This window comes from Saccopteryx leptura, chromosome 1 (assembly GCF_036850995.1).
Source record: "Saccopteryx leptura isolate mSacLep1 chromosome 1, mSacLep1_pri_phased_curated, whole genome shotgun sequence".
Lineage (NCBI taxonomy): Eukaryota > Metazoa > Chordata > Mammalia > Chiroptera > Emballonuridae > Saccopteryx > Saccopteryx leptura.
In genome coordinates this window covers 345,030,929-345,103,017 of record NC_089503.1, presented here as the reverse complement: position 1 = coordinate 345,103,017, position 72,089 = coordinate 345,030,929, and the positions used below count along the sequence as shown (strand labels likewise).

Sequence of the window (72,089 nt, the reverse complement as noted above, 5' to 3'; positions counted from 1 at the left end):
ATACATGCCAGGTCAATGCTCTACCACTGAGCAAACCAGCCAGGGGAAGATATATTATCTTTAAGTATAGAACTGGAAGAAAGCCAAAGCCATCATTCTCCTTAACTTCAAACTACACAACAAAGCTTCAATAATCAAAATAGTATGATATTGACAGAAAAACAGACATGAAGACTAATGAAACAGAATTGAGAGCTCAGAAATACACCTATACATCTATGGATAACTTAATTTTCAACAAATGACCCAAAAACATTAATGGAGAAAGGAAAAGCTCTCAATAAATGGTGTTGAGAAAACTGGAAAGTCACATGAAAAAAGAATGAAACTAAACTGCCATTTAACACCATGCACAAAATTAACTCAGAATGGAGTAAACACTTGAATATAAGACCTGAAACAATAAAATACAGAGAAGAAAACATGGGCACTAAACTTATGGACCTTGGTTTCAGAGAAGATTTTTGTGAACTAGACATCAGCAGCAAGGGAAGCTAAAGCAAAAATAAGTGAATGGGACTATGTCAAACTAAAAAGTAGTAGAAACTACACAGTAGTAGAAACCATCAATAAAACAAAAAGGCAACCAACCACGTGAGAGAATATATTTGCAAACAATATGCCTGATAAGGGGCTAATATCCAAAATATATGAAGAATTCATATAACTCAACAAACAAACAAAAAAATGAACAACCGGATTAAAAAATGGATGGAGGACCTGAATAGACACTTTTACAATGAAGACATACAGATAGCCAACAGATATATGAAAAAATGTTCAAAATTACCAGTTATAAGGGAAATGCAAATAAAATCACAATGAGATGCCACCTCACCCAACCAGAATGTCTATTATTAATAAGGTAAGAAATAACAAGTGTTGGAAAGGAAGTGAAGAAAAGGGAATGCTCACACACTTCTTGTGGGAATGTAAATTGGTGAAGTCACTATGGAAAACAGTATGCAGATGCCTCAAAAAATTAAAAATGGAGCTAGAAAAATTACTCAGCAATCCCTCTTCTGGTTACCTACCTGAAAGATTTGAAAACACTTATTCATAAAGATATATGTACACCTATGTTCCTTGCAGTATTATTCACAATAGTCAAAACATGGAAGCAAGCTAAGTGTACTTTGACAGATGATTGGATAAAGATGTGGTACATATATGCAATGGAATACTATTCAGCCATCAAAAAGATGAAGTATTGTTATTTGTGATAACATAAGAGAGTCTTGAGAGTATCACACTAAGTGAAATAATTCAGACAGAAAAGGATAAGAACTATATGATTTCACTCATGTGAGATATAAAATAAAAAACAAAACAAACAAACAAACAAACTCATAGATACACACATCAAAATGACGGTTACCAGAAGGGAAGAAGGATGGGAGAAGGACAAAGAGGGGAAGGGAGGTCAAATATATGGTCATGGAAGGAGACTAGGCTTTTGGTGGTGAGCATATAATACATTATATATATATATATGTATATATATATGTATATATATATAGTCGTATAAAGTGGCACACCTGTAATTTATATTATTATAATTTATAAAAATACAAATTTAAATTGTTAACCAATAAATTTAATTAATAAATAAATATTATATATATATATATGGAACTGGCTGATGTTAAAATATTAAAGCGGTAAATTGACTTGTCCCAAATCAGTTTGATAATGACAGATAAGATGGAAATGATTTCTAACTACAATTTCAATATATTCTTTCTGTTTTACCTCTCCACTGCCTTATTTTATTATGTTCCTGAATATTTTAGAGGGTTATGCTATTTTCACAGGTGCTTTTTAGTTTCAGTTCTAGTTGGAAAAAATAAAGGATGATTGCTACCTAGTGCCAGAACAGTAAATCTCATTGATTCACTCATTCATAGTCACTCAGTAGTTTCTATTATATTAGGCCCTGTTTTAGGGTCTTGGGATACATCAGTGAACAAATTGACCAATAATTCTTTGTTGTGGAGGATTATAGTGGAGAATATGAAAAACTAAAAAAGTAAAATCCACACTATTTCAGGTGTTGAAAATGCGGTGAAGAAAAATGAAGCAGGGCAGGCACAATAGCCAGTGCAGGAGTTGGGTGAGGGTGAAGTACCTAGTGATTCAAGGTAAAACGCAATAATCAGAAAAGGCCTGCCTGACCAGTGGTGGCACAGTGGATACAGCATTGACCCAGGACACTGAGGACCGAGATTCAAAACCCCGAGGTCGCTGGCTTGAGCACGGGCTCCTCCGGCTTGAGCGCGGGGTCGCCGGCTTGACCATGAGATCATAGATATGACCCCATGGTCGCTGGCTTGAGCCCAACGGTCCCCAGCTTGAGCAAGGGATTTCTGCTCTGCTGAAGCGCCCCCTCCTCCCCAGTCAAGACATGTATGAGAAGCAATTAATGAGCAACTAAAGTGCTGCAACTATGAGTTGATACTTCTCACCTCTCTCTCTGCCTTTCTCTCTCTCTCTCTCTCTCTCTCTCTCTCGTTTTTGCTCTCTCTCTCTCTTTCACTTTCACTAAAAAAAGAAAAGAAAAGAAAGCGGCTTCCCAAGTGAAGTGACTTCTGAAGAAAGAGTTGGAGGAAATGAGAGTCATAAATGCAAAAGCCTTGATTAGCTCTAATTTCTCCCCAACCTAAAATCACATGCTTCTGTTCCAACGGAGACTAAAACAAGACCTGGAACCTGAGTGAGCAGTTATTTATAAGGAGGTTGTAAATCTCCTATAATTGGAGCATTCTGTCTTACCACTGTAACAAACTTTCACTTGTAGTTCATGTTATATCATATATTTTTAAATACAAAGACATAAAAGCAATACAATGCTTTTTCTTCTGGAGTTGTTTGTATATGTGTGTGTAAGAGAGAGCTTGGTGGTTGGAGAGGAAGGTTGGATCTGAGTCATTATTTGTTATGCATCTGTTAAAAGGTATTTTTCTCTTCTATTCTTGCTTTCATCACGTTTAATATTGATAGTGAAGCCAATGCTTCAAGAAGCATAAAATAGAGGAAAATATATATCAGTGAGTATCCACATGCCAAATACTTCAATAACTCTTAACTCTCTGAGACAAGTGGGATCCTCAGGATTAACAGTCCTAAACACCTGGGCCTGTCTCTGTCCCTTTCTATTCTGATGTGCTCCTGGGAAGCTTGCCTAGGTGGAGGTCTGCTCTATCCGGTCCCTTCATCATACTAGGCAAGAACAACCCCTCCCCAGAGCCCCAATTTTCATAAATGCACCAACAAATAAATTTATTAACAAACACCTGGATCTCTGTTAGCTCATTCTCTGGTGCTTAGCGCTGTACAGAGTGATCTATAAATCTAAACATCCACTCTTGTTCCTAACCCCATTCAATCCCCATGGAGAACTTAAGAAGTTCTCCAAACCTCTTGTCTTATGTCTATTGAAACAAAGGGCACCAGCACCCATGAAGGTTTGTGGATTGTGCGACTCCCTACCCTGGAGACGGATGCTGCTTCAGAGGACTGGAGTGGTAGAAGTCCTTAGGTCAGAGAAAGACAAATTAATTAACGTTTTAAAGTCTTCCTATGAAGGTGCTAATTAATGTGGTATTTGTAACAGTCTATATGGCAACCAAGAAATACTCACTATTTAATATGGTAGCCTTTGCTACATGTGGCTATTGGACACATGAAATATAGCTACTCTAATTGAGACGTGCTATTAAGTGTAAGTGTAACTACACACTAAATTTTGAAGACTTAGTATGGAAAAAAAAGCAAAAGACCTCATTAATTATTGTTATATTGGTTACATGTTAAAACAATATTTTAATCTGTTGGATCAAATAAAATGTGTTATTAAAAATATTTTAACAATTTTTAAAATATTTACTTTTAATTTTTTTAATGTAGAAACTCTTTTTTAAGTCTTTATTTTTTATTTATTTATTTATTTATTACACAGACAGAGAGTGAGTCAGAGCGAGGGATAGACAGGGACAGACAGACAGGAACGGAGAGAGATGAGAAGCATCAATCATTAATTTTTCATTGAGCTTGCAACACCTTAGTTGTTCATTGATTGCTTTCTCATATGTGCCTTGACCGCGGGTCTTCAGCAGACTGAGTAACCCCTTGTTGGACCCAGCGACCTTGGATTTAAGCTGGTAGACTTTTGCTCAAACCAGATGAGCCCACGCTCAAGCTGGCGACCTCGGGGTCTCGAATCTGGGTCCTCTGCATCCCAGTCCGACGCTCTATCCACTGCACCACCGCCTGGTCAGGCTATGTAGAAACTCTTTTAATGTAATAAAATTAGAAGTGATGTTTGTGGCTTGCACTATTTCTCTTAGGCATTGCTGATCTAGACATAATAAATATAAAGTGTGACACTTATTCTTTATATTAGCATAATTCAAAGCTAAAATTGTGAAGTTTAATTTTTATTAGAATGTCTAATAAGAGTTAATTGTTTTTCAAAACAATTTTAAGATTCAATTTTATTTAAATGATTTTTATTAAAATTTCATCTGCATTAATTTGAATTTATATTTTGACTTTAATATGTAGTTTTGAATATTTTAGAAGAAAATAACTTTTTAAAATATATTTATCTTAATTTTTGATGAAAATATATTCAAATTTTCTACTCTTTGAATAGTTACAATTAATTTTTAGTTCCTTAGCTCTTTGCTGTCAATAAAGCACAAAGTATGTAAAAATCTTAACTAGAGCAATGTAATAAGTGGTCCTTCTCTAAAAAAAGTAAGAAAAATAAAGTCACGGAATGAATCAATTTATAAGTAACTTATAAATTATAAAGTTGATGTTATTACTCATTCAAACATTACTGGCCCATCAACTGAAATGTAAAGTGGTAATTAAATTTTCCTTTTATATTGGCAAGTTGCCAACTCTCAGTAACAAACAGCCTTAATTTTAAATATGTCTTTCAACTTTATTATTATAAACATACTGTTATAGTAGGAGGAGAGGATATATTTCATTTTACAGCTTGTTAGCCTGAACTATAGCCTTTAAATATTTGACATATAGTACTTAGGCCTCTATTTATACTCTTGCCCTGGAGCTATCAAATGTTAGGGGTGGAACTTCCAGTCATGAAGGGGACCCAGCATAATGAGAAAGTTGAAAGTGAGGTAGCGTAATCTCTGTGGAGCAGCATCAAAATGTGGAGCTTCCATGGCTGCTGGGGATCCTTCAGAGCTGACAACACTTCTATGTCCCTCTCTCAAGGTCCGTGTGACCCAGAAGGGTCTCCAGCCTAACCCACCTGCATGTTTACTCCTGGGCCTGGCTGGAAAGGGATGGATCTAGGAACTGGGTAAGGAAGAGAATGAACCTGACGATGTCTTTGCATACAGGGTGGGGCAAAAGTATGTTTACAGTTGTTCATACGGCAAATAATACAATAATTAGTAAACAATAATAATACAAGTATAAATTCTGTATTTTGCATACTTACAACTGTAAACCTACTTTTGTCCCACCCTGTACTGTATATGTCTTTTTATTTCTGCTCTTTCAGAGTGAGTTAAATAGCCTGGTTGAAAATTGCTGAGACAGTCTTCAGTAAATTCAAAGCTTCAGCAACATATGCAATACAATAGCTATGGTGCCAACTTTTGGCAGAAACTGGGTCAAAGGGTGGAGTAGGTGGAAGTGGTGATTTCAAATGGTACACTCAGCCATCTGCCAGCTAAACTATGACTGAGAACCAAGGCTCTTGGAGAACCCAAAAGAAAGTTGTGAGCTGAATTGTTTATTAAGGCTGATTCTTACATTATTTTAACAGCACAAGAAAAGGAATAAACACAAAAAATACCAATCCAATATGGATAAGTACAGGGAATTATACCTATCCATGGGCAAGCTTTACTCAACTCTGGAAATTAATGGCTATATTTGGTGACCAGGACTATAGAGTTATAAGTGATCATTCTATCCAGAATAAAAATGAACTGGGAAACATAAATAGATATAGAGTTCTAGTCTTAGTGTTGCTATTTCCCAGACATTAATCCAAGGCAAGTTAACTTCAATCTCTTACCTGCAAAATGATTTTTTTTAAAGTGCTGCCTATCTCATAAACTGATATGAGGAGCAAATGAAACCATTCCAGTGAAAGCACTTTAAAAATTGTAAAGTTACTGACAAATATAAAACTTTGTCATTTTTTGTTTTACTCTTAATATTCCTTCAGGAAATTTTGAATGATTGCTACTATTACTATTAACATACTGGAAACGGGTTTATTTGATGTGATTATATAGTAAGATATACAGGGGTAGGCAAAAGTGGGTTTATAGCTGTAATACAAATAAATAATGAAATGATAAATAATAATAAATAATACAAGAATAAATTGTCTCATATACTCACTACTGTAAACCTACTTTTGCCTACCCTTGTATTTCTTTCACAAATTACTACAATTCAGAATTCTAAATCACCAACTATTAAGTATTAAAGTACTATTCCAGAGAAACATTTTTAACCTAGTTAATTTCACTTACTAATATAAGTGTTATATTTTTTCCTTTGAGTTTCTATTTTTTTTTTTCATTTCTTTTATTTAAAAAAACTTTTTTTTAGCTTTTTATTGATTTGGGGGGTGAGGAACAGACAAAACCATTCATCTGTTCACTGTATGTGCTCTGACCGGGAACCAAACTCACAACCTTTGTGTACGGGGATGATGCTCTAACCAACTAAGCCATCTGGCCAGGCTCTTCTTCCATTTTTAAAAATCCAATGACTTGTTTTCTAGAGGATACTTATATTGTCAAAATAAACATTACCATTTTTACCAATTCCACTTTTTCTTCCATTTGTCTCTCCTTCTTGCATTCATCGACAGAGTTGAAAAGGATTGAGTCTCTTAGCTTTTTCACGTAGACTGATTTTAGAGGAAAGGGATCTCATAGCTCTTCTTCACCCCTGAGACATCTGTGGGTTCCAGTCTGACAGGACTGGTCTGGCTGCTGGACACTCCCTGTGCAATCTTGCTCTATCAGATAAAGCAGGGAGTGAGCTTCTGACAGGTGCCACAGTCACCATCCTGGATGCCCATGGTGCAAGCAGAACTCTCATTAGACCTATGCACACACGTGGTTGTGAAAGAGGCTGTGGGTGGGTGACTTTATCCCCAGATGAACACCTTACCACATCTGCATGTTCTTGAGTGAGTGAGAACCTAAAGAAGCTTTAAAGTAAAGAACAATGTGAAAGTGTTAGGATATTGCTTCTATCACTAACTGATGCCCGTTTAATAATATAAGAAAGAAATTTCAGGACCCAAAGTATTATAATAAATAATGTTCAAAATGTTTTTCTCAACTGACTGAAGAAAGGTCTTGAGCTACTTTACGTATTCACATAACAAGTTAATTCAGGCCCCTCATGGGAAACACAATGAAAAGATAATTTTCTTTATTTTTAAAAAATATTTTATTATTTATTGATTTTAGAGAGAGAGAGGAAAGAGAGAGAAAAGCAGGAGGAAAGGAGAAGAAAGCATCAACTCATAGTTGTTTCTTATATGTGCCCTGATCAGGCAAGCGAGGGGGACAGACAGGAACATCAGTCTATTCCTGTCTGTACCCTGACCGGGGATTAAACCCGCACGCAACCTCTGTGCTTTGAGATGATGCTCTAACCAACTGAGCTATCTAGCCAAGGCAAAAGATAATTTTAGGTAAGATAAGATGATAGGTAGATGATAGATTGATAGATAGATAGATAGATAGATAGATAGATAGATAGATAGATGTTAGATCCTTTAACCATTTTATGTCTTATATTTAGTCTGCAGAAATTATTTTAGAATTTCAGAATACTGCTTATTGTCACAGATCTGTGTTACCAAGTTAACTGTTTGTGCTTTAGTTATAAAAGTTCTCTAAAAATTAATGTTGATGGCTTTTTTTGCAGGGGGGGGGGGATTACTTATTCCAAGCAGGTGATTAGTCCCTTAGTATTTCCTTGCATTGGAGGCAAAAGGTGGCAAGACCCCCAGAGGATCTGGCTTCTTTCAGGGGGCACTCAGAAGGCTGCACCTTCAACATGGATACTATTAGCCTTACTGATAGTTTCAGTACAGATACTAAAGCCTTACTGTGTGTGGACCAGAGCAGGAGATCCCTTGGAAATATCCTGGCACTTCAACAGTAACCAGTGTAAGCAAATGATTGATGACTGTGGCCCTCCAAAGTCTTAGTTATACTCAAGACACAAGGTACAGCCTTCAGTAGGTAGGACCCCAATTATTACTGGATTTCCCATCAGCCTATAAGAATGGGGCATGGACTTGGATTTCAAGTGATTTGTAGATTATAAGTAAATATAATGGTTCCTGTACTTTTGAATTTCTGAACTGAACTGCTGCTATTCCTATGTCATGCTTTTAACGTATACATTCACAAACTAAACAAGAAATTAGAAAGAATTAATGATTAATTCTTGATTTGAACAACAGTTGTTGCTGTGCTGAAGATCTTAGGTTAGGCTCACAGGCAACCTTCACTTTTATTTCTTGTCTTTTAATTGTGAAAATAAAGTCAGGAAGTATAAAAACTAAATTTTATTTAGAAAAAACACAATTCCATTATCCAAAAAAGAAACTATTTTAATGTTATGTATATCCTTCCAGTCTATATACTTATATATTAACAAGTAGCCTGTAGCCTCCGTTTGAGGAATATCATGGAGAAATTTCAGCAGAACCATTGAAAGCCCAAATTCCTTCCTGCTCTTGGCAGAACATCCTGTGTGGTGATTGGTTTCTGTGCTCCCTTTGGTGGCCTTTCTATTGTTTTTGCTGCCACCTCATGGCCTCTGTCACTGCCAGCTGCCTTTATTGCTAAGGGGGTGGGATGACTTTTTGTGATTTGAAGGTCTGTCACCGCTGAGTTCATTTGAAGATTTTCTTGTGCATGCAGATATCAAAGTTTCAGCTTGAATCTGGGCTGCAATTCCTGCAGGTTCAGGCTCGTTTAAGCATGTCTGAGAATTTCTGAAGCCCGCCTAATTTCCTGGGGCCTGAAAAACCGTTGGGAAAGAACTTGAACTTTGTCTTCTGTTTGGGTTACTAAGCAATTGGGGTAAATTATGAGATAGTCTGACAGAAGTCAAGTTGAAGGGAACCTATAGAGTGTCCAGGGAGAGAACTCACTCTGAGCCTGGAAGGAGGGAGGTGCAGTGAGCTCCCTAGTAACAAATCCTTTGTCATCATCAGAGGAGAAAAGAAGTTCTGGGGATAGCTTTGTTCCAAGCCCAGGCCCATACATTCATGCCTGGATCCTAAGCAAAGTGAAGGCTAAAACCTAATTAGAGCATTCACTGTACACTCTATAAAACAGGAAGGCACACACACACACACTGCATTGTTTTTTACTTCTCAGGTTGAAAATTATCAAGGAGAGAAAGGTAAACCCAATTTGCCACATATTTATTACCAAGGCTTACAAACTGTGAACTTTTAAGAACCCAGCAGAGTTAGCAAAGACCTTTGTGCTCAGTGAAGTAGCAACAGAGTTTGTGGGAAAATGAGATGGTTGGAGGAACCGCGTTTGGGAGAGCAGTGATGATTCTTCAAGAGGAAATATATTCACTGAGGCTAGATTTGTTTCTGATCACAAGTAAGAAGCCCACTGTGACTCTCCGAAATGCCAAAGAAAACAGTTCAGAGGCAGAGGACCAGCATTATGCAGATAGGGCGCAACAGGTTCTGAAATCTTAGTAGTGTTTAGGTGACTCTGAATGTACCTACAAGCTGGTGAGGTCTTGGGAAAACTTGCACAACACTCGCATTATCACGGGCCCTTCAGAGCAAGGTGCAGGCTTATGTACCCACAGATGGAGGATGCTGCTGCAGTTAACTACAGTAGTTCCCCTCTATCAGTGGTTTCACTTTCTGCGGTTTCAGTTACCCGCAGTCAACCAAGGCCCCAAAATACTAAATTTCCTCAGTTATTGACCACGGACAGGTTCAGCCATGGACGCCATCTGCTCCAGACATTGAACCATCGACATTGCCATAGTTCAATGATCCAGGATCACCCCAAGCAGATGGTCCTCCTTCTACCATATTGTCGGGTCAAGAGTAGCCTAACACTGAATCCCAGTGCTTAGATCATCACCTCACTTCTCATTACGTAAGTGTTTTAAAAGAAGGGTGAGTACACTACTGAGACAGAGAAACCACATTCACATAACTTTTATTAAATTGTTCTAATTGTTGTATTTTATTATTAGTTACTGTTGTTAATCTCTTATTGTGCCCAATTTGCAAATTAAACTTTATCGTAAGTATGTATGTATAGGCAAGAGTGTTGTACCTATACATAGGGTTCAATATAATTCATGGTTTTAGGCAGCTACTGGGGCTCTTGGAACTAAGTCTGTTTTAATAGATTTGCATTCTATCCATTGTGTCAAAAACTACTCTTGATCATTGGAGAGAAATTTCACAGTTGTCTAAAAACTTGTGACTTAGAATCTGGGACTGGACTTTAAAGCATTTCATCTAGATTCCTAGCAGATGTACTTACTTCTGACAAGTTTTTAATCTGGATCTATGACTGAGAATACATTAAAAAAATATCCAAAATATCCTAGATCAAAGATGAAAGATCATTTACCTAAATGATCAAAAACTCTGAAGTCTGTTTTCATAGATCTCTTACAAATTTGGTCTTTCTCATTCTGCATTTAGTAGTGTTAACATGATATATCTTTTTATTTCCTTTTACTTTTATTTGTCTTCATATTTAAGTGGGTTTCTTGTAGGCAGCAGATAGTTGGTATTTCTTTTTCTTTCTTCAATATGAAAATTACTGTCTTTTTCAGGGAGTGTTTTGATCAGGTACAATTAATGTGTTTATTGGTATAGTTGGATTTTAAAATATTATTTTCTTTTTTTTTCTGTTTTCCTCATGTTCTTTTTTCCTCCATAATTTTCTGCTTCATTTTGGATTCATTGAATATTTTAATTTTTCTTTTTTAATAATTAGCTATATATATATTTTTTGTTTTTGTGTGTGTGTATTTTTCTGAATGAGAAGCAAGAAGGCAGAGAGACAGACTCCCACATGGTCCTACCAGGATCCACATGGCATGCCCACTAGGGGGCGATGCTCTGCCCATCTGGAGTATTGCTCTGTTGCAACCAGAGCCATTCTAGTGCCTGAGGTGGAGGCCATGGTGCCATACTCAGCACCAGGGCCAACTTTGCTCCAATGGAGCATTGGCTGTGGGAAAGGAGGAGAGAAATATTAAGAAGGGAGAGAGAGAAGACCGTGGAGAAGCAGATGGGTGCTTCTCCTGTGTGCCCTGGCCAGGAATCAAACATGGGACATCCACACACCAGGCCAACGCTCTACCACTGAGCAAACCAACCAGGGCCTAATTTTTGTTTTTATTCATTTTCTTTATTGTTTGTTTAGTTTTGCTTTTGCTTTTTAGGGTTGCCTTACAGTTAATAGCAACACTATCTAAGATATAAGATATAAAATGTGAGCCACATATGTAATGCATTATTTTTCTAATAGCCACATTAGAAAGACGTTAAAAGGAGCAGGTGAAATTAATTTTTATATAATTATTTATTTAATCTAATATACCTGAATTATTATTATTTTAACTTGTAACAGTATTAAAGTATTAATGGTAAATTTCATGTTATTTTTCATACTATGTTTTTGAAATCTGATGTGAATTTTACACTGATAGTACATTTGCTTTTGAACTAGTAATATTTCCAGTGCCTGAGATCTACTTATGGCTAGTGGCTATAATAATAGACCGTGGAGGGTTATAGAATGCATTTTTCACTTAACACAAGTAATATACCACTTTACATACAGTAGAAATACCTAAACCATAAACTTGCAATTACCCCTGCCTGCTCTTAGTGTCATTATTGTCATATGTTTTACTTCTGTATATTTTATGAGTCTGACAGTAAACTATTACTATTATTTTTACTTTAATCAGTTATGGTGTTCTTTATTCTTTTAGGTGTTCTTTACTTTTCTAGGTAGATTCAGAATTTTCTGTTCGAGGAACTTTCTGTAATAGTTCTTATAGTGTAAGTCTATTTATAATGAAGTCTTTCAGTTTCGTTGTTTTTTACGATTTTATACACTGACTTTACAGAGGGAGGAGGAGGCAGCGAGAAGCATCATCTCACAGTTGTTTCACCATAGTTGTTCATTGGTTGCTTGTTGTATGTGCCTCAAGCAGGCAAGCCCAGGGTTTTGAATCGACAACCCCAGATCTCCAGGCCAATGCTTCATCCACTATGCCACCACAGGTCAGGTGTGTTTTTGTATGTCTGAAGCCATCCTTATTTTTCCTTCATAGTGAAAGATACTTTTTATAAAGTGTGCAAGACAAAGTTGATAACTTTTTTTTTTCTGTAAGTAATTTAAAGATATTTCTCCATGGCTTCCAGACTCATATTGTTTCTGCTGTCATCTTTATGATGGTTCCATATTATGTAATGTGTCTTTTTTCTCTGGGTGCTTTTAGGATTTTTTCTCATTATTATTAGTTTTGAGCAATTTAATTATGCACCTAGGTGAAATTTTTATAAAGTTTGTTGTGTTTGGGGTTTGTTGTATTTCTTCAATATGTTGGCTTACAGCTTTCACCAAAATGGATAGTTTTTTTACCATGTTTTTCTACAAATACGTATTGCAGATCTTCCTTCTTTCCTTTGAAGATTTCAATTACATTTACATTAGTCCACTTTAAGTTGTCCTGTAGTTCATAGATGTTTGGTTTATTTTTCTTTTTCTTTTTTTTTAATTTTTTTTCCTTTTTTTTTTTTTGTATTTTTCCGAAGCTGGAAACAGGGAGAGACAGTCAGACAGACTCCCGCATGCACCCGACCGGGATCCACACAGCACGCCCACCAGGGGCTACGCTCTGTCTCGACCAGAGCCACTCTAGTGCCCGGGGCAGAGGCCAAGGAGCCATCCCCAGCGCCCGGGGCCAACCCCGCTCCAATGGAGCCCCGGCTGCAGGAGGGGAAGAGAGAGACAGAGAGGAAGGAGAGGGGGAGGGGCGGAGAAGCAGATGGGCGCCTCTCCTGTGTGCCCCGGCCAGGAATTGAACCCAGGACCCCCACATGCCAGGCCGACGCTCCACCACTGAGCCAACCGGCCAGGGCCTGGTTTATTTTTCGTGTGAGTCTTTTTATTTTTGTGTTTTATTTCACTGTTTTCAAGTTTTTGATCTTTGGTTCTCCATTATCTAATCTGATGATAGTTTTATCCAATGTATTTTTAATTGCTGACATTGTATTTTTTATTCTTTAGATCAGGGGTTCCCAAGCTTTTTACACAGTGAGCCAGTTCACTGTCCCTCAGACCGTTGGAGGGACAGACTATAAAAAAAACTACGAACAAATCCCTATGCACACTGCACATATCTTATTTTAGAGTAAAAAAAGAAAACGGGAACAAATACAATATTTAAAATAAAGAACAAGTAAATTTAAATCAACAAACTGATCAGTGTTTCAATGGGAACTATGCTCCTCTCAATGACCACCAATGAAAGAGGTGCCTCCATATACACTATGGAATACTACTCAGCCATAAGAAATGATGACATCGGATCATTTACAGCAAAATGGTGGGATCTTGATAACATTATACGGAATGAAATAAGTAAATCAGAAAAAACTAGGAACTGCATCATTCCATATGTAGGTGGGACATAAAAGTGAGACTAAGAGACATTGATGAGAGTGTGGTGGTTACGGGGGGTTGGGGGAGAGGGAGAGGGAAAGGGGGAGGGGGAGGGGCACAAAGACAACTAGATAGAAGGTGACAGAGGACAATCTGACTTTGGGTGATGGGTATGCAACATAATTGAACGACAAGATAACCTGGACATGTTTTCTTAGAATATATATATCCTGATTTATTGATGTCACCCCATTAAAAAAATAAAATTATTTAAAAAAAATAAAGAAAGAAAGAGGTGCCCCTTCCAGAAGTGCGGCGGGGGCCGGATAAATGGCCTCAGGGGGCCGCATGCGGCCCACAGGCTGTAGTTTGGGGACCCCTGCTCTAGATGTACATTTTAAGTCTTCTCATATATTCCACATCTCTCTTTAGCATGTTCACATTTCCCTTTCACTTCTAAAACATATGGAATACAGTTAATAATTACTATTTAGAGTCCTTACCTACTCATTTTGTCATCTGTGCCATTTCTGAGTTTCTCAATTGACTTTATTTTTTCCTTTTCATTTTCCTGAGTTACTTTTTCCTGCTTCTTAGAACATTACCAAACAAACCTGGTAATGTTTCCAATTAGATGCCAGATATTGTGAATTTGACCTGGTTGAATTTTCTTATATTTCTATAAATATTCTTTTTTTTTTTAACAGAGTTGTAACTGTTACAACCCTTGAGGATTTTTTTTTAATTTTTTATTTATTCATTTTAGAGAGGAGAGAGAAAGGAAGAGAGAGAAACAGAGAGAGAGAGGAGAGAGAGACAGAGAGAGAAGGTGGGGAGGAGCTGGAAGCATCAACTCCCATATGTGCCTTGACCAGGCAAGCCCAGGGTTTTGAACCGGTGACCTCAGCATTTCCAGGTTGACGCTTAATCCACTGTGCCACCACAGGTCAGGCCTCTATAAATATTCTTGAGCTTTCTTCTGGTATGCAGTTAAATTATGTGGAAAAGTTTATTCTTGTTTTTGTTTTTTACAGAGACAGAGAGAGAATCAGAAAGGGATAGATAGGGACAGAGAGACAAGAACAGAGAAAGATGAGAAGCACCAATCATTAGTTTTTTGTTGTGACATCTTAGTTCTTCATTGATTGCTTTCTCATATGTGCCTTGACCGTGGGCCTTCAGCAGACTAAGTGACCCCTTGCTCAAGCCAGCGACCCTGGGTCCAAGCTGGTGAGCTTTGCTCAAACCAGATGAGCCCACGCTGAAGCTGGCGACCTCAGGGTCTCGAACCTGGGTCCTCCGTATCCCAGTCCAATGCTCTATCCACTGTGCCACCGCCTGGTCAGGCGAAAAGTCTAATCTTTTAAGATTTACTCTTAAGCCTTATTAGGCTGGACTAGTGCATTCTTTAGTCTAGGTCTAATTTTGCCCCTGTACAGAGGTGATATCATGTGTCCCTGGCCTGTTGTTCTGTTGAGGAACATGCACTATTTCTTGCCCTTTATGTCCTCTAGGGATTATTCTCTTTGATCCCTTCAGCTATTATCTTCCTCTGGCTATAAGATAGTTTCCTTTGATACATGTACTGTACTCATAATTATTCAGGTGGAGCCTCAAGGGGATTCTCTGTAGATTTCCAGAGTTCTCTCTGTGCTACTATCTTTTCTCTGGTACTTTCTCTGGTACTCTGCCCAGAGAACCTTAGCTGTGTTGTCCATTTCAAACTCCAAACTCTACCTCTATAACTTAGGAAGGATGACGCACAATGCTTGGGTTTCCCCTTCCTACCCTGCAGCTTGGAAAGTTTCTCCAGGAGGTAATCTGAGGACAATCGCAGGACTCACTTGTTTCTTTCTCTACTCACTGTCCTGTGCTGCCTGCATGTCTAATGCTTGAAAATGCTTGTTTCATTTTGTGTAGTTTTTGTTGTTTCCAGAATATAAAGCTGGACTATGTTTCTCCGATTGGCTAGACTCTAACAATGTATTTAAGAATTTTTTATTTATTTATTTTTTACTTAGTGTGCAGTGGGGAGTCGGAGACAGACTTCCACACACTCCCAGACTGGGATCCACCCGGCAAGTCCACTAGGGGTAAAGCTCTGTCCATCTGGGGCCATTGCTCTGTTGCTCAGTAACCAAGCTATTTTAACACCTGAGGCAGAGGCCATGGAGTCATCCTCAGCACCTGGGGCCAACTTGCTCCAATCAAGACATGGCTGCAGAAGAGGAAGAGAGAGAGAAAAAGAAAAGTGAGAGGGAAGAGGCGGAGAAGTAGATGGGCGCTTTCCTGGATACCCTGACTGGGAATCAAACTGGGACATCCATACACACCAGCCGATGCTCTACCACTAAGCCAGGGCATATTTGAGAATTTTATTTTGCTCTGGCCCGGCAGCTCAGTTGGTTAGATCATCATTCTGATACACCAATGTTGTGGATTCTACCCTCCCCACCCCCCCGTCAGGACACATACAAGAATCAACCAGTGAATGCATAAATAAATGGAACAACAAATTGATGTTTCTCTCTCCTTCTCTCCCTTTCTTTCTAAAATCAACAAATAAAACCATTTTAAAATTTTTATTTTTATATATCTAAATGTGCTTTTACATTTGTCCCTATACATTTCATATTTTTAATTTTGGCCTTAATTCCCTTGTCTTTCTTGCTTTAATTAGTATGTGCAAAATTAATAAGCATTATCTCAAATGTTTGTCACACAGATAAAATATGTAATTAAAATAAGACCAAGGAAAGAGTTCTGAGGCCTTCCACTAGGGGTCTACCTGAAGTTTCCCTCAAAACATCAAGCAATGAGCTTTGAGAATAATGCACACTAGAACTGCAGAATCATCTCACACCAGCAGTGTAGAACTTACGTGCTCTTCTCTTTTCTACAAAAACAAGTCTTTATTACTTTCTTTACTATGGTTAAGATACTCTATATTTACGGCCTTCCTTAATTTTAGAAAAAAAAATCAAACTGAAATTTAGTATATGCTATATGGGTTGTTTTTAATGAATAGTATTAGTATCTGGAGATCTCTGCTTCCAAACAATTCTATAATCTAGTTTATAATTGGGCTAAAAGTTCACATCAAGATCATATAGACCAATAACTTCAAAGTTCTACCTTTTCTAAAAAAAAAAAAAAAGAGAGGACAAAATTGTCCATTTCTGATTTTCTATCATTGCTCCTGTTCATCACGATTTTTCAAAAATTTCCAACGTTTTAAAAATATTCTGTTTGTTTAGTATATTATACAAGTATGAGAGTGTTCTTTTTAGAGCAGAGATCAAAAACATATGGCTAGCCCGGGCGAGATAGCTCAGTTTGATCATTGGTCAGGGCACATACAGGAACAGCTTGATGTTCCTGTATCTCTCTTTCTCTCTCTCTCTCTCCCTTCTTCTCTCACTAAAATCAATAAATAAAATTTTTTAAAAAACAATGGCTAATATAAAAATAATAATTTATGTGTCAGAGAATTTAAAATTTAAATGTCTTTATTATTTATACAGCCTCACTTGACAAGAGTTTCTTTTTTTTTTTTTTTTAGATTTTATTTATTCATTTTAGAGAGGGAGAAAATAGAGAAAAAGAGAGAGAAGGGGGGAAAAGCAGGAAGCATCAACTCCCAAATACGCCCTGATCAAGCAAGCCCAGAGTTTCGAACTGTCCAGGCCAAGAATGACTTTCAAACTAGATTTTTATTGAGTTTCAACCATGTTTCTTTTTAAGATTGTCAGTCTGAATACAATTCTTCATGATGGAGAAAAAAAATAGGAATTTTACTTTTCTTTTGTCCTTTGTTAATATAATCTATGCTGAATAACTAAACAATAGCTGGTGTCCAAGTAGTAGTCCCATGCTGCCACTGCTGCCTTTCTTTGTCAGAACATAATCTAAACTGTTATTGCTGTTTTTCTTCATAATCTAGGAAATACTTTGTTAGTTGTTCTTGGCATTTTTTTTTCCTTTGGGGAAAGACTTAGCTCTCCTGACATTATTTGTTCGGGCTCTCACCATTCTTACAGGTTCACACCATTCCTATATGCACCCAAATCAGGTATACTAATAACACTTTAACTCAGACTAAATAACCAAAAAGCAGTGTGTGATTGATTACATGCTATGAGAACTGGATTTATTACTGATTAGAAATTTAACCTCTGCACATACACAAAGTCAATCCTAGAATGGATAACAAGTTCTGACTCTAAAGTTTGGAGCTAGTGAAGTCATAACAATGACTTCAGTAACTAAATTTTTAAAAGTCAACTGTACCAATGATGAGATTCAGCCAGTTCTCACTGATTCGACAAAACCAATACCTAATTTTTTTGTTGAGTTCGGTGAACTGGTTGTTAAAATGGCACTTGTAATCAGGGTTCTCTCTAAGGTGAGCATCTGAGCAGCTGCCCAATGTGAAAATCACAAATTTACATTCCTTACTCTTTTTTAACGTTCATCTGTGCAACAGCATATTCTAAGCACCCATAGTAATGTTCATTCCATCCATAGGTGAAAAAAATTGCAAGTGAGGATGCCAATCAAGAAGCAATGTGGAAATGTCTTAAATAGCAGTTTTATTATTTTTGTTAAGTACTATTTAATATTTTTTCATTAATATTGTAAACCTCTTTCTTATAATATAATCTAGTTTTGTGTATCTTTATTGTTCTTAGTTAAGCATTAAATGCATAATAAACTACTTTTCGATATATCATTTTTTTTATCCTTTTATCATTTTTAAAACTGTCATTAGGGCAAAGAACCGGTTATTAAATTATTTGAATCCCACCACTAAACTTTACTGATAGAAAATCATCAAATTAGAAAAAAGTGACATAATAATGAAAAAGTTACATGGTCCAAACTTTTACATATGTTAAAAAATGGGAAACTTTCCATCTTAAAATAAAGTCAGAATTCTTTGGTGAATTGTTGTTTTGTGGAAGGCTTGACTCTGAAAATAAACAAGTTTATTCACTATTGGATGAAGCTGGTTGTAAGCCAAATGAGTAACTGTGGTACAATATTGTCTTGACTAGAACAACTTCTATTTGTTGGTGGCTCTTCATTGGTCTGTTATTGCAATGGCCTAGGTAAATAATAGCTAAGAAACAAAATCTGTTTGGATGGACGACTCATAGGCATTGATTCTGGGTATAGTGGGAGACTCATGGCCACCATAATAAGTAGAAGACTAAACAGTACAGTGGAACTATTCATTCCAACAGGGTGTATTGTTGCATGTCTCACATGTATACAATCAATTAGCATTTTATCCAAGAATTGTATCTTCTTTTGTTTCCAAACAGCTTATAATGATATTCTCTGTCAATAAATAGTTGATGACTGTGTAAGAAATAGTACAAAAGTTCCTTGAACATTTATAAGATTATTAAATGGTTAGTTTCCTGTGCTCAAGAAGTTTACAAATATATTGGAAGAAATAGGATTCTGAAATATGCTAAAAATCATAAATGTTGGTATTTGACTAACATTGCATGCTTATAATGTTATCAGGCGCATTCTAACCACTAAGGATATTGTAACAAAATAGACAAATTCCTGCACTTATGGAATTTACATTCCAATAGAATAAGAGGTGGAAGGTCAGACAATAACAGGAAAAAGAAATAGGTCAGGTAGATAAAACTGCAAGAATTTACAGACCACTGTTGTCTAATGGAAATACAGTGGAAGCCACATATGTAATTTACAATTTTTCACTAGCCAAATAAAAAAAGTAAAAAGATGAAATTAAATAATTGTTTTTATTTTATAGTAATTTTTGATTTATAAAAAATTGCTAAAATAGTATAGATGTTTGGCATATACCCTCCACTCAATTTCCCTACGGTTAAGATCTTACATCACTGTAGCTCGTTTGTCAAAGTTAAGAAATCTACAACACTGATATACCCTTCCATAGCTTGTTAACATCGAAGAAACCTACACTGGTACATTACTATTAACTAAACTTCAGTTATTTATTATTTGGATTTCATCAGTTCTTCCAATAATGTTCTTTTCTGTTCCAGGATTCAATCCATGATAGTACATTGCATTTAGTATTATTTATTATTATTATTATTTTAGAGAGAGATAGATGAAGAAGAGAAGGACAGACAGACAGGGAAGGGAAAGAGATGAGAAGCATCAATTCTTCGTTGCGGCACCTTAGTTGTTCACTGATTTCTTTCTCATATGTGCCTTGACGGGAGGGCTCCAGCCAAGCCAGTGACCCCTTGCTCAAGCCAGCAACCATGCGGTCATGTCTATAATTCCATGCTCAAGCCGGTGATCTTGGGGTTTCAAACCTAGATTTTCTGCATCCCAAGCTGATGCTCTATCCACTGCGCCATTGTCTGATTAGACTATTATTTTTTAAAGATTTTAGTTTTTGACAGAGAAGAGAGAGACAGAAAAGGGGATAAAGAGGAGGAGTGGGAAGTGTCAAGTAGTTGCTTCTCGTATGTTCCTTGACCCCACAAGCCTGTGGTTTCAAACTGACTACTCAAGCATTCCAGGTGGATACTTTATCCACTGTGCCACCACACGTCAGGTTACATTACCTTTAATTGTCGTGTTTCCTTAGTCTCCTCTGGTCTGTGACAGGAGATATTAGTTTTAACAATATTATATATTTTAATACTATATATAATATATATGAAATATATATGAAAAATATATAATATATATAATATATAATTTATTATATATAATATATATAATTTTCATATATAATATATATGAAAAATGCAATTTCAACTGTCATCTATATTTATAAAATTAGCAATAATACATTTTACCTTATTTTTTTGTACTTAGTCTTCAAAATCCAGTGTGCATTTATATTTACAGTATATATCAAGCTTAGACATTTTCATAGGAAGTACTTAATCTACATTTACAAAATTTACATTTTAAAAAGTAGATAAAAGAAAAGTCACACACCAGGGTTGTTCCAAATATACCTAAAAATCTTACAATAATTGCATTGAGTATGTTATTAATTTTAATTAAAATCAATTAATTCAGTCCCCTTGGCTGCTTTAGCCACATTTCAAGTGTTTAATAGCTATGATGTTGAACGTTGTAGCTCTTGACCACTATAAGGACTTTGGGCTTTTATTCTGATTGAGACAGGCAGCTCTAAAGGGTATTGTGTGAAAGAGTGGCACGATCTGATTTAAGATTACTCAGCTGTGCTGGAGAATAAATTGAGGTGAGGCAAGGGCATGAGCAAAGAGACCAGCCAGAAGGCTGTGGCAGGAATCCGGGTGAGTGATGACGGTGCCTGGGATGGGAGTGGTAGCAGTGGAGGTAGTGGAATTCCATGAATATCTCATTAGACTTGACACAATGTGGTCATCGATTAGATGTGGGGTCAGGAATGACACCAAGGTTTCTGGCTTAAGAGTGGAACAATGAGGCCCTGGCCAGTTGGCTCAGTGGTAGAGCGTCAGCCTGGCGTGCAGAAGTCCCGGGTTCAATTCCTGGCCAGGGCACACAGGAGAAGCGCCCATCTGCTTCTCCACCCCTCCCCCTCTCCTTCCTCTCTGTCTCTCTCTTCCCCTCCTGCAGCCAAGGCTCCAATGGAGCAAAGATGGCCCGGGCACTGGGGATGGCTCCATGGCCTCTGCCTCAGGCGCTAGACTGGCTCTGGTTGCAACAGAGCGACATCTCGAATGGGCAGAGCATCGCCCCCTGGTGGGCATGCCAGGTGGATCCCGGTGGGGCGCATGCGGGAGTCTGTCTGACTGCCTCCCCGTTTCCAGCTTCAGAAAAATACAAAAAAAAAAAAAAAAAAAGTGGAACAATGAAATTGTCTTTTACAGAAAAGATTTTGTAAGTAGAGTTGAAGATGGGGATAAGACATTTAAGTAGAGATGTTAAGTTGGTAATGGATACAGGGGCCTAAAGTTCAGGAGAAAGAACTCAGCTTAGAGAAGTTTGGGAGTCATTAACATATAGATTGTACCAGTGGTGGGATTCAAATAATTTAACAACTGGCTCTCTGCCCTAATGACTGTTTTAAGTATAAAAAAATCGATATACTGAAAGGTAATTTATTATTTCATGCATTTAATACTTAAATAAGAACAATAAAAGAGGTACACAAAACTAGATTGTTATGAGTTTTAAAATATTAATGAAAAAATATTAAATACCTGACCAAAAAAACACAATAAAACCATTAAAGATATTTCCATATTGCTTCTTGATTGGCATCCTCACTTGAAATTTTTTTTACCTATGGATGGAATGTACATTACTACCAGCACTTAGAATACACTGTGGCGCAGATGAACATTAAAAAAGAGTAAAGAATGTAATTTTGTGATTCCCACATTGGATGACTGCCCCAGCGCCCACCTTAGAGAGAACCCCGACTACAAGTGTCATTTTAACAACCGGTTCGCAGAACTCAACAAAAAATTAGGTATGGGTTCTACCGAACCGGTGCGAACTGAATGGCTCCCACCCCTGGATGGTACTTAAAATATGTAAGACCAGAGGAGATCTCCAAAGGACTGAATATTCAGAAAGAAGTAAGTTCGAGTGAGGTTATTCAGCAAGAGTATTTTCAGGAAAATGTAAGTTTTGAGATCAGGCCGCAAAAGAGATCATCAAGAACTGATGGAATAGTAAGTTTCTTTTAACTAAAGGCAATGTTAAACGCCAAGAGTGCGAAGGTGAGATTAGCCAGTCTACCGAGGCAACAATCCATAGCCAGTCGATATGGAGAGATGCATTAAGTAATGATGGGCTTTCATGCTGGCCGAATGGCTAGCCAGAGCTGGGAATGTAGGGCTCTAAGAACAGCTTTGGAGTTACCAAGTGACAGCTGCAGGTAGATTTCTACACATACACAGAACCAAACAACTGTCCTACCACATCGCATGTCATGATGCTGGTACAACAGACATCTCCTTGCCTTGGATCTCAAAGCTACTTAGCAGCGCCCTACACCTGCATAGATTACTTAAGAGACCTCTTTCCCTGAGGATACTTGAGCCCCTAAATGGGACAGGCTCAAAGGGAAGGGTGCGGATAAGCAATTCCGATGGGCAAGTGAGTTCTGCGCAGAATTTTGACAAAGGAGAGGGCCTTGGCTTGAAGACAAGCGCAGGGTCACTTAAGCGCAGTGGAAGAGCACAAGTGGAAGCTCGGTGCACAAAACCCTGAGAGTCTTGAGCCGGCAGCAGGGCTGAACGCAGCGTAGTGACCCATCCTTTCCAGTCACATCCTCCCTAAGCCGGGCAGAGAAGAGCGTGGAGGACGAAGCAGCGGCGTGGCGGTGGGGGGCAAGGACCTACGTTCTGCACACCGCTAAAAAGTTCAGCTGCAGGGAGCAGCGTCCTTACCCGTTTCACTCTCACCGGGTAATTCCGCCCGGGAGTGGTTCCCTCCCCGACAAATATTAGCCCCGTTCAACTGGAAAGTGCAGGAAAGCCGCCCTCCTGGAGCCCAAAAAACGGCCACCGAGAACCGGCAACTAACTCCGGACCCAGGCGCCGCAGTGGTGGAGTCCAAACAAGGACCCTCCCTGGGCGGGACTCCGGGTCGCCAGGGACGCACACAAACCAATCACGGCAGACGCTTTTTCGTAACCAGACCAATCACGGCAGGCGCTTCCACGTGACCGGCACCGACCAATCAGGGATCGTGACGAAAGCGGCGGGGAAAATTCAAACGTGTTTGTGAAGTGAGGTTTGGATTTCATCTTTTCTTCCCGACTCGGCTGTTGGTGAGTTCGGCCCTGCAGGTGCACGGGGAACGGCGGCAGCCGGTGCATAGGCGCTTTAGCCGCGCGGGTCGGTAAGTGGTGTGGGCGACGCGGAGGCGGCTCAGCCAAGTAGACGACGGAGGGCGCGGCTAAACGAGCTGAAGGGGGAGGGGAGGTCTTGCGGCCTCCGCCAGTCTGCGGGGTGTTGCCGGGGGATGGTGTTGAGGATCCCGGAAGCGAGAGGTGGGTGTGGACCTAGCCGGGAGGAGGGCCTGGTGGGGCTCTTGGGGAGAGTTTGGGGACCTGAGATCGTCTCCCAAAAGGCACTTCCTCGCTTGTCTGGTGCTTTAGAATAGGGAGAGATGGTGGTTTGTTCTGACAGTTACCTTTCGAACCTGACTTCAAGAGGTGATAGCTAGGTGCCCACTTTATCGCCCCTTTTCGTTGTGAAACTCGACCCCGGGTTACTGGGTTGATGTTTGAGAATTACAAAGGTGAGATTGAGAGGAAGACTGCAGATGCTTATTAAGCCAACATAATGTGACACCATGTTCGGTATCATACGAATGTGGTAGATTCATGATACTAGAGCGATTAAGCGAACAAATCAGGGTTCTGCCAGAAGTGCCCAAGAACAGGCCTGCTGATAGCCCGTTTATCAATGAAGGGCTGAGATGTTAGTATTCTGCTTTGAAAGCACTTGAAGTGTGCAGGTTTGCTCACATAAAGCAGGTGAGTAAAAGAAGGTTACTTTATGTCTCTACGTCACTACCAGAATCCAAACATTCCATTACATTTTCTTAAATGACATAATTTGCAGGTGACCCAGAGAAAATTGTTCTGGAAAAAGTGAAAGGAAGGCATTCAGTGTGTACAAGAAAAAAGTTTGAGGAGGGGGACAGCAGTTTCTGTGTTGTGCAGTGGAAATTCTGTTAGGAAGAAAACATGTAACTAGCCTATTGGGAACCTTGCTGGATAAATTTTGAATATATGCAGTTGTTTTTATGCACAAAGCTTTACAAATACTACCTTAATACATCGGTGTTAAGATGTGTTCACAAAACTAATGCTTTAGTCATTTGTATCTAAAAGGCTAACTGCAACATTTTTGTTTTGTTTTTCTCTTTAATGCCAGTAAATATAGGAATTATGACTAGTGCAATTTTTATTTCCCCTCAGAAATGGAGGTCGAGGATTTAAGTGGCAGAGAATTGACAATTGATTCAATAATCAACAAAGTAAGAGATTTTAAAAATAAATTTAAAAATGAAGACCTTACTGATGAGCTAAGCTTGAATAAAGCCTCTTCTGACAGCACAGGTGAGTTTCTTTCTTTGGGTGCCCTAAGGTAAAGGAATAAAGTGTTACCCTTTGTAGTTCACATAATGTAATTTCCTCAGTAATTGGTACTTACTAATGAGGGTATTGTACACATGCTCTATATTTTGACCCTTTTGTGTGGAAATATTTCTGCTTTGTGGGAAAAAAAGGAAATTTATCCTTTATTAAAATGTACTCAGATGTAGTGTTCTTAACTCTTCCATTATTGTCAGCTGTTATTTCTACTAATATGCTTGCTCTCAATAGATATGCTACTTTTTTTCATTCCCTTTTAGCTGCAAATTGAGGAAGCTTCCCTGATTTTAATAAAATTATGTATAAATTTAGAATCAAATACTCAATTTTTGATTTGGAGACTCTTCTTGTTATTGGCTTGGCATTTTTTTTTCTTTTTTTTCTTTATTCATTTTAGAGAGAGGAGGTTGGGGGGCAGGTAGCAGGAAGCATCGAAGTTGCTTCCTGTGTGTGCCTTGACCGGGCAAGCCTGGTTTCCAACGGCGACCTCAGCAGTCCAGGTGGACACTTTACCACTGCGCCACCACAGGTCAGGCTGCCCTTTTCTTCCTGTTCTCCTCGCTCACTGTTCCAGCCACAGCAGCTTCCCTTCTGTTTCTCTTTATGTGCTAGACCAGCTCTTACCCAGTGCCTTTTCTCTTGCCTGCCCTCTGCTGTGAACACCACTCCCCAGGTATCTGCTCGTTCTTTATTTTTTTTCCTTTTTAAGTGAGAGGTGGGGAGGCAGAGAGACAGGCGCCTGCGTGTGCCCTAACCCGGAATCCACCAGGCAAGCCTCCTACCAGGCGATGCTCTGTGCATCTGAGGCTGCTGCTTCATTCATATTTTAGCACCTGGGGCAAGGCCATGGTGCCATCCTCAGTAGCCTGGCCTACTTGATCGCACCATTCAAGCCATGGCTGCAGAAGGGGGAGAGAGAGAGAGAAGGGGGAGAAGTGGAGAAGCAGATGGTTGCTTCTCCTATGTGCCCTGACTGGGAATAGAACTGAGGACTTCTATTTGCCAGGCCAATGCTCTACTGCTGAGCCAACCGCCGGGGCCTATCTGCTCATTCTCATTCTTACCTCCTTCAGGTCATTGTTCAAATATCATCTCAACAAGGCTGTTCCTGATGCACACATTTAAAATAGTAACCTCCTACCTGACCAGGTGGTGGCACAGTGGTTAGAGTGTCAGCCTGGGACACTGAGGACCCAGGTTCAAAACCCAAGGTTGCACCTTGAGCACAGGCTCACCAGCTTGAGTGCAGGTTCGCTGGCTTGAGCCCAAGGTTGCTGGTTTGACCAAGGGGTCACTGGCTCAGCTGGAGCAGCGTCCCCCTCGCCCCCCCATAGAGAAAGCAATCAGTGAACAACTAAAGTGCCCTAACAAGTTGATGCTTCTTGTCTCCCTCCCTCCCTTCCTGTCTGTCTGTCTCTCTCTCTAATAAAATAACTAAATAAAATAAAATAATTTCCTGGAGTGCGAGAGTCTGTCCCCTATCTCTCTTTCCTATTATTGTTTTTATTCATAGCAGTAGTCACCTTCATCTGACTTACTTATGTATTTATTGTCTGTCTCCACTAGAATGTGAGCTCCATGAGGGCTTGGTTTTTATCTGTTTTGTTATATCTACACACCTTAGAATGGTGCCTGGAATGTAGTAGACACTTAAATATTTATTGAATGATGAGTGAGGGAACGTGCCTAAATTTTAATACCCAACCTTTTAGAAATGTATCAGCTCAGAAGTCTAATTGCCTACATTTCAGATTGTTGAGGTCATTTTAAAAGTGACCTTTAGAAAAGTTTATCATATGTATACTGACTATTAAATGGATGGAATATTAAAGATAAATGGAAGAACCTGTAATCTGAAAACAGTTCATATTTACTTGAAACTAGTTATTTTGATGTTAAGCAAACTCTTAATAGAATGCCATTGTACCTTTTATGTGTATTTAAAAAGCACTATTAAAGCTTGTGCACCAAGGTAGATGAGTCCTTATTTAAAATCCTAAATTTACTCATTGGGATGCATAACATTAATTAATTGAGGAAGACTCAAAGATGCTTAAAATCATGGTTTCTAGATGAGAAAAACTTATGAACCACTATGCTACATGTAATATATGTTTGGCAGCAGATGAATGCTAACACAATAAACAATGCTAACACTCGAATGCTTCGAGTAGAATGGAGGTAGAATGGGTACTCAGGCATGAGGACTAGATTTGCAAAGACACGGCTTTGACAACATCTTGCAGACTTATTTGTTGGGAAAGCGGTGGAAGGTAAAATTGGAAGTTAAAATCAGAGCAGATTAAATTTAAAATAATAGAACAAAATTATGAATGTGCTATGTTTTAGTAGGAAAGAGAGATACGTGGTCATGTGTGCAAACGTAAAGATTTAGCTCTTGTTGAAGGTACTGAAACCAATGGAAGGAATGACAGTTTCTCTGAGAAAATTTTTTTTAATGTTTAGTAATGACTAAAATATTATAAATAGGAGACTGACACTCAACTATCTTTTCAAAAACATTTAACACCAAAGAAAGTAAAAAATAAATTACCACTTGAAAATTATGGAGATATATGGGTACCTTGGAAAGAAAAGAAAATGACCGTATCGGTTGCTTATCTTTTCTAAACTGGTTTTATTTAGTTTGTTTAAAAGTAAGTTTTAAGTATATGGAGATAATATTAGATAACAAGATTACAGTAAGACTGGGGTAGTAAGTTTCCAAGTTTTAATTAAAAAGTCATTAATGAATTTTCTAAGAAAGTTGGAAACAGGTACTGGTGGGAGAGGCTTAGATTTTCTTTGAATAGTTAGGATGCTAAAATAAAATACTGTTGCAGCATAAAATGTTCTTAAGACTACTTACGGTTTTTTAAAGCTACTTTTTTTTTTTTTTTTTTCGTATTTTTCTGAAGTTGGAAACGGGGAGGCAGTCAGACAGACTCCCGCATGCGCCCACCCGGCATGCCCACCAGGGGGCAATGCTCTGCCCATCTGGGGCGTCACTCTTGCAACCAGAGCCATTACAGTGCCTGAGGCAGAGGCCACAGAGCCATCCTCAGCACCTGGGCCAACTTTGCTCCATTGGAGCCTTGGCTGTGGGAGGGGAAGAGAGAGACAGAGAGGAAAGAGAGGGGGAGGGGTGGAGAAGCAGATGGGCGCTTCTCCTGTGTGCCCTGGCTGGGAATTGAACCCGGGACTCCTGCACGCCAGGCTGACGCTCTACCACTGAGCCAACCGGCCAGGGCCTAAGGCTACTTTTAAAAAACATTTGTTTCCCAACTTTTTCTTCCCTCAAAATATATAACCTTTTATAGTAAAATATAGCCTCATAAAAGATATCTATGCAATAAATAAGTTGCTTATATTAACACAAATTATTAAAGTATTTTTAAAAATATTTTAAGGAGTTTATGTATATTGATGTTGAGAATATAACTAATTTGAAAGAAACGTGCAGTTTGACATTTGTTTTTATGTCATTCTTTTGTTGTGGCATATTTTCTTTCCTTTATTCAGATAATTCAGGAACTGTTAACCAAATTATGCTGATGGCGAACAACCCAGAGGACTGGTTGAATTTGTTGCTCAAACTAGAGAAAAAGAGCATCCCCCTTAATGATGCCCTTTTAAATAAATTGATTGGTCGTTACAGTCAAGCAATTGAAGCACTTCCTCCAGATAAATATGGCCAAAATGAGAGTTTTGCTCGAATTCAAGTGAGATTTGCTGAATTAAAAGCGTAAGTGTTAGTATTTTAACTACAGATAACTAACTACATTACAGAAAGGTCAAATAAAAACTTATCAAGATTACATGTAAGAAAATTAATATTTTTTCATCAAATGTTTTTGTTTATAATTTACAAGTGAGTAATCTAAACTCTCTTTAATATGTACCTATTTCTACAAGTTTCATATTTTTGACTGCCTTAAAACATTTTTTAAAATAACCTACTAGTATTTCATTTTACACACAGGAAAAACAGTACCTATGTCTTTTGGAAAATAGAATGAACAATTATCAACTGCCCTTTTTCTTAAAATTTGACTCTGAAATCTTTATTACAGTATTCAAGAGCCAGATGATGCACGTGACTACTTTCAGATGGCCAGAGCAAACTGCAAGAAATTTGCTTTCGTGCATATATCTTTTGCACAGTTTGAACTATCACAAGGTAATTTGAAATGTTAAGTCCAAATTTTAAGTAAAAAGTAACTTTCATTGTAACTCATATCCTAATATTAAATCATATATATGAAGTAGGAATTGGAGGAAAAAGACATGCAAGTTGATCAGATGAGATTATGGGGGAAGAATCCCACCTAAGTGGAAATGCAGAGAATATTTGCTATGTTAACTCTTCTACTTGTATGGAGTAGTCCAGGGAGAGAAGCATGAACTTCATGCTTGTGCTTAGTTGGGTTCAGGAAAAGTTTGAAAGAAAGTGACTTCTCTGCTGAGTATTTGTGGGATGAAGGATATAAGATATTTAAGCTAAAGCAGGGGTCCCCAAACTTTTTACATAGGGGGCCAGTTCACTGTCCCTCAGACCGTTGGAGGGCCAGACTATAAAAAAAACTATGAACAAATCCTTATGCACACTGCACATATCTTAAAGTAAAAAAACAAAACGGGAACAAATACAATATTTAAAATAAAGAACAAGTAAATTTAAATCAACAAACTGACCAGTATTTCAATGGGAACTATGCTCCTTTCACTGACCACCAATGAAAGAGGTGTCCCTTCCAGAAGTGCGGCGGGGGCCGGATAAATAGCTTCAGGGGGCCGCAGTTTGGGGACCCCTGAGCTAGAGCTTCAATAAGCTTTTCTTATGCCATGGTTTCATAGCACTGAAATATAGATTAAATTATAATTGTAGCACTCATTGGTAGTTCCCCTTAAAATAAACTGTTGTAGAATCTATTTTTTATGTCTTGCTCATCTGGCTTTTCATATTCAGGACTTTTTGGACAGGACCAGGGCGATCTCTTTCTCATACATTTTTAGCCTGGCCGTTGATAGTCTTTCCTCTTTCTCATTTTCTGGGGCCTCTGAATCTGCTCGCAGTCTATCCTCTTGACCAAGTGTTTCTCTTTTCCCTCAGCCTTGTTTCTGCTCCATTCCTGATGCCATTTACCACCAGATACACACATTGTCACTGTTGGTTTGGCTCAGCCCGAATGCCCATGATAGTGCCCAAAGCAGGGCTCAGTCACTGAAGAGTATTCTCTAGGATTGAGGCTGGAGAAAAGCATTGTACAAACTCCTTTCTTGTTAAAGTACGTTTGGCCAGCCCTTTAAGACTCTCTGTCTTCTACCTAAGAGTTTTTTGAGGCATAATGGCCTATCAATAACAGCTATAAACTTGACATCTTTAGAACACATAAATATTGAAAATCTCAAATTGTGATGTGTGAAAAAAAAGTGCACATTATTTGTACCAATGCAGTGTAGTAGTAACCTCAAGGCCAAAATTATAATTATTTTGAAGGGTTGATGACTAGGCTTTCAGGAAATATGTAACATCTGACATGCAGTTCGGTATGTATGTGTATGTTTATAGGACTGGGTGGCATTCCATAGTTTTTATCAAATTGTCATAGGGATCTGTAAGCTTCCTAATTACTGATTACCTAAGCCTTTTTTTTTTTGATATCCTAAAATGTTTAATGTATGAAATTTTATCACTACTCTTAATAAATATGGACTTAACCACTATCAAATATTCATATTCTTAAAACTTATAAACAGTCTGAAGCTAGAGGACTTTTCTTAATTATCTTTATACTTCAAGTGCAAAGTTCATTGCATAGCTCAGTGTTTCCCATAAATATTGATTAGATTCTATAAGATATGTAATGTATGCATTTTAGTATTTACAAACAAAATAGACTAAACAGATTAGATAAATTTGCAGTTGAAATAAAATTTGGCAATTTATCTGTATTCACAAAGGCAATTGTGGTAGTTATTTTTGCATTTTTGGGGGTGGTGTAGCTAAGACAGAAAGTTTTATCATCACTTTTATTTTTTTTACAAGAATCCTTTTCATGGAGGATACCCTTCAGCAAAAGATGTCAACCTTTTCTTAATACTAAATGTCATTATGAATGATTATTATTACTGCATCGTAACACAGTGATGCTTTTGGGACTATTATAGTATCGAGGGCTTAGTTTTCCTTTTTACTAAATTCCTTGAAGGTTCTAGGTATTCTCGTTGGCCTTTGGGGTCCCCACTTGGTAATTGCTTTGGTTTTTTTTGGTTTTCTTTTTATTTAGTGAGAGGAGGGGAGGCAGAGGCAGAGTCCTGCATAGGCCCAGACTAGGATCCACCCAGCAAGCCCACTGTGGGGGGGGGGGGGTGCCTTGTCCATCTGGGGCTTTACCCCGTTGCTCAGCAATCCAGCTTGTCTTAGTGCCTGAGGCACAAGCCTTGGAGCCATCCTCAGCGTCTTGAGCCAACTCGCTCCAATCCAGCCGTGGTTGCAGGAGGGGTAGAGAGAGAGAGAGAGAGAGGAAAAAGTGTGGAAAAGCAGATGGATACTTCTCCTATATGCGCTGATTGAGAATTGAACCCAGGACATCCACATGCCAGGCCAACGCCCTACCACTGAGCCAGCTGGCCAAGGCCTATAACTGCTTTTTATACTTTTGCTTCTGAACACTAATACATAGTTACATCAGTTATATGTTACAAAAGTAAACTATTTGAAATGTATTGTTTATCAAGTGAGATTCCTTATTTGTTTATGAAATAAAGCTCAAGAGCCTTGGAATGAGTATTTTTGCCTGAAGCTTTCAATTTTTTTTTTTCAAGGTCCCAATGAATAAGAATCTGGAGAGAAGACAGCTGCATTAAAAATAACAATCTTTCTCTTTTTTTCTCCTTATTTTGTTAGGCAATTTCAAAAAAAGTAAACAACTTCTTCATAAAGCTGTAGAATGTGGAGCAGTACCAGTACAAATGCTGAAACTTGCCATTCAGAATTTAGACCTCCAAAAAAAGCAGCTGCTTTCAGAAGAAGAAAAGAAGAGTTTATCAGGTAAAATGTATTAATGTGTGCAAATACTTTTCAGAGTTGACTACTTGTGAAAAAGAATTAAGGATAGCCTGACCAGGTGGAGGTGCAGTGGATAAAAAATTGGCCTGGGATGCAGAGAACTCAGGTTTGAAACCCCAAGGTCGCCAGCTAGTGCGCAGGGTCACTGGCTTGAGCAAGGAGTCACTGGCTCGGCTGGAAGCCCCCCCCCCCCCAAGAAAGCAGTCAATGAACAATTAAAATTCTGCAACAACAAGTTGATGCTTCTCATCTCTCTCTCCTTCTGTCTGTCACTCTCTCTCCCATAAAAAAAAGATAATATTTTATAGAAAAATATCATTTACATAGAATGGTAACAGTCTAAGTTTAAATTTCAGATTTAAAGGCAATGAGGCATTTAGAAGTAATAGTCTTTACTATTATGTTGGATATTCTGTTGCTCACACTTTCACTGGTAACATATTACAAAGTCAGTCTAAACAGGAGAATTATTTTTTGCTTTAGAAATAGAGCCTATTCTTAACTCTGGAGAAATAATTATGTAATTATGAAATAGTTATTAAATATAGTTAGACAGTTATCTTGAGAACATCTTCCTATCTGTATCTTATGTAGGGACAGATCTATGAATTGACTTTAAGTATTCTTATTTGTGAGATTATTTTTTTGTGTATTATGTCTTTACAAATTTAATCACAGTTTGAAAATTTTTACAGCCTCTACAGTATTAAGTGCCCAAGAATCCTTCCCCAATTCAGTTGGGCATTTGCAGAATAGGAGCATCAGCTGTGAATCCAGAGGACAGACTACAAAAGCCAGATTTTTATATGGGTGAGGAAATTGATTCAGCTTCTTAAATATTCATCATACATTTGTATTATTTATATATTTAAATACATATTTTCGTAAGAGAGTGATAACAGTGTTTAGAACTTAATGGAAATACATATATTAATATTGTTCTTTTAAAACTTGCGGGTATTTTCTTTTTTTTAGAGAGAACATTCCCCCTCAGGATACAGACATAAGTCATCGAAAACCCTTAAAACAAACGAACAAAGCTAAACTGGTAAGTTAGTTTTAATCTACTTTGATTAGGTGGTAGTGGTGAGATCTTGTTTATTTCCTAGTTGGTTACTTAATTTTCCAAAACATTTTTAGTCATGCCCCTTTGGAAGAGTCCCAGTTAACCTTCTGAATAGCCCGGATTATCATGAGGAGACTGATGGCTCAGTTGTTCCAAGTTTTACAAAAAGGTATGTTTGGCTTTTAAATTTTTCCTTTTTTTCAATGTTTTGGGATTGATGGCAGAATAATCTTAGTCTTTTGCTGCATAATAATTATTATGATTAAATTTTTATTTAATATTAAATGTTGCTGAGTCTCTTAATGTCAGGGACAAAGGAACAAGTAGGAAATTTGACTTTATTTTGCTTTTTCACTCATTAAAAATAATAATTAAAGGAAGTATTACAAAATGAGAAATAGGAAAAACCATGAAGATAACCTGAAGCTTAAATGACTGCAAATATCCTCAAATTCTTGTTTTCTGAACATTTCTCACTTAAGAGTTTCTTCCTAAAGTGTATGTAGAAGTCTCCATAGCACAGGTGAAGGAAGTCTGGGAATAATTTCTTCTCCAGCTAATTCAAGGAGAAGACCATCTATCAGTGGGAAGGGTGACTAATTTATTCAGTTGCTTCAGAGGTGAGGGCGTCAAGAAGTGGGGCAGAATAGTAGATATAAATGTTGTCTATTACATCCAATGTGTTCTTCCTTTAGCTTGGGTGTTTATTCCCTTTAAAGAAGCGGGTATCTAGTGTTCTAGTGTAGCTAGGGGAGTATTTTCTGGTCTAAAAAATTATTCATTCTAATCACTATATAACAGTATTTCTACCAGAAAAGTCTCCTTGGATTCTTGAGAACCATTTGTCAAGTAAACTTTAGAAACACAACTGATTGTTTTTAGTTGGTGTTTTCTATACTTAAATTCCTATTATACTTAGGGCTCAACTACATTTAACAATGAAAGACCATTTTAGTTGTCAGGTTAAGATCCAGAATGTTATGACTATTATCTTGTCATCTTCATTTCAGTCACCTAGCTGAAGAGTAAAGGCGAGTTTCTAACACTCCAAGAAAATAAAAATAAAAACCAACAAGTCATTTTCTTGCTTATTATGATAGATTGTATGCTAGGCACTGTGGAGGCCTACGGAGTGGTTTATGGTCTAGTTCTTATCCTTAAGCTATTTACAGTCTGAAGTGTAGTTTCACCTACATATTGCTGTTCCCTTCTCCTTTCCCACAGTCACACCCTAATTCCAGTTGTTACTTAGTACATAATGAAGTATGCAATCACCTAAGCTCCATCACTTTTGTCATTACTCAATACCTAACTTAATTACATTTGTGTTAGAATCATGTTATTTTAAAAAATCTTCTTAAGGGACTTTTTCAATTAAAAAATATATGTAGTTTAAAAAGTCAACTATAATATGGAAAAATTATATATTGAAAAAATTAACTTTATACTAAACATTAAAATTTATTTTGTTTTGTGGGCAATAGACAGATCTCTAGAACAGAATGCCAAGAGGTGATTGTGCCTGGATCTAAATCAAGTGGAAATGATTCCTGCGAATTAAGAAATTTAAAGGTATTTTCATTTTTGACTTTTGATATGGAATAAAGGTATCTAGCCAGGATTCATGGAGCTTTTCCTGCAAAAGGCAACTCGTAGTTTATACGACATCTTTAATAGTGTTTCTGAAGCCCCCAGACATATAGGACCACTAATGGGAAGTGGTACAGAAATCCTAAACTCCTTCTTTAAGATTGAGGTGGTAGAGGCCAACTATCTCCTTAATAAATGAAGTAACACTTCTTATGCATGTGTAAGAGGATTCAATGGCCTGGGTTTGGGAATAGCTGGGAGGAGCTATTCTCCCCAGCTTTACTTTCTTGGGGTGTTTAATTATATGATCTGGCAGGACATCTTAGACAAAAATGCAAGAATAGATTGTGATGGGCAGAGGTGAGTGCTTAATCTGATGTGCTGGTATGGCAGAGAAACTGTGAACTTGAAAGACAGGAAAGTTTTAGTCTTTGGTCCACTGATTTTTAGGGATAATATTAATAACCATTATATTATACTATTATATTAATAACTATTCTTACAGTACTTGAATTAGACCTGTGATGTCACAATGTGGGTCTTTTCTATTGTACATTCTTTATAATTCCTCTCTCGTGATCTATACTTTAAAATAATGATTTTATCTAATCACAACTGTCTTAGAGAAAAAGTCAGTTTTGTTAAAATTTTACTTTCTAGATTTACAATAACTACTGTCTTAGACTCACACACATCTTAATTTTTTCTAACAATGCTGTTTTTGGTAATAACATACGATCATAGTAACCAAATAATGAGGCATGTTTTATGTTGATTCAAACTTTCTAACCTCACCTTTTAAGTGAATATATTTTAGCAAATGATTCATATGTCCATTCAAAGCAAATAGGTCAAATTTATAGGCATAGTTATTCCTATTTCTCTAGTTTATAATTTAAGAAGTTATTCTTTGCTTGGAGTTTGTGAGTCCACAACTGATAACCATAGATAATTTTCCTAGCAATATTTTCATTGATGAGACTTTAGTATATTGAATGATAAGGTAAATCAGTACTACAACTGTTTATGAGATTATTATTTGATTTCTTATTTTCACATAGGCTGTTCAAAATACTCATTCCAAGGAAATGCTGGTGTCAGATGAGAAGAGTTCTGAACTTATTACTGATTCAATAACCATGAAGAATAAAACTGAACCAAACTTTCTAAGAAAATTAGAAGGTAATACTTCTTTAGTTAAGAAAACCACTGGGCCCTGGCTGGTTGGCTCACTGGTAGGCATCAGCCTGGCATGTGGATGTCCCGGGTTCGATTTCAGTCGGACACACAGGAGAAGTGATCATCTGCTTCTCCACCCCTCCCCTTCTTCCTTTTCTCTCTCTCTCTCTTCCCTTCCTGCAGCCATGGCTCCATTGGAGCAAGTTGGCCCAGCTGCTGAGGATGGCACCATGGCCTCTTCTCAGGCACTAGAATAGCTCCAGTTGCAACAGAGCCATGCCCCAAGTGCGCAAAGCATCACCCCCTAGTGGGCTTGCCAAGTGGATCCAGGTTGGGCACATGTGGGAGTCTGTGTCTCTGCATCCCCGCTTCTCACTTAAGGAAAATACAAAAAAAAAAAAAAAAAAAGAAGAAAGAAAACCACTCTGTTGCTTGTGAATGTTAACCAGCCACTTAAGAATTATAATATAAAACCTTTCTTGTCTGTCCCTTTATCTATCTTGTATTTCAGTTGAATTCTAAAGAGTGTAAAAAAAGTATTGAATTCTGTAGCAAAGGAAGTTTAGTTAACTAAAAGGTACATAAAAGAAAGAGAGGAGGGAAAGTACCATGGAATTGAGTCATTTTTCTCAATTGGCTTGACAAGTACTCTCTGGAAAGGGTACAGAAACTGTATATGTCCTTTTTCTCTTTAATCACTTGGTTTTCCAATATTTTAGTACTTTGATAAAGGTTCTAAGGATATACATATCAGTAGGCATTATGAATGAGCCAGGGTCCCAGGAGGTTATCATGCAATATGGGAGATAATACTGCTAGATATAATGCTGGGTAGAATGTAGAGAGTGTCATGAGAACTGCGTAACTAAAATGCTGTAAGAAATCAGAGGGAGGAGAAATTTGAGGAACTAATTTAGGGGAAATAAGGTAATGCTTTGTGGAAGAGAAGATATATGAAAAATTGATAGGATTTAATAAATAGGAAGGAATAGCAGTGAGTATTTCAGATGGAGGGAATAGCTTAAGCAGAAGAATAAAACATTTTCGGAACAAAAGACTAGTTATACTGCAAACTTGAACACAGGTGGTTTAGAAATAGGAGATAAGACTTGGTAAAGTTTGAATGGCTGGCTTAAATTTTTTATTCTTTTAGATGACAGGGTCATGAATTTGTTGATTTTTGTCCAAGCAAAGGTTGCTAGGTTGGATATGATTTTTTTCTTTTCATTGGATTGAGGAAGGGTACGGGGACAAAACTAGGCTTGCCCCAGACTCATTGGGTTTATTCTAGACTTCTGTTGTTTAGCCCTGAAAGTCCCATGTCTCAGGAAAGCCCTCCGTTCCCAGCATACTAGGTGGTTAATCACCCTAGAATAGTCTTTTTGCCATTATTATTATTTTTTTTTTTCCATTTTTCTGAAGCTGGAAACAGGGAGAGACAGTCAGACAGACTCCAGCATGCGCCCGACCGGGATCCACCCGGCACGCCCACCAGGGGCGATGCTCTGCCCACCAGGGGGCGATGCTCTGCCCATCCTGGGCGTCGCCATGTTGCGACCAGAGCCACTCTAGCGCCTGGGGCAGAGGCCACAGAGCCATCCCCAGCGCCCGGGCCATCTTTGCTCCAATGGAGCCTTGGCTGCGGGAGGGGACGAGAGAGACAGAGAGGAAAGCGCGGCGGAGGGGTGGAGAAGCAAATGGGCGCTTCTCCTGTGTGCCCTGGCCGGGAATCGAACCCGGGTCCTCCGCACGCTAGGCCGACGCTCTACCGCTGAGCCAACCGGCCAGGGCTGCCATTATTTTGATTGGGAATAAATCCTTAATCTTAGTATTTGGAGGAAATGGCTATATCTTATACTTCCACGGCATCTATTATAAACTGGTATGATGAATAGTACTAATCAGACACCTAATTTAATATTTTTAAATGAAGACTTATGACAATGATACTTTATTATGTGTAAAACTTCTAATCAGAAAAACTGCCCACATCATAAGTGTATAGCCCAATGCAATATTTAATTCATACATATTTCCTTGGAGTGTTTTCAGAGGTGGAGTTGGCTCCCGGATGTGCATATGTTCATTTTTAGTAGATAGTGCAAAACCATTTTCCAAAGTGGTTGTACCTTTGACCAGCAGTTGTGTTACTCTTGCTACGTATTCTCAGTCATTTTATTGTTGGGTTTTAGTTTTAGACATTCTGATGCTGCTAAGTGATAGCTCATTGTGATTTTAGTTTGCATTTCCTTCATGTCTACTTATGTTGAACATCTTTTTGTATTTATTGGCTATTTGTATATCCTCCTGTGAAGTACTTGTTGGGATCTCTTGACAGTTCTCGGTTGGGTTTTCTTTCTTTTTCTCATTGATTTTTAGAAGATATATATCATCTAGATACAGATCCTTTTGTTGGATATATGTATTACAAGTGACTTCTCCCATTTGTGAAAACTTGATGAGAAGTTCTTGCCTGACCAGGCAGTGGCGCAGTGAATAGAACATTGGCCTGGGACACAGATGACCCAGGTTCAAAACCTGAAGGTCACAGGCTTGAGTTGCAGGCTCACCAACTTGAGCACAGGATTGCTGGCTTGAGTTGAAATCATACATGACCACACGGTTGCTGGCTTGAGCCCAAGGTCATCAGGTTGAGCAAGGGGTCACTGTCTTGGCTGGAGGCTGTCCCCCCCCCCCCCAGTCAAGACACATGAGAAAGCAACCCATGAACACCTAAAGTGCCACAATGAAGAACTGATGCTTCCATCTCTGCACCTGTTTCTATCTTGCACGCGCTAAAAAAAAAAGAGAAGTTCTTAATTATCATGCATTTTAATTTATTAATCTTTTGTGGTGTTTTCTGCCTTTAAAAAAGTCTTTTCCTACTCTAAAATTATAAATATATTTCTATATATTTTAGGTGAGATCAGTATCAAGATCCTTTTTCCCATGTGTATATTATATCCACTTGATCCATTAGTGTTTATTGATGAGACCTTCTTTTCTCTTACTAAGTGGTTGTAAAGTAGGTGATCCTGTGGAGTGATGTATGGCTTTGGATTCTTCTCTCTTCCATAGTTCTTTTTTTTTTTAAATCTTTGTGCTAATAAAGTACTGTCTTAATTACTGCAATAAGTCTTCATTACCTGTCAGAAAATCTTCCAACTTTGTTTATTCATATCTATAAATCTTTCAGCTTTGTTCTTCTAGGTTATTTAGCTATTTTAGCCTTTTGGATTTCCACATAAATACTGGAATCTATATCAGACTACATTTTTTTAAATGGGATTTTGATTGAGATCTAAAGGAACAAGCTCACATCTTAACAGATAAATTTTCTAATCTACTAACCTGGCATTCATTCGATTAGTCTTTAAGACATTGAGAGCATCATTTTCTGTGTAGAGGTTTTTCTTATCTTTTGCTAGTTATTCCTAAATACTGTATTCCCCATGTATAAGATGCACCTAAATTTTGGGGCCCGAAATTTAGAAAAAAAAATTACATAAAGTTACTGAACTAAAGTTTTATTCATCATAAAAGTCATATAACTCCTCATTACTGCCAAAAACTCCCATTCATTAGCTTGTCCTCATCTGTGTCTGATGATGAATCACTGTCTTTATATATATTGCCTCTTCCTCAGTTTCATCTATGGCATTTGAAATGCCACACTTCTTAAATGCAAGTAAAAAGATCTATAACCACTATTTAAGATGCACAGATTTTAGGCCCCAAATTTTTCAAGAAAGGGTGCTTTTATACATGGGAAAATACAATACTTGATACTTTTTGTTGCTGTAATAAGTGGGTTCTTTAAAAATTCATATTCTTTCATTGTTTCTGACATATAAAATACGACTGATTTTTAGTTATTGATCTTAGGGACAGTGACTTTGTAAATTCACTGAATAATTTATATTTTCTTATGAATTCTTTCATGTTGAAAATAATACATTTTTTGCCTTTCAAGTGTTTTAACTTTCATTTCTTTAGTGTACTTAACACCTTCAGTCTAGTGATGAACAGAAGGGGTGATAGGTGGCATTCCTGTCTACTCTACATTAGAGGGAAGCTTTCAGCACGTTACTCTTGTAATTGCTATTGATTTTTGTAGCTAGCTACTGTTTTTCAGGTATCAAAACTGAGTTTTGTTTTATACCTAGATTATAATTATTTTTTTTAAGTGACTGGGTATTGAATTTTATCAAGCTCTTCTGTGTTTATTGAATTGATCATATTTTTTCTCTATTCTATTATGATAAATTAAAGCGATTTTCAAATGTTAAGTAAATTTACATTTAGGAGTAAGCACAATTTGGTTATAATTTGTTACCTTTTGTATATCAGTTGTAAATAATTTGATTAGGATTTTTGCAACTACTATGATAGGAATGGAGTACTGATATTCATAGAATAGTAAATATATTGTTTAGGCTCTTGTTTAGAGACAAAGTAAATTGCAGGCCAGTTTAAGGTCAAGTTTTTGTTAAAAATGGTGAATTACCTTCTCTTTATTAGAAAGTCTTTATGATATATATGTTTTTTAATTTTTATTTATTTATTTTCTTGCTTTCTGGTAAAGACCAGACTTTAAATTCAGAATGGTTTCTGATAATAAAACCCTTGGTAACTACTGAAGAAGATGGCTATGTTTCAAGTTTGTAAAATTGACTTACTAAAAGCAAATTGTCAATAACTGGCTTAAAGTTTTTAAATTTCTCTTTGTTTTTAAGTGCAAAATGCTAATACAATTGATAGCATGTTTTAGTGTTTAGGTTTAATTTTGTTATTATAAAGTATTCTTGCTTTAATGACAATAATAACAAAAACAGTTTCAGAACCTAAAGAAGATCAAGAACCAAAGGTTCCAGAAAGTAAACAGAAACAATGGCAATCTAAGAAAAAGTCAAAATGTGTGAACCAGAATCCTACTGCATCTTCAAATCAATGGCAGATTCCAGAGATCACCCAAAAAGTTGATACAGAGGTAACTTCCTTTTCCTTAGTTTAACATGCATTGTTCCAAATGTGAAGATCATGTGAAATATTTTCTTATTAACTCCTCATGCACCATATTTAGTAGAATAGTTTACTTAAAGGGTGTTTTTATTTATAAAACAATGATCAGTCACAATCATAGGTTTAGTAAAAGTACATGACCACATGAATTCTTCTCTATTGTCAGTAATATTTCTAGATTGCTGGTAGACTAGTGGAGGGATGAACAAACTGCAGCCTATTGGTCAAATCTGTTTCCTAGCCTGTGTGCATAAATAATGTTTTATTGGAACACAGTCAGGCCCTCTCATTTGCTTACTATCAACACTTATACTGCTATCAAAAATTAGGGGAGGCCCTGGCCGGTTGGCTCAGCGGTAGAGCTTCAGCCTGGCGTGCGGGGGACCCGGGTTCGATTCCCGGCCAGGGCACATAGGAGAAGCGCCCATTTGCTTCTCCACCCCCCCCTTCTTCTCTGTCTCTCTCTTCCCCTCCCGCAGCCGAGGCTCCATTGGAGCAAAGATGGCCCGGGCGCTGGGGATGGCTCCTTGGCCTCTGCCCCAGGCGCTGGAGTGGCTCTGGTCGCGGCATTGCCCCCTGGTGGGCAGAGCGTTGCCCCTGGTGGGCGTGCCGGTGGATCCCGGTCGGGCGCATGCGGGAGTCTGTCTGACTGTCTCTCCCGGTTTCCAGCTTCAGAAAAATACAAAAAAAAAAAAAAAAAAATTAGGGGAGCCTGACCCGTGGTGGCTCAGTGGATAAAGCGTCGACCTGGAAATGCTGAGGTCGCTGGTTCGAAACTCTGAGCTTGCCTGGTCAAGGCACATATGGGAGTTGATGCTTCCAGCTCCTCCCCCCTTTTCTCTCTCTGTCTCTCTCTTCTCCCTCTCCCTCTCTTTCTCCTCTCTAAATATAAATAAATAAAAGAAAAAAATTAAAAAAAAAATTAGGGGATATTTAAAAAATGAATATAAGCAATAAAATATCCCCTGATTTTTGTGAGCAGTGTACTTTCAAACTATAACAGCAGAACTGTGTAGTTGCAACAGAGATCGTCTGATCTATAAAGCCTAAAATGTTTACTGTCTTGCTCTTTACAGAAAATAATACACTGATCCTTAAACTAGTCTAAAGCGTACCAAAGCATTTGACAGTTTTCAGTTGTCATCATCATGGATGAGATAGAAAATATAGACTAGACAATGTTTGTGATGTATAACAGCAGCCATTGGCCAGTTCAGAAGGAATGATCTGGAAAGCCATATCTATTTTAGCCTACGGCCATACTTTTCTCACTATTTCTTTAAGTTATGTTCCAACTACTGGTTCTCAAATATTTTGGGGTTTTGTTTGCTTGTTTGTTTTTATACAGAGACAGAGAGTCAAAGAGAGGGATAGACAGACAAGAATGGAGAGATGAGAAGCATCAATCATCAGTTTTTCTTTTTGACACCTTAGTTCATTGATTGCTTTCTCATATGTGCCTTGACCGTGGGGTTACAGCAGACCGAGTAACCCCTTGCTCAAGCCAGCGACCTTGGGTCCAAGCTGGTGAGCTTTTGCTCAAGCCAGATGAGCCTGCACTCAAACTGGTGACCTCAGGGTCTTGAACCTGGGTCCTCCTCATCCCAGTCCGACACTATCCACTGCGCCACCGCCTGATCAGGCAATATTTTGGTTTTTTACCCTCTTAATTATCGAGACACTCCAAGAGATTCTATTTTCGTAGGTTATATTTATCTGGATTTACTGTATTAGAAAGTAAAACCAAGAAATTTTTTAAATATTTAATAATATATTGTATATTAATGACAACAATATACCCATTACGTTTGAATGTAGATGCACTTTTATGAAAAATAAGTATTTTGTTTTATTGAGGTATAATTGACTAACATTATATTAGTTTCAGGTGTACAACATAATGATTTGATATTTGTATATATCATAATCACTACAATAAATCTTGTTAACATCTGTCACCATACATAGCTATAAATTGTTTTTGGTCTTGTGATGAGAACTTTAAGATTTACTCACTAAACAACTTTTAAATATGCAAAACAATATTAATAATGCTTTCCATTGCATCCCCATGACTTGTTTATTTTATAACTGAAAGTTTGTCCCTTTTGACAGCATTCACCCTTTTTGACCATGGTCACCCCACCCCTCTACCCTGCCTCTGGCAAACACCAATCTTTAACTTCTTTTAAGATGTTACATATCAGTGGTACTATGCAGTCTTTCTCCGTCTGACATATTGTACTTAGAATAACATCCTCAGGTCTATCCCTGTTGTCACAGATGGCAGGATTTCATTCTTTAGGTTGAATAATGTTCCATTGTCTATATATATCACATTTTTTATTCACTCATTCATCAATGGATACTTACGTTGTTTCCATAACTTGACTATTATAAATAATACTGCAGTGTACATGGGGGTACATATTACTTCTTTGGGTTAGTTCTGTTATTTTCTTCAGATAAATACTCAGAAGTGGAAATTTTGAGACATACTATAGTTCTGTTTTGTAATTTTTCTATATTCCTTAGTGGCTGCACCAATTTACATTCCCATCAACAGCATACAAGGGTTACCTTTTCTCCACATCCTTGCTAAAACTTGTATTGTCTTTTTTATAATAGCCATTCTAACACATGTGAGATGATATCTTATTGTGGTTTTATTTGCTTTTTCCTGATGATTAATGATGTTGAGCATCTTTTCATATGTCTCTTGGCCATCTGTATGTCTTCTCTGTCTTTTCATATTCTCTGTTCATTTTAAAATCAGATTTTCTTACTATTGACTTGTATGTGTTCTTTATAAATTTTACAGATTAACCCCTTATTCATATATGATTTGCAAATATTTTTTCCCATTAGGTTGCCTTTTCATTTTGTTGCTGGTTTTCTTTTCTGTGCAAAGACATTTTAGTTTGATGTGGTCTCATTTGTTTATTTTTATTATTGTTGTCTTTGCTTTTGGTGTCAGATCCAAAAAAATTATAACTAAGACCCATGTCAAAGAGCTTACTGCCAGTGTTTTAGGAGTTATATGGTTTTAGATTCTACATACAAGTCCTTAATCCGTTTTGAGTTAATTTTTGAATATGATGTATGATAGGGATCCAGTTTCATTTGTTTCCATGTGGCTATCCAGTTTTCCCAGCACCACTTATTAAAGACACTGTCCTTTCGCTATTGTACATTCTTGGTTCCTTTCTCAAAAATTAATTGAGCATATGTTTGTGGGTTACTCTCTGTTGTGTTCCAGTGATCTGTGTATCTGTTTTTATGGCAGTACCATACTGTATTGATTACTATAGCTTTGTAATATAGTTTAAAATTAGGGATGTGATGCCTCCAGATTTATTCTTCTTTCTCAAGATTATTTTGGCTATTTGGGGTCTTTTGTAGCTAACACAAATTCTAGGAGTGTTCTATTTCCGTAAAAAATGCCCCTGGAACTTTGATAGGGGTTGCAGTGAATGTGTAGATTGCTTTGGGTATTATGGACATTTTAACGATACTAATTTTTTCAGTCCACGAGCACAGACTATCTTTGAATTTATTGGTCTTCACTGTTTTCATCAGTGTCATAGTTTTTCAGTATACAGGTCTTTTACCTCCTTTGTTAAATTTATTCCTAGGTGTTTTATTCCTTTTGATACAATTATAAATAGAATTATTTTAATTATTTTCTGATAGGTCATTAGTAGTGTGTAGAAATGCACCAGATTTTTGTGTATTAATTTCGGATCTTGAAACTTGACTGAATTTGATAGTTCTAACAGTCCTTTGGTAGAGTCTTTAGGATTTTCTATATATATCATGTCATCTCCAAGTAATGACAGTTTTATTTTTTCCTGTTCAATTTGATGCATTTTATTTGTTGCTTAATTGCTCTGGCTATGACTTCCAATATTATATTAAATAAAAGTGGCAAGAGTGGGAATGCTTGTCTTACTGATCTTAGAAGAGAAGCTTTCAGCTTTCACATCAAGTGTGATGTCTGTGGGCTTGTCATATATGGCCTTTATTATGTGAACTTACATTTCCTCTGAAAATGTAAGTATTTTTTGAGACAAAATAATTATAGTGCAAAGAGTGACATTTTACAATTTCTGTAATGGTTGGCTTAACTGTAGACTGGATTTCTTGTATTTGCTTTTACAGTCAATCTATTTTATTACAATGTATCTTATATAGCCTTGGGAAAACTCCAGTATATACTCATGAAAGAATGAAAGTGAAAAAGGCAAATAATATCTTAGTATGATGAGGAAGATAGTTTTAACCTCAGACTCCCTGAAAGGATCTTAGAACCACCCTGTCACGGCTTTTCCTGGATTACCCTTTGAGAAACCCCATCTAAGTAATGAAGTGGATAATAAATGATAAAAGGAATCCTGATAGGTCAAGACATGGATCATATTAAATAATATCTCTTTTTTTCTTTCTTTTTGAAACCTGTAAATCAATAGCGTGGTAAAGGAACTCAAAACCACCTATTTGTCATTAGGGAAATGCAAATCAAAACCACAATGAGATACCACTCCCTACCTTTGAAGATGGCTATAACTAAAAAGAGACAATAATGTGTGTTGATGAAGATGTGGAACCCTCATACACTGTTGGTGAGAATGTAAAATGGTGCAGGCACTTGGAAAATGTTATAGCAGTTCCTCAAAATACAGTGTGATCCAGCAGTTCCACTCCTAAGTACAGTGTGTCCGTAAAGTCATGGTGCACTTTTGACTGGTCACAGGAAAGCAACAAAAGATGATAGAAATGTGAAATCTGCACCAAATAAAAGAAAAACCCTCCCAGTTTCTGTAGGATGATGTGGCAGCATGTGCAGATGATGATGTAACACCGCGTATACAGCGGAGCAGCCCACTGCCATGCCGGTTGAGATGTAGATGGTACAGAGGAAAGTTCAGTGTGTTCTGTGGCTCACTAAATTCAAATCCGTGACCAAAGTGCAACGTGAATATCTGCGCGTTTATAACGAAGCGCCACCACATAGGAATAACATTACTCAGTGAGATAAGCAGTTGAAGGAAACTGGCAGTTTGATGGAGAAACCCCGTTCTGGTAGGCCATCAGTCAGTGACGAGTCTGTAGAGGCTATACGGGATAGCTATTTAAGGAGCCCTAAAAAATCTGTGCGTGAGCCCACATTGAAATGCACTGAATAGGTATGAAACTGGGAGAGTTTTCCTTTTATTTGGTGCAGATTTCACATTTCTATCATCTTTTGTTGTTTTCCTGTGACTGGTCAAAAGTGCACCATGACTTTACGGACACACTGTATATACTCAAGAAAACTGAAAATGTATATCCACAGAAAAACTTGTATATGAATGTTCATAGCAGCTTTATTCATAATTACCAAAAAGTATAATAACCCAACTATCCATCAAGTAGAGAGTAAATAAACAAAATGTGGCATTCTAATTTTATTATTTTTAAGTGTTCAATAATAAAACATAATGAAGTACTGATAAATGCTATAACATGGATGAACCTTGAAAAGATGCTAAGTCTAAGAAATAAGCCTCTTGGAAAACGCCATATATTGTGTGGTTCCATTTATAAGATATGATTAGAATAGGCAAATCCAGAGACAGAAAGTAGATTAGTGGTTGCCACTTAGACTGGGAGGAGTGGAGAATAGTGATGACTGCTAATGGATATGGTGATGATTGCACACTCATGAATATATTGAAAACCACTGAACCACTTAGAAAAAATAAAAAAAAAATTAGGCAGTTTTCTTAGGTCACCATTTCTTCAACAGTCCTCTCAAGTGGAGGTGGTTTTGCCTCACATCCCATTTACCTATGGCTACAAAGTCCCTGTTGCTATGTCCAGATCATTTCTTGTCCTGCCCTTTTGAGGCTCTGCCTTCTGGACATACCATCCTGTTTCTTGCTCCTTGCTGTCATCTCTGAACATCCTAGGGATTCCCTGTCATTCTTTAAATGTATTAGGCTGTGGATCACTTCTGTCTACTTCAAACCAGCAGCTGTCATCCTTTTTTTATTGGTTTCTATAGCCCTATATATCACTAGTCATACACCTGGCTTCCAGATTCATAACTTCTCCTCGTGACCATTTTCTTAATTACACCTTAGCTACCCATTCCTCTATCCTTAATTCTGATCTCTAAAATATCAAATGCAAACATCCCACTTTATGATTATAATGTATATTTGCAGTTTCATTACCTAATAATCCTACTACAACAGTTTCTCAATACCATCCTGACCAGTAATCCAAATGTATATATGAAGAAATTTTTAATGAAATGGAAAATTTATCCAGGAAAAGAGTACAGTGGTCATGCTAGCTATCTTCAAAAAAAAGGACAGAAATGTAGAAAATAGAAGAAATATATGTGTTGAGCCTCTCAAGAGCATAATGTGGACCTGGAGGTTAAAAATTAAAATAGAGAAACTGATATCTAAACATCTGTAAAGCTTTCTAATAATGAAAGCTGTCCCAAATTCAAGTGAACCTCCCTAGACAGTAGTGAGTACACAGTTATTAATAGTGCTCAAACAAAATGGGGTTTCCTGGTTGAGTTACTGTAGAACAGGGGTTGGCAAACGTCTATAAAATGTTAGTAGGCTTTGTAGGCCAGAGTCACTTTTGTAATTACTCAACTCTGCCACTTTAGCATGAAAACAGCCTTAGGCAATATGTAACAAGTGAGTATAGTTGTGTTCCAATAAAACTTATTTACAAAAAGTGGTGGCAGCCCAGATTCAGCCTGCAGACTATAATTTGCCGATCTCTGCTGTAGAGAATGTTCATTCATCATTGCTTTGGGATTTGTATGAAATAAATTCTACATGTCTCTTGCAATTTTCTTAGGAAAATTTGAAATTTGCTATTTCAAAGTTTGTAAAGTAAATAGTATTTGGCCATTCTGCCCCCAGTCAGAAAGTGGGGAGTGTGGTTTTATTGAGTAAAGACTAATTTTTAGAAGAACAGCAGGGTACTTATTTAGATTATAAAACTTTATACTGGTTATAGTAGGCCTGCCAGGAGAGGATATTAAATCCTATTTTATTAAACAATACTGTGTGCCTTCCCTCTAATATAATCCCTTTAAGCAAACTATAACTGGCTTCAGAATTTAGCGAAAGAGCTATATTATAAAGTTGTTGCACCTGACCTGTGGTGGTGCAGTGGATAGAGCGTTGACCTGGAACACTGAGGTTGCTGATTTGAAGCTGTGAGCTTGCCTGGTCAAGGCACATATGACAAGCAATGAACAACTAAAGAGAGGCAACTATGAGTTGATACTTCTAGCTTCCTCTCCCCTCTCTTTCCTTTCTGTAAAATCAATAAAAACAATATTTTAAAAATGTTATTGAAAGTCTATAATACATATGTCTACCTACTTTAACTTTTTTTTTTGTATTTCATGTTTTTATTATTTTAGAAGTGATTCTTTTGTTTTAATTTTGGTTTAGCAGAAACAAACCACTTTTGAGAAACCTTCCTCTTTAGTTTCAAAGCAGTCACCGCCGATACCACTACCAATATGGACTGACCGAAAATCTGTTTGTGAGACACCCAGCAGCCGGGCCTTGGAAGATTACATGAGCTGGTAATTACTTTTGGCTCTTAGCTTGGTACAGTAGAGATAACATGGGCTTTGCGGCCAAATGGATTAGGAGTTGAATCCTACTTTCCTACTCTAAAGACTTTTAAAACTCATATTATTTCTTTCAGCATTAGTTGTTTTATCTATAAAAGTGGGGGGAAGTGGCTACAGGAAATTTTTAAGGGTTGTTATGAAAGTCTCTGTGGTATTATAATCTGCACCTACAACCTATAACTACTCTTAAGTATGCAAAACTTGATAATCATTGCCACATGGATATTGCTCTAATGGAGAGAGATATTTAAAGGTTACATTCTTACAGCAGATAAAGGGAGGATACATTTTATAGCAAAGGAGGTGGTAATTGGAATGTGATAGTTTCTGGAAGAGGTTGGTTGTATAGGTCACATAGTTCTGGGGGTGTTCAAAGGTATAAGACTTGAGTGGATGGGAACAAGGTCTGAGGGAAGAAATTGGATGTCTGTGTGAATAGATAAGAAACATGAGGGGTATTGTGAAAGCAAATTAATGATATTCAAAGAAAGGAAATAAAGGGATGTGACACATCATATTCTTAAATTAGTGGCTATATTTTAATGTCTTGTAGAATAACTTAAGTCCGCTTTTGTTTTTTATGTGCTTAATAAGTCTTTGATGTTAATTAGAACTGGCCTTAGAGGATTTATAACCTAGTCTTCTACCTATTTAATACAATTATACTATGTATTACCTCATTTTATTATACTCAGTATATTTTTAAGACTGATTGTTAACTATAATAGTGATGCAGTTATTTTTGTGAAATTAGATTGTTTATCGTCAAAAAAATATTTGTAGACCATTTTTGTGCCAACCACCATTTTAGGTGCTGGATAAAATAGTGAATAAGATAAGTGAAGCACAAATGCGAACGGAATGGCTTTAAGTTTGAAGGCCAAACTCCTCTGATGTATTGGCTTTCAGATATTTATAGAAAGCTGCTGTAGAACATTACTGTGAAAAAGCACTCATAAATCTGTGGTCGGCCATAGGCTGACCTTTGCCTTGGCTAATTCTCATAAAATAACCTCAACTCTATTTTAAATGTCATTTATTTTACAATAAGGATTTTTTGTTGGGGAAAGAATTCCCTTAAAATAAAATTTCTCATGTTCTATCTAGAATAAATAATTTAGCTATGTTATGAAAACCAACTTTGATTCTGTTTGATGTAACACATTTAAATTTATATCCACCTTTTAAAGTCATACAAAAAACTGAATCAGAATCTTGTTTTTAAATTTTTAATGTTTTAAATTTTAAAAATATCTTTTTTAGTTTTAGGACTCCAGTTGTAAAGAATGGCTTTCCACCTGCTGGTCAGTTGTCCACACCTTACAGCCAACCTGCCTATTTCCCGCAGCAGCAGCAGCCAGTGCCTGTTACTCCACTTCAGAATCTACAGGTTTGATAAGCTCTGTCAGTTATGGTATATATTAAAGTATCATCAGTTTCAAAGATTTTATTTTTACAGCATCTAGTTGTAGGGAAAGTCTTAAGGACTTGTCAATTCTTTTTTTTTTTTTTTAATTTTAATTTAATTTTATTTTATTCTTTTTTTTTTTTTTTTTTTTTTTTTTGTATTTTTCCGAAGTTGGAAACGAGGAGGCAGTCAGACAGACTCCCGCATGCGCCCGATTGGGATCCACCCAGCATGCCCACCAGGGGGCGATGCTCTGCCCATCTGGGGCGTTGCTCTGCCGCAATCAGAGCCATTCTAGCACCTGAGGCAGAGGCCACAGAGCCATCTTCAGTGCCCGGGCCATCTTTGCTCCAATGGAGCCTTGGCTGTGGGAGGGGAAGAGAGAGACAGAGAGGAGAGGGGGAGGGGTGGAGAAGCAGATGGGCGCTTCTCCTGTGTGCCCTGGCTGGGAATCGAACCCGGGACTCCTGCACGCCAGGCCGACGCTCTACCACTGAGCCAACCGGCCAGGGTCGGACTTGCCAATTCTTAGTCACATTGAGCAAAATTCATTTGTAATAATCTCCGGACTTCAAAGAAGTTAGTCAATGAAGCTAATGAAGGTTTTGTTTGTTTTAACGAGGCCCAAGGGTCCAATTTGATAGCTAGATAAAATTTCTCTTGTAATCTAAGTTACTTTTTCTTCCATTTAATTAACTAAGCCAGCGTTAGTGAATAGCCTCATTTTTATTGGCCTGATTACCATATTTTTCACTCCATAAGACACACCTGACCATAAGACACACCTAGGGTTTTAAGGAGGAAAATAAGAAAAAAAATTCTCAACCAAATGGTGTGTTAAAATATTGAATAAAATACTGTATTTTTCACTCCATAAGACGCATGGGCATTTTCCCCTCCACTTTTGGGGGGGAAAAGCGTGTCTTATGGAGCGAAAAATACAGTAATATACAAGTAGATTTTCAAGAGTATCAGAATAGCAATATGTTACTAGACTATATTATAAAGTAATTTTTATAAAATAAAAAAATATTTGCTGGTGAGGAAATAGCATTGCCATGTGGAGAAAAATTTCTTTAGACACTCTCCTGACATCAATACTAAAATTAGTTTCTAATAATTATTTGAGAAGCAGCTTAATACTGGTAAAAAAGTATAGGCTTTGAAAGAAGGCTGCTGGCCATGAATCTTGGCCTCACTACTTACCAGTTGTGTGACCTTTTGCAGGTTACTTAAACTCTCTGTACCCATTTCATCATCTGTAAAATAAGAGTAATAAAGCTACTTATGCCATAGGATGATTGTGAGGATTAAATTAGTTAATATAGCTATAATTCTTACAACAGAGCCTGGTACTTATTAAATAATAAAAGTTAGCAATAATTGTTATTTAAACAATTCAACAGCAAAAGAATGAATAAATAAACAAGCTACAACTAATTAATTATACAAATCAAGAGATAAGAAAATTTGGCCCTGGACAGTAGCTCAGTGGATAGAGTGTTGGCCTGGCATATGGACATCCTAGGTTTGATTCCCAGTCAGGGCACACAAGAGAAGTGACCATCTGGTTCTTTCCCACTTTTCTCCCTCTTTCTTTCCCATAGCTAGTGGCTTGATTGGTTCAAATGTGGCTCTGGGCACTGAAGACAACTTCTTTTGGAGCACATCAGCCTCAGGCACTAAAAGTAGCTTGGCACTCTAGCATCAGACCCTGATGGGGTTGCCGGGTGGATCCTGGTTGAGGCGCATCCAGGAGTCTGTTCACAGTCTCTCTCGCCAAAAAATAAACAACAATTTTTTTTTTAAAGAAAATCAGCTGATGGAAAGGAGAACAATGGTTACCAGAGACTAAAAGGGAAGGAGAAATGGGGGTTATTGTTTAATGAATGTTGAGTTTCAGTATAAGATAAGGAAAAGTTTTCATGATGCATGGTGGTAATGATTGTATAACAATGTGAATGTACTTAATGCCACTGAATTGCATACTTAAAAATGATTAAAATGGTAAATTTTATGTTATGTATATTTTATGACAGTTATAAAAATAACTGAACAAAAATTAGCTGACATACTAACTATGGAAAGGGGTGATAGTGTTTTATGGATTGAAGCAGTATGATAAATTACAAAGGAGAAAGAAAGATGATCAGCTTTGCTTTTATATTGATTCAAGTCACATTCATTGAGCTGTTATTTATGTCAGGCCCTGTTTGACTTGAGATCTAGATCTCAAGTCAAACATGACCAATTGAAGGGGCTAGGAGTCTTCTAGAAGAGGTCATTGTCAGGAAGAAACTGAAAAGAGGCCAGAGTGTGGCTGGAACTCAGAAAGGGACAGAGGTGGTCATTAGTGTCCTGCTGGGCCCTTTAAGTTTTACCGCAAGAGAGATTGGCAGCTGTCGGAATTAGTTGGAGCAGGAAAGTGAATTTACTTGCATTTTGAAACATTTACTCTGGTGTCAGTGAGGAGGATAGACTAAAGGTACTGTGGGATGTCCTGTGTAGGAAACGGAACTTCACATAAGTTTTGAATTAAAAATAAGTCAGAATTACTTTATTCAAAAATAAACAAACAAACCTGTCAGCAATTAGGGGAAAATAAAATTGAACTACTTTCTTCCCTCAGAAATTTTCATTTTGAGAAGCTTCAAAAATAGAGCGGTGGGGAAGACAGTGAAGAATCTTGATAAAATCAGAACTTAATAAAATATATATAATATATAATATTTCAAATATGCTTTCTTACATATAAATAATCACTCACTAGTGTCTTTCAGCCCTAGAAGTAAAAGAAGTTAGAATCCTTATCTTTTTTTATTAATGTAGAAGGAGACTGTAAGAGAGAGATTCTACTATTTGGGATCTAAAGCAGGACTTAGTTAAATTGAGATTTATTTAGACCTTGTTTCAATTTGGTTAATCAGCTAATTGGTGCTGTTTGTGTCTTCAGCTTCCTTGTCAGCTCAGAATAAGTCCTCTCACACCACTCCATCTGTTCAAAGCATTTATAGGTCCCCAGAGAGCTCTGGCATAAGTGAAGGGAAGAAGGGCCAAGTTGTACAGTAAGTAACTTGAAAATTTGCTGAGGAAGGTGCTGAAGTTAAATTAAGTAACTTGAACATACTTCAGCAAAAAGGAAGTACTGCTCAAATTTGTCACACTGACTCTGGAGCTCTCTGCACATTAGCACACTGCTTCCTTTACAGTGCAATGCCAAATGAGAATTAAGGCATTTATATGTGTGTATAAAGAGTTTTGTCTAATGAAAAAGAATAAGATGAGAAAGATGAAAAGCGATAGCTTATGAGTTTCTATACTGAACATTAAGTGGTTCCCCACTGCCTTTTTAATTCTTCTATATATGTATTTACGTTCAGATGGGCAGGCAAGTTAGGAGGGAGACTTTGGAAGTTAATATGTTTATTTCTTTGGCTGAAGTTTGTAAATTTCCTCTTTAAAATAATTGTTAGTAATTAATTACTTAAGATTTAAGGTAATTTCAAAATTAGAAGCAGTTTACCATATTAAATGCAAGCTTGTTTTGCAGGCATATTCTTTGAACCTTTGAATCTTTATTTTAAATTAGATTTCAGCATCCTCTTCAACAAATGAATGTATTTCAGTTAAAGGAAGGATTTATTCCATTTTGAAGCAGATAGGAAGTGGAGGTTCAAGTAAGGTAAGTATCTATCCAAAACATTTATTTGCAAAGTATATGTAGCTTAAATATTTGAGAAGTGAACAAAAATATTTTAAACTTTCCTTTCTTTGTCTTTTTATGGTTTTGGTCTCTGTCTCTTCTAGGGCCCATATTGCCATTGAGCCAAAAATTCCTTTTTTTTTTTCTTTTACAGGGACAGAGAGAGAGTCAGAGAGAGGGATAGATAGGGACAGACAGACAGGAATGGAGAGAAGATGAGAAGCATCAATCATCAGTTTTTCGTTGTGATACCTTAGTTGTTCATTGATTGCTTTCTCATATGTGCCTTGTCCGCGGGCCTTCAGCAGACCGAGTAACCCCTTGCTCGAGCCAACGACCTTGTGTCCAAGCTGGTGAGCTTTTTGCTCAAACCAGATGAGCCCGTGCTTAAGCTGGCGACCTAGGGGTCTCGAACCTGAGTCCTCCGCATCCCAGTCCGGTGCTCTATTCGCTGCTCCGCTGCCAGGTCAGGCCAAAAATTCCTTTTTATGCTAGACTCCCATTTCCTCCTCCCAACAAATGACACATCTCTTTAGTCCCATCTCTTAACTCCAATTCTCTACTCTTCAGATTTCTTCTCTACCCAACATTAACATTTATTTAGTGGTGGCAAATGGCAGCTAAGTATTATTACCAAAGAATGTTTCCAAGTCAGTCAAGACCTTGACATAGATGACTAATATGCTTAGGATGATCCAGCAAGGTTTTTGACTAATGGGGTTTGCTTTGTTTTGAGTTTTTCATTTCAAAAGCAGAGTTAACTAATGAATTTCTAGAATTGGATAGATCATTTCCTAAACTTATCTGAGTTGTGACTTTTAATGATTCTCATTCTCTGGGTGGAGGGCATCTCAAGAGTTGTTTAAACTTACCATCTTTAGTTTTTTTCATTGTTTTCTTAAATCTACATAAGTCAGATTTTTACCTTTATTCACCAAAATAATTGTTATCCAAATTACTGATGAGCTCCATATTTTTGCCAAATCTAATTCTGGGCTTTGATTTTGGGTTACTTGACATTTGGAATAGTTGATTTGTTGATTTTTCTTCTCTCATTGAAACTTTTTTTTTCCCTTGGCTTCTCAGTTTTCTTCCTCTCCAGTGGCTGTTCCTTTTTCCTCTTTTCCTGTCCCTGGCCCTCAGTGGGGCAGTGTTGCAGGGCTCAGTCCCGACCTTTTCTCTTCTCTCTCTAAACCCACTCCCATGGGGTTCTCATCTCGTCTTGTGGTTTTAAAGACAAAGCATATACTGACAATTCCCAGATTTCTATTTCTAGCTCAGGCCTCTCCCTTGAATTCCACATTTGTATATCCAGTCTGCTCAACATCTCTTCTTGGGCATCTACTTGATATTTAAAACTCAGTATGTTCCGAAGGTAACCCTTGCTCCAGAGTCTTTCCCATTTCAGTAAATGTCAGCTCCATTCTTCCAATTGCTAGGCCACATACCTCTAGCCAATCAACAGATCTTTTTGGCCTGACCAGGCGGTGGTGCAATGTATAGAGCGTCGGACTGGGATGCGGAGGACCCGGGTTTGAAACCCCGAGGTCACCAGCTTGAGCGCAGGTTCATCTGGTTTGAGCAAAGCTCACCACTTTGGACCCAAGGTCACTGGCTTGAGCAAGGGGTCACTCGCTCTGCTGTAGCCCCATGGTCAAGGCACATAAAAGAAAGTAATTAATGAGAAACTAAGGTGCCGCAACGAAAAATTGATGCTTCTTATCTCTCTCTGTTCCTGTTTGTCTGTCCCTCTCTCTGACTCTCTCTATCTGTCTCTGTAAAAAAAAACAAATCTTTTTGGCTTTTCCCCATAGTATATCTAGAATCTGTTTCTCACTACATCCACTATTATCACCTTGGTCCAAGCAACTTTGATCCTTTTCACTTGGATTAACTGGTCTCATTGATTCAGTCTTGCTCTCCTGGTCTATTTTAAAGATTTTATTTATTGATTTTAGAGAGAGAGAGGTGGAAGGAGAGAGAGCAGGAAGTATCATCTCGTAGTAGTTGCTTCTCATATGTGCCTTGACCCAGCAAGCCCAGGTTTTCGAACCGGCAACCTCAGCATTCCAAGTTGACGCTCTATCCACTGCACCACCACAGGTCAGGCTCTCCTGGTCTGTTTTAATGTAAAGTCAGTTTTCCTCCAGATACTTTTAAGTCTTTGCTCATGTGTCTTCTCAGTCAGGACTTCCCTTGGTCATACCCTTGAAAACAATTACCACTTCTAATCACTGGTGAGCTCTGTTCCTCTTTTGTGCTTTATTTTTTTCTGTAGCTTGTCTAGCATTCTCTGTGATTCACTTGGTTTGCTGTTGGTGTCTCCATCACTTGATTGTGGCTTCCATCAACATAGGGCTGTTTGTTTGTGTATCAGTGATGTTTTCTCTGTTACCCAGAATATAACAGAGACTGAAGTATATATTTGTTGAATGAACTGTCTCTCAGCTGTTTTGCTGTTCTAAGTTGTTAAGGATTATATGTGAAACAAAGCCTGGGTTTTTTAAATTAAGCTTTACTCTAATTTTCTAAGCCAGCTAATATTAACTAGTCTTGCTTAAGGCTGTGAGTACATTACCATAAAAAGCAATTGTTCAAGGCCCTGGCCGGTTGGCTCAGTGGTAGAGCGTTGGCCTGCCGTGTAGAAGTTCTGGGTTCGATTCCTGGCCAGGGTACATAGGAGAAGCGCCCGTTTGCTTCTCCACCCCTCCCCCTCTCCTTCCTCTCTGTCTCTCTCTTCCTCTCCCGCAGCCAAGGCTCCATTGGAGCAAAGATGGCCCGGGCGCTGGGGATGGCTCCTTGGCCTCTGCCCCAGGCGCTGAGTGGCTCTGGTCGCGGCAGAGCGACGCCCCGGAGGGGCAGAGCATCGCCCCCTGGTGGGCGTGCCGGGTGGATCCCGGGTCGGGCGCATGCCGGAGTCTGTCTGACTGTCTCTCCTGGTTTCTAGCTTCAGAAAAATACAAAAAAAAAAAAAAAAAAAAAAGGCAATTCTTCAGCTTGACCTGAAGAGTGGATAAAGCATAGACCTGGAATGCTGAGGTCACCAGTTAGAAGCATTGAGGTCACGGGCTCTGACCACGGGGCTCATCATATAGGGGTCAATGGCTTGGGGTGGTGGGGTCATCCACGTGATCCCAGAAGCCTCTGGTATGAAAAGCCCAAGGTCACTGGCTTAAGCAAGGTTATACTGACTCCACCTGCTCAAGTCACAAATGAGAAGCAATCAATGCATAACTGCAGTGAAAGCAACTAGAGTTGGTGCCCCTCACCCTCTCCTTTCTTGTCTCTCTCTCAAAGAAAAAAACAGTTGTTCAGTAGTATTAGTTTCTTTTCTTTGTACATTATCTTTGTTCTTTCCCTTGCCTCAAATTTCAGGCATGGTACTAAAGGGATAATGCAGTTGGCTTTTATCAATATATTTAAGTTACCTGATTTACTTGCTTTAATAGACATTCTGTAATTAATATTTATTACTAAGCTATATTTTAATAGTGCCAAAGTGAAGTATTTATTTAGTGGCATGTTTTCAGAGTATGTAAAATAATCTTCAGTGTTTAAACAGTTTTTCCCTAGAATATAATGAAGATATAAGCTTACTTAAGTTAAAGGCAAGATAAAGCCATGACTGACCCATATTTTCTTAGTGCAATTAAATATTGTTATTTAATTTTTATGTTGGAGTTTGCTAAATCAACATGCCTCAGGGAAAAAACATACTTTATGACACTAATAGCATTTATGCTCTTTTTATTCTAGAGTTAGACAGTGACTAACCTAAATTGCATTAAAGACATTTAGAAAAGTCATGGGGCTAATAGGAAAGGTCAAGACACTGGCCTTTTTAGTTCTTTATTAGGTTTCCATAAAACTGACAGATTATGACACTGTCTCTATGAAATGAGAATAAGGGCTATCTAGCACAGCTCGTCTGTATGGCAAGAATTTTGCTAAAGCAGGGACAACAGGGGGAGTGAAAGAATAGACAAGCACAAATTTGGTTTAAAAGTTTTCGTTTGCCCTGGCCGGTTGGCTCAGCGGTAGAGCGTTGGCCTAGCGTGCGGAGGACCCGGGTTCGATTCCCGGCCAGGGCACATGGGAGAAGCGCCCATTTGCTTCTCCACCCCTCCGCCGCGCTTTCCTCTCTGTCTCTCTCTTCCCCTCCCGCAGCCAAGGCTCCATTGGAGCAGAGATGGCCTGGGCGCTGGGCATGGCTCTGTGGCCTCTGCCTCAGGCGCTAGAGTGGCTCTGGTCGCAATATGGCGATGCCCAGGATGGGCAGAGCATCACCCCCTGGGGGGCAGAGCACCGCCCCTGGTGGGCGTGCCGGGTGGATCCCGGTCGGGTGCATGCGGCAGTCTGTCTGACTGTCTCTCCCTGTTTCCAGCTTCAGAAAAATGAAAAAAAAAAAAAAAAAAAAAAAAAAAAGTTTTCGTTTGCTCAAAAAAAAACACCTTTTTTTATTTTGTGACAGAAAGAGAGAGAGAGAGATGCACAGACAGGAAGGGAGAGAGATGAGAAGCATCAATTCTTTGTTACGGTGCTTATGTTGTTCATTGATTGCTTTCTCATGTGCCTTGACGGGGGGTGGGGGGTGGAAAAGGGGGGCTACAGCAGACCGAGTAATCCCTTGCTCAAGCCAGCGACCTTGGGCTCAAGCTGGTGAGCTTTGCTCAAACCAGATGAGCTTGCGCTCAAGCCGGCGACTGCGGGGTTTTGAACCTGGGTCCTCCATGTCCCACTCTGATGCTCTATCCATTGTACTACCTCCTGGTCAGGCCATTTGCTCAAAATTTTTGAGATCTTGTATAGTTTTAATATCCTGCAAATCTTTTTTCTAATATACTTGACAACTTTAATGTTTTCAAATGTGCACTTTATTCTGTCCTAATTGTATATATTTAATCGTAGTAGCTATCATTTGGTACACCCCAAACACATCATCTCAAACATCCTTCCACCCTGTGTGGTAGGTACTACTAAAAACATAATTACTGTGTTCAAACAGAACAGTAGAAAATTCAATTCTCTGAAATTTTAAGGCTGTTTACCTTATATAAGATAGCTTTATGATATTTTAAATTTTCTTTTATCTTTTTCCTTCCTATTTTTTGCTGCCTCTTGCCCTATTATTGTTTTGCCCCTCTCTATCTAATTTGCTCTGTGTGCAAGTAAACCCAGTAATATATACTTTGTTAGAATTTTGTGTGTAAAATTTTTAAGTTATTGAGCTGTATCTGACAGTCTGATACACTTTGGCTCTTATTTCTTGCCAGTGTGTGCTGGATAGTCAAGGTTAAATGGTTTTTATTTTATTTTTTTCAAGGTTAAGTGGCTTTTAATAAATGTTTACTTCAACATGTCAAAAAGGATAAATGAATATAATTTTCCTTGCTTACACTGGCACTTTATATTTGAATTATTACAGTTTAGAAGCCCCATTCTTATTGCATGTTTGCTGAAGTTTAGACACGTTAGCAATGATTTCTGCTTTTCAAAATGTATCATGTGCCCTGTCAGTATTGCTTAGAATTCAGTGTCATTATAGCTGGAGCACCTGGACCTCAGTGATCCTGAAAACATGTTTACAGGGTCTTGTGTCTGTAAACTGGACTTTGAAAATTAGACCTATTGTACTTTTTACAACTGAATACACTGATAGCTTACAATTAGTACCATAAGTAGCAGTTGTTCAGTATTAATTTCTTTTTCTGTAAGCATACATATTTTCTTTCTCCTCATACTTTTAAATATTCTCTACCACATGAATGAAATTGTCAACTCCAGGAACAATGGAAAAAATACCATGTGTGAAATGAATTGACTCTTAATATAGCCCTTAGTCTTTCATAACATTTCTGAATGTTTTATTTTTTTAGGTTATTTTTCTAGTTAAGGCATTCAACAGAGTGTTTTGACATAGTAAACTTAAATTACCTTTCCTATATGTTGATATAAAAACTTCTAAGAGTTCACCTTTGAGTCACGGAATGCCCGTTGTCATATGTCGTTGAGAATGGACTATTATATTCCTCTCCTGACAGGTTTTTTTCTTCTAAACTCAGAATAAGCCTAGACACTTTTAATTGTTCACATTGTTATTCCTTAACCTGTTTAATAAAGTTAGTATTGTGTTAGTGCATTCTAAACTTTTTCCTTTCTTCTACTATATAGGTATTTCAGGTGTTGAGTGAAAAGAAACAGATATATGCGATAAAGTATGTTAACTTAGAAGAAGCAGATAAACAAACAGTTGATAGTTATCGGAATGAAATCGCTTACTTGAATAAACTACAACAACACAGTGATAAGATCATTCGACTTTATGATTAGTAAGAATTTTTTTAATTTAAAAAGAAAAGTTTTTTTGTTATAATTCTTGAGATAAATACCTAATAGATCTTAATAGTATAACCTAACCATTTATTGTTTTGTTATTTTGTTTGTTTTTAATGGCAGTGAAATCACAGACCAGTACATTTACATGGTAATGGAATGTGGAAATATTGATCTTAATAGTTGGCTTAAAAAGAAAAAGTCCATTGATCCGTGGGAACGCAAGAGTTACTGGAAAAATATGTTGGAGGCAGTTCACACAATTCATCAACATGGTATTTTAAAATCTCTTATTATGTAAAGTTAAAATATCCATTAATAGTGTCATCTCAGAGATAAACACCTATAACTAATTAAAGGAATCAACTCCACCAGTAAATTGTGAATTTTTTTGTACTTAGACTGTTTTACTTAGTCTAACATTACAAAGGATTTTTATTTTGAAGGCATTGTTCATAGTGATCTGAAACCCGCTAATTTTCTGATTGTTGACGGAATGCTAAAGCTAATTGATTTTGGAATTGCAAACCAAATGCAGCCAGATACAACAAGTATTGTTAAAGACTCTCAGGTAAGACTTAATGAATGGTTGGTTACCACCCAGTAGAGTTCAATTCCCATGTGAAATATTCTTTTGCTAATGGGGATTTTATTCTTACCCACCTCGTGCTTCAAAAGATTTGAAGCCTTTTTTAAAGAATAGATACTATAATAATAAAAAACAAATCAAAACCATGATTAATATAGTTTTGTATAGAAAGACAAGATCTATTAGAAATATATTCATCAATTTTGAGTGATTTTCCTATAGTTGAGGGAGAGAGGCAATAATGCTTGTCTTGGAAATCATCTTGGTTATGATTCACCTAAAATTCACCTACACTTGGTCTCAGATTTTCTGGTAGCAACCAAAGAGGGATTGTAATAACACATTTATTATTGTCTGTAAGGTAATTTCATTCTTCCAGAAAAGTAAAGCTTTTCTTACCACTTACATTTGGGAAAAAAATTCTTAGCAGGGCCTTTATATTGGAAACACCATCATAAATATTGTACTCAACTGCATTTTTATAATAGGATATGCAGTAGCAAACAATAAAGTCATCCCATAAAAACTGAGTTGATGACACCAAAGAACTAGAAACAGTCCTGCTAGGAGCCAACATGACGTGTATGTGCACAGATTTCTGATGTGGATCTGCTTTAATTATAGGACTAAAACTAGACTTCTATAGGAAGAGTAGATGAGGAGGGTGCCCTTCAAACAATTTTATGTAACAAATCACGTCTCCTTATATTAAAAATATGTCTGAATTTTGTAAATCACCTTGAAGATACTGTCTGTGCCATGTTTGTATTTGAAAGCAGAACCATTTACTTTAGAATAAAATGAATGCCATGTAAGGTTGGCACAATCTTACCGTGAAAACTCTTGCATGACCTAGATACCCATTCCATCTCAATTTGGATGTGGGCTCAGGAGTACTTGGAGAAAAGCTAGATTCTTGGTTATTTGGTTGGTTGATTTAAAGAAAAAAAAAGCGTTTTGAGTTTATTCCAGCACAGAAATGAGTGATTGATCAATTCCTTCAAAATATTATAGCCATTAATATAATTTTAGTGTGGGCAGTTTTATGGTAGTTGCCCACCATAAGCATGGAAAAAGCTCAGCATTCTGAAAATAGTCAATTTGCTGGTTATGAACCCAATTTATTTTGCTGGAGTTGTGAAGAAATTTATGTCTTAATGTTGTCAGTTGTTTGAGTTGTTCAGATATATTTTATATTACTAAAATTTTTAATGACCCAAGTTTCCAAGAATCTGGCATTTGTGTTTATAAAAATCTAAAGCAGAATGCACTGTTTTCATTGATTTGTGTTTTCTGGGATTTTGCAAATAGGTTGGTACAGTTAATTATATGCCACCAGAAGCAATCAAAGATATGTCTTCCTCAAGAGAGAATGGGAAGTCCAAATCTAAGGTACTGTTATAAAGGTTATCTGCCCTTTATCTGACATTAATAAAGAATGATCTATTCTCTAAATTAACAGATGACTGAAGTTATTTCTTTAAGTTCTAAAACTTTTTAAGCCATTACAGTGACCTTGCCTTCTTAAGTACATTGTCGTGGGATTTAATTTTACCATTCTTTACTGATTTGAGATTGTTGTTTAATATTGTGCTTTTGATATGGTGATGCCTCACAGTGTGCTTCTATAAGAAATGCACCTAGGATGTTTTTAAGTTTTAAAATTAAAGAAAATAAAAGTAAATTAACTCTGGTTTGGACAACTTAAAAATACCAGTGAATTGATAACTTTGAAGTCTTTTTTGTTTCCTCTCTGATTCTTAAATTTATTTTTTACCAGTCACTGGGGATCAAAATTTTTGTTGCATCCACAAAAACACATGTTCTTAACTAATTCGAGTGTGCTGATCGCAAATCTGACATTAGTTTTTCTCTGTAAGCTACAGGCTTTTTGCAATTCAAGATTTTAGGTTTTCGTCTTATTGTAAAATTTTCAACATTTAGTTTAACATAATGAAGTAGAATGTCTTCTTGGGCATCATCTTTGTGAAAATAGAATAATTTATATAATGCAGTAAATACACTAAAAGATATGACTGCATCACAATTTGTCTACAATTTCTAAATAGAACATATTAAAACACTTATTTTAATCATAAAATTTGCGCAAAAGTTATTTAAATTCTATTCAGACAAAAATTTGCGTTTGTAGCTCTTGTGTTTGTGTACTTGTTGAGGACAATCTCGTTTGATGCTCCAACAGTAGTCTGCTCATCAATAACGGCTCCAAGATTTTTGGGAAACTTATCAAGGTGACTGTTCAGGAAGTGAATCTTAACGCTCATGTTATATCCAATGTCGCAGAAAGCCAACAGCATCCTTTTAACCAGAAGTTCATAGTTTTCTGCTTTTTTGTTGCCAAGGAAGTTCTTTGTAACTGCCACAAAAGACTGCCATGCTGCTTTCTCCTCCTTATTCATCTTCCTGGCAAATTCTTCGTCATGTAAGAGGGTTCAAATTTGAGGTCCATCGAATATACCTGCTTTTATCTTCTCGAAAGACAAGGCAGGAAAAGCAGAAATAATATGTTGAAGGCATTCACTTTCTCTATTCAAAGCCTGAACAAACTGCTTCATTAAGCCAAGTTTGATGTGAAGTGGGGGGAAAATGATCCTGTCTCAATTAACTACAGGTTCATTCACAATATTTTGCATCCCTACTTCCAGAGCTTCACGTTTCGGCCACTCCTTCTGTGTCCAGTGTTTCTCCCAAGCTCGGCTGTCCCACAAACACAGAAAGCAAGGATACTTTGTGAAACCTTTCTGTTGTCGTAGCAGGAAACTTACCATTTTAAGATCCACACAAATGATCCAGTTATGCTCCTCATACTTCAGAAAGTCAAAGACAATTTTTATGTCATTATAATCTTCTCACAGATGAGTTGAATAACCAATTGGAACTGCTGCATAAACATGACCGTTGTGTAGGAGAACACATTTCAGACTCCGTTTAGAGCTCTTAAGAAATAGCCGCCATTCTGTTGGACTGTAAGTGGTAACACCTAGCTGGCTGAGAAGACTACTAATATTCATGACAATAACAAAGTGTTTGTCTTCGGAAAAAACGTCCACAAAAATTTGTTCACGCTTCCTGAAATGGGATACTTTAGCTGACCAAGGAAGTACATTCTTTTCTTGAAGCCTGGAAGCTAATAATTCAGCTGCTTTCTTTGGTAGGCCCAAATCTCTTACTAAATCATTCAATTCGGGTTGGCTAAACTGCTAAGGGATTAATGACTGCTTGGCATCAGAAGAAGACCCTTCAGATTCTACAACCATTTCCTCATGCATCTTATCAAAATATACTTGATCACCATGTTCACTTTCTTTGTCCTTAGAAGAAATAAAACCATTGAAAACTGGACCCGGGACTGTCTCAGAGTGTGGGATAGGTCGTATTGCTGAAGGAATATTAAGATATGTGATCACATGCCATTTTTTCTTGCCGATGCCCTTTGTATGGATCAAACAGAAGTAACAGTCACTGCTGTGGTCCTTAGGTTCATGCCAAACCATGGGAATACCAAAAGGCATTTCCTTGCGTTTTCCTTTTGTCCAGTCACGAAGCATTTCCTCACAATTATGACACACAATATGAGGAGCCCAATTCTTGTCTTGATCACCAAAGGGAACTTGAAAATAGGCAATATATGCACGTGTCACAAATGATGAAATATTGCACCTTTGACATTGAAGTGTGTAACAGCCACATATAGAACAGAAGGTGTCAGGACTATTCTTACATTTACGCTTACTTGAAGAAGCCATGATTCAATCTTAAAACAAAACAAGAGGGTGTTTTTATCAGATAATATTTTTTACATTTAAAAACAACTACAATTATGTAAAAGTGATGTTTGTAAAACATTAATTGCCTTGTAGTTATGTTCAATCCAAGAGTCGTTGCCCTTTAACTCCAATTTAAAAACCAATGCATGTCCTTAACTGTAACAAAAAGAATTAAAATTGCATAAAAACTAGAGCGTGCACCAAAAAAACGGGTTTCAGATTTGGAATCAGCGATGCAGAAATATATAGAAACAGTTCTAAAACCTCATGCAACAGAAAATGAAAAAAAAATTGTTCCCCAGTGTTGTGAATTCTGCAGTTTCAAATACAAGTTCTAGTATATCTTTTTTTCCTGATTTGCCACTGCCTACTTTCCCACTTATTCGACCACCTCGGTGAGCTTTGTGTTAGCCTCACTAGTTCCCTTTGTTGGGCCCATTTTGTGTGCCATGATGCCTCCTGCTCCTAGGCTAATCCTTTCTCTGTAATGGTGTAACCAAATGAATGGAAGCGCACGTTATCTAGGGACTGCATTGAAGTCTTACCTCTGCCTCCTCATTAACTGTCTTTGAGATTTAACTTGCTGAGTTTCTTCATCTGTAAAGTAGGCTTACACACAGTACCTGTTTTAAAAATAATCGAAGGTTAAATGAAAAAGAATATAAACCACTTAGTACATTATCCAGTTCAAAATAATTAATCAATAAATGTGTTTTTATTTAATTATATTTTCCTTCCTAGAAAATTGTAGTTTCTAAATAACTGGCATAAAATTATGCCAAATAGTCTGTCTTATAAAAATCTTTCTTATATTTGTTTAGCTTCTCTTTTTCTTTACTCAGATTTGTGGTCTTTCTTTTCTTTTTCTTTTTTGTGACAAAGTCAGAGTGACAGATAACGGACAGACAGGGAAGGAGAGAGATGAGAAGCATCAATTCTTTGTTGCAGTTCCTTACTTGTTCATTGATTGCTCTCTCATATGTGCCTTGACCACGGGGCTACAGCAGACCGAGTGAGCCTTGCTCAAGCCAGTGACCTTGGATTCAAGCTGGTGAGCTGTGCTCAAACTGGATGAGCCTGTGCTCAAGCCTGGGACCTCAGGGTTTTGAACCTGGGCCCTCTGCGTCCCAGTCTGACGCTCTGCCACCACCTGGTCAGGCTCTTTCTTCTTTTTCCTGAGTAAGCTTGCCCTGGTTTTGTTATTTTTAAATAAACAGGTCTTCATTTCATTTATTCTGTTTTCATGTTTTTATCTTTATTTGTATCCCTTTAGGTTTGTTTTGTTTTGTTTTGTTTTGGGTTTTTTTGTATTTTTCTGAAGCTGGAAACGGGGAGAGACAGTCAGACAGACTCCCGCATGCGCCCGACCGGGATCCACCCGGCACGCCCACCAAGGGCGAAGCTCTGCCCACCAAGGGGCATGCTCTGCCCCTCCAGGGCGCCGCTCCGCCGCGACCAGAGCCACTCTAGCGCCTGGGGCAGAGGCCAAGGAGCCATCCCCAGCGCCCGGGCCATCTTTGCTCCAATGGAGCCTTAGCTGCGGGAGGGGAAGAGAGAGACAGAGAGGAAGGGGGGGGGGTGGAGAAGCAAATGGGCACTTCTCCTATGTGCCCTGGCTGGGAATCGAACCCGGGTCCCCCGCACACCAGGCCAACACTCTACCGCTGAGCCAACCGGCCAGGGCCTTTTTTTTTTTTTTCTGAAGTTGGAAAGGGGAGACAGACTCCCACATGCGCCCGACCGGGATCCACCCGGCACGCCCACCAGGGGCGATGCTCTGCCCACCAGGGGGCGATGCTCTGCTCCTCCGGGGCGTCTGGGGCAGAGGCCAAGGAGCCATCCCCAGCGCCCGGGCCATCTTTGCTCCAATGGAGCCTCGGCTGCAGGAGGGGAAGAGAGAGACAGAGAGGAAGGGGGGGGGAAGCAAATGGGCGCTTCTCCTATGTGCCCTTGCCAGGAATCGAACCCTGGTCCCCCGCACGCCAGGCCGACGCTCTACCGCTGAGCCAACCGGCCTGGGCCTGGCCAGGGCCTTTCTAGGTTTTTTTTTTTTTTCTTCTGGATTTAAATAATTGCTCATTTAATTTTACTATTCTTATAATTAAAATATTTAAAACTGAATTTTCCTGAGTTTTACTTAGTGTTTCTTACTTTCATTCTCAAAATTTGTCATTTTCGTTTTCAATTTGTCTTATTTTTACTTCAGAATAAAATTTGTTTTGAGTTACATTTAAAATTTAGAATTTTTCAGTTGTCAGCTCAGTGCTTTAATATATAATATATTGATAAATCTCAATTCAGGTGAATCACCTGCTGTTATCCAGCGACCTTAGTGATTCTATATAAAAGATAATTTTTTATCCCAATATGTGAGTTTATTCCTGCTATTGAAGAGCTCAAAACTCTTCCCAATCTAGCTCTGTCTCACACTGCTTTCCCGCGAACACCTGTTGGGTGTGTGGGTGCTTCTGTTCCGATGTCTGTCACGGGCATTGATTACTGCCCTCTGCTTCAGATGCCTCTCCTGTGCTCTTGGTGGTTTTTGTCTCCTCTCACCTGTACTCTGGCATTCCTGGAGATAGTTTTTCACCTGGTTTTGTTATAAATATCTTACATGTTTGGTTTCGCTAGTAGGCTGCTTTATCTTATCTGGGGATTTGGCAAGATTGAAAAACTGCTGCCACAGGCACCGTCATTTCCCCATGATCTGATATTCTTTTTAATCCATGATTTAATTAGAAATTGACTTAATTTTCAAGTGGTTAAATGTAAATTAATTTTTAGTTTTCAGAATGTTTGTTCAGATAATAGGATCTGATTTATCTGTCATCTTTTGAAAGGCATCTTAAAATCTACCCCGTCTCAAAATATAATTTAATAGTTTCTGCTTAATTTGGTTCTAAATGTGGTATCAGTGCATAGAAGTTCATAACTATCTTCTCTTCTTAGTTGATTGTACCTTTTGGGACTATTAAATGTGTTTCTTATGTTAAAGGCATTTTGTCTTTTTTCTTTTTCTAATATTAACATTGCTGTCTGCCTTCTTTTTTTTCTCTTTTTTTATGTTTGGTTATGTATGTCGATTTCTTTTCATTTTCTTCTTTTACCTTTCTGGGGCATTTGGTTTAGATTAATCCTTTGTGGAGGGCATGTGATTACATTTTATTTTAATGTATCATATATTTGAATATATCATATATATATTATATATCAATATATATTTTAAAAAAGGAATTTAGCCATTTTCATTTATTATGTCCACTGCTATGTTTGGTCTTATTTGTATTTTTTATTAAAGTAAAAAGAATAATTATATTATTATATCACATTATTTCTAATGAGATTATTTAATACAAAGAACATTTAATAAGTAATAGTTACTGAATACTGATAGACAGTCTTCTCTATTCTTACTCATACCTCATAGTTTTATCATTTAATGTCCAACAAGGTACTTTTAATCTTAAAAATCTATACATACTTATATATTGAAAAATTATATAAAAATTTATAATCTAATAACTGGGAAAAACAGTAATTTAAATTTTGTGATAATATTTATCAGTTTTCTATTTTCTTAAGCTGACCAGAATGTAATAATTTTGTTTTAGGTTGAAATACTTTGAGTTTGTTGAAAGATTTAAAGTGAAGCTCAATTCAGTAAGATAACCAATTATAGTAAAAACTAGAAAAAGACATTTTGTCATGTAAACATCTAGTATGTACACATTAATTGCAGTTTAATTATGATTTTAAATAGGGTATGTGTGTGTGTGTGTATGTTTTTTTGTATAATCTTACATTTAATTTTACATTAAAATAATAACTTATTCCTAATTTTTTTGTTTATTTTTCTTAGATAAGCCCCAAAAGTGATGTTTGGTCCTTAGGATGCATTTTGTACTACATGACTTATGGGAAAACACCATTTCAGCATATAATTAATCAGATTTCTAAGTTACATGCCATAATTGACCTTGATCATGAAATTGAATTTCCTGATATTCCAGAGAAAGATCTTCAAGATGTATTAAAGGTAATATTAATAATATATGGATCTAGAAGAACAATATATTATATATAGTTGACCCTTAAACAAGCTGGAAATTAGGAGTGCCTATCCCCCTCCTAGTTGAAAATCTGCATATAAGTTTTGAAAATCCTCCAAAATTAACAATAATAGCCACTTAATGATAACATAAACAGTCAGTTAACACCTTTTGTATATTATATATAATAAATTCTTATAATAAAGTAAATTAGAGAAAAGAGAATGTTATTAAATCATAAAGAATAGAAAATATATTTATAGTTTTTATTGAAAAAGTGGACCACACAGTTTAAATCTGTGTTCAGGAGTCAACTATATTTAATTGTTTGCTGAAATGATTGGCATTATCTAAATGGCTTAGCTATAACTGGTCTATTGAAAGAAATTGCTGACCAAATTAGCTTTATAAAACATGTTAAGTTTACTGTGCAGATACCACTTTTACAGTAAACACTTGGGGATTTTGCAGAATATAACATGAAATCTCATTTCTGAGTAGACTATCTAGAACGCAACTGCTATAATAAGATGCAATCTGAAGAAGTACTTTATCAATATTATGTAAGAAAATTTGTTTTGTTTTTAAAAAAATAATAACCTTTGTTTTTGTAGTGTTGTTTAATAAGGGATCCTAAAGAGAGGATATCCATTGCTGAGCTTCTGGAGCATCCGTATGTTCATATCCAAACTCATCCAGGTACTTTTTTCTTTAAGAAAGAGGAGGGGAGATAGTGATACAGTTTTCCACATGCACCTGGACTGGGATCCACCCAGCAACCGCCATCTTGGGCCAATGCTCAAATCAACCAAGCTATCCTCAGCAGCGGGGCAAGGCTCCTAATCGAGCCACTGGCTGTGGGAGGGGAAGAGGGGAAGGTGGGGAGAGAAACAGATGGTTGCTTCTTCTGTGTGCCCCAACTGGGAATCAAACCTGGGATGTCCGTACGCCTGGCCAATGCTCTTTCCACTTTGCCAACCTGCCAGGGCTTAGGTACTTCTTTACAAATCAATTTATTACCAGATTACTAATATAAGTAGACTTTTAACTATTACAAAAAACTATCTGAATTGGTTTCTCTTTTCTAGACTGCCTCCTCCTTTAACCAAGTTCCTTTTTTATGCTAAATACTAAAATAAATGAAACCACCTTTATTTACTTGCTGGCATATATTTCTACATGTCCTAAGTAAGGGGCTGTGATCAGTGATAAATTAAAAGAATGAAGTTCTAATTTTCTTATTTGTACCAGTGTGTTTTTGATTATATTTTTTTACAGGTAGCCGTAAGGGAACATCTGAAGAAATGAAACATGTTCTGGGCCAACTTGTTGGTCTGAATTCTCCTAACTCTATTTTGAAAGCTGCTAAAGTAAATATTTCTATTGTCTATCTACATTATTTTAATTGTTTTATATAGATTAGTGAGTTACACACTTAAATGGGTATTTCAAAGAAAAGTTAGTCCAATTATCAGATTACCTATGCAGTATTTATATACATTTAGATACTTAACATATGCTTTTTGCACATAAATTTATTTGATTTACATTCCTTTTGGCTTTTTTTGGGGGGGGTTGTTTTTTTTTTAATAATTTTATTTTTAATGGGGCGACATCAATAAATCAGGATACATATATTCAAAGATAACAACTCCAGGTTATCTTGTCGTTCACTTATGTTACATACCCATCACCCTGATTTACATTCTTATTGTGCAGATAGCATAATTGAAAGTGGATTGTCATATAAAGGGCATTCAAATGATTGCTATTAAGTCTCAACTGGGATAAATTTAAAGAGGAATCTGTCTTTTAAATCAACACCATTCTTTTTTTTTTTAAATACTTTATTGATTTTACAGACAGGAAAGAAATGGGAGCACGGAATGGGAAGTAACAACTCATAGTTGCTTCATGTTAGTTGTTCACTGCTTGCTTGCTGTATGTGCCCTGACCGGGGAAGCCCAGGGTCTCAAACCGGCAACCTTGGCATTCCAGGCCAAAGGTTTATCCACTGCACCACCACAGGCCAGGCAAATCAACACCATTCTTAACAAAACTTTTGAATTCTAACCAACTTTTTTCTTAAACCATCTTAGAGAAATCACAGTATTTGACATGTACTGCGACTTCTGTGAAGCTGAATGTAGCAATCAGTACATTTCTCAAAGTAAATGTCTCAAACTTTTCAGCTTCCCGGTGCCTATTTATATCTATCTTGTAATTTTTGCATCTCACTGCCATCAAACACCTAACCTTATGTATGCTTACTGACCAACTTAGTTATTGACCAGTTCAGTTACTAATTATGTATTTCAGTCATAACATTACTATAAAATTATGGAAGCTTTTAGCTCTCTGGGTATGAGTAAAGCCAATCTAAGATGGCAATAAGTTGGACACATTACTGGAGGAATTAACTATTCACTATTTTTCATTTATATGATAAAAGGTAAATTTTTGCTTAAATTTTCTCAAATGTTGATGACTAAATCAATCAATGGCTTTAGAAATTAAAATTGGACAAAATTTTTTTAATAATTTTGCTCTATATTTTATGTCCCTATTTTAAATTTCTACCATTTTGTTTAAAGTTTTTTATAAATGAAATTGAGGTGGATTGTACTAAGGTTATGTGTTCCTTGATGGCAAAGATGTCATCTTCATAAAAGTAGATGTTGGCTTAGTCTTAAACCTTTTTTAAAATATAAATTTTAATATGGCCAATTACATTTACTAAGATAATTTGATGTTTTCTGTTCATTAGTTTATATATCAATGGGAAGTGTATTTCCTGATGAGTATATTCTTAGGAATTTATCTAAGACCCGCTTTATTTGAGAAAAAGTAAAAAAGATCAAGAAGGCCTTAAAGACACATATATAATAAGTATATACACTGCTCACAAAAATTAGGGGATATTCCAAAATGAATATGAAGCGATAAAATATCCCCTAATTTTTGTTAGCAGTATATTAATAGCATGTTACATTTCTCTTATAAAAAAATGAGCTACAAGATGATAGCTGATTCTTAGGTCAAGCTAGGTGTTAAAGTTCTTAAGTATTTTCAACTGTTTGTTAAATAATTTCCTAACTATAAGAACAAGAGAGAAATTTATTATATATTAAAATATGTAGTTATCACTATCACAATGAATTTAAATTATAAAGCATGTGTGTTTTTAATTTCAGACTTTATATGAGCACTATAATAGTGGTGAAAGTCATGATTCCTCTTCATCATCCAAGACTTTTGGGAAGAAATGGGAAAAGAAATGATTTGCAGATACTCAGACACTGTCAAATATCACCTGTAAAATATATTGGACTGTCCACTTTTGATTCTGTGAAAATCTACTCTTGATGACAACTTCACTCTGAAATATCATTGGTAGAAAAATTCAGTGGATTATCTTCAAAAGAAAAGTAAAAGTAATAACCACTAATGGCACAATATATATCAAATTATAGAATTGTTTTCTCTTTGTAATAAATCTAGCCTATTGGATATCATTTCACGTTTGGAACAGTGGTGGACAAGTGAAATACATTCTGAACTATAAATAAAGCTCTGTAGCATAAAGTGGCACTAAAATAGTTGAAGTTGTAAAGTTATTTTCTTTTTTTTTTTTTTCTTTTTCTTTTTGTATTTTTCTGAGGCTGGAAACGAGGAGAGACAGCCAGACAGACTCCCGCATGCGCCCGACCGGGATCCACCTGGCACGCCCACCAGGGGTGACGCTCTGCCCACCAGGGGGCGATGCTCTGCCCCTCCGGGGCGTCGCTCTGCCGAGACCAGAGCCACTCTGGGGCCT

General features: G+C 37.3%; 1 protein-coding gene across 4 annotated transcripts; it reads left to right on the top strand.

Annotated features, from left to right (window-relative positions):
- The first annotated feature begins 23,405 nt into the window (after window positions 1-23,405).
- On the top strand, window positions 23,406-71,858 carry TTK (TTK protein kinase). 4 transcript variants are annotated; one of them, XM_066361348.1, is made up of 22 exons: window positions 23,406-23,478; window positions 24,637-24,777; window positions 28,336-28,558; window positions 28,887-28,993; window positions 31,724-31,867; window positions 32,581-32,695; window positions 32,861-32,933; window positions 33,026-33,120; window positions 34,436-34,523; window positions 35,603-35,723; window positions 40,562-40,710; window positions 48,215-48,351; window positions 49,666-49,792; window positions 53,400-53,492; window positions 59,685-59,842; window positions 59,970-60,121; window positions 60,293-60,417; window positions 61,747-61,827; window positions 68,083-68,259; window positions 68,887-68,971; window positions 69,551-69,642; window positions 71,467-71,858. In XM_066361348.1, exons 2-22 carry the CDS (start codon window positions 24,639-24,641, stop codon window positions 71,551-71,553), a joined length of 2,568 nt encoding a protein of 855 aa, XP_066217445.1. In that variant the 5' UTR covers window positions 23,406-23,478; window positions 24,637-24,638; the 3' UTR covers window positions 71,554-71,858. The 4 variants fall into 4 exon arrangements, with proteins under 4 accessions (XP_066217445.1, XP_066217444.1, XP_066217443.1 ...); XM_066361347.1 differs by having other exon boundaries at window positions 23,413-23,549; XM_066361346.1 differs by lacking the exon at window positions 23,406-23,478 and adding an exon at window positions 23,671-23,700 and having other exon boundaries at window positions 48,218-48,351.
- Window positions 71,859-72,089: the final 231 nt, after the last annotated feature.

Bases quoted from the DNA above. Each gene is read 5' to 3' on its own strand.
- TTK (XM_066361345.1), top strand. From the start codon at position 23,673: ATGGTGTTGAGGATCCCGGAAGCGAGAG. The intron at 60,122-60,292 runs GTATTTTAAAAT...TTTATTTTGAAG, and splicing joins TCACACAATTCATCAACATG to GCATTGTTCATAGTGATCTG. The intron at 60,418-61,746 runs GTAAGACTTAAT...TTTTGCAAATAG, and splicing joins GTATTGTTAAAGACTCTCAG to GTTGGTACAGTTAATTATAT.